At 42.8% G+C, this 72,089-nt stretch overlaps 1 protein-coding gene across 5 annotated transcripts; it reads right to left on the reverse strand.

The window, feature by feature from the left end:
* Positions 1–915: 915 nt before the first annotated feature.
* On the reverse strand, positions 916–32,073 carry LOC139538904 (zinc finger protein Helios-like). 5 transcript variants are annotated; one of them, XM_071341464.1, is made up of 9 exons: positions 31,871–32,073; positions 30,721–30,779; positions 26,784–26,830; positions 16,613–16,720; positions 14,093–14,284; positions 12,207–12,374; positions 4,417–4,554; positions 3,834–3,965; positions 916–2,528 (listed from the first exon to the last, which is right to left on the reverse strand). In XM_071341464.1, the coding sequence occupies exons 3-9, from the start codon at positions 26,815–26,817 to the stop codon at positions 1,666–1,668; spliced, it is 1,635 nt and encodes a 544-aa protein (XP_071197565.1). In that variant the 5' UTR covers positions 26,818–26,830; positions 30,721–30,779; positions 31,871–32,073; the 3' UTR covers positions 916–1,665. The 5 variants fall into 5 exon arrangements, with proteins under 5 accessions (XP_071197565.1, XP_071197567.1, XP_071197569.1 ...); XM_071341466.1 differs by having other exon boundaries at positions 31,905–32,035; XM_071341468.1 differs by lacking the exon at positions 12,207–12,374.
* Positions 32,074–72,089: the final 40,016 nt, after the last annotated feature.

Raw genomic sequence — 72,089 nt, forward strand, 5'->3', positions numbered from 1 at the left:
CCGTATGTCTGTTGCACTATGAGTAGATATATAATTTGTCCACGTCGCTGTCATGTAAACAGAAATAAGCTGCTACTTTGACCAGGGAGGTTACATAGACCAGGCAGGAGAGAAGAAGTTTGAATTGAACAGTGAACTGTTCCTGGCCATATACATAGGGCCATTCCAATGGCCAAAGACTATCAAGACAAAAGACAGTGTCAATTCAAAATATGGTATACGCTGCAAAATACATATTTTGCCAGAAAAATATCAGTTATCTAAAGAGCAGTATGTACATTGTCTTACGCATTTGTCCAAGTGCACCTAGATTATCATATTTGATCCAAATCAGTGCCATCTTTCTTCATTGGCAGTATCCTTCTAAAAAGGCTCTTAGTAAACTCTAAACCACACTGCTTTCTGTCTACTTGACAGTACCAGTGTATCAGTTTAAAGTGCATTGCCATTTGTACTGGGCTAAATCCTTTCCACATCATTCATATCCACTGTACAGCAGGGTTCGGATCAATTCAATTTAAATTCTATCAACAAAAAAAGTAAATTGCAATTCCAAATTCCAATGCCAATTTTCCTCATTGCTTTTTTTCATTGACTGAATTGAAATGGCATTGATCCCAACCCTGGAGTACAGTGGAGTACATGCACGGACATGTAATCTGCAGAAAGCCGCCTGTTCACTAAAGACACATGAGTGGGGTAAAGGCAAGCTGCGAGAAAGATATGTGAAGTTGCTATTGAACCAGGGAGGGCCTCATCCATTCCCGGCCTCCCCATCCCTCAAGGCATCAGGCTGCTAGTGCAAGAACAGGTTTAGGGAGGCAGGTTGCAGTGCAGTGCTTTTCCTTTCCTCTGTGAAGTGTTGTGGAACTGATAAGGTTAAAGGAACTGTTCTAAGGAAAGCAGATAGTTAGCTAGTGTAATGAACAAAACTTTAATAACAAATTTGTATACAATGTCTGAAAAAGTAAATCAATAAGTCTCTCTCTCTTTCTCTTGTATTTTCTTTCTTTCTCTCTTTCTTGTTCTCTCTCTCTCTCTCTCTCTCTCTATGTCTCTCTCTCTCTCTCACTCGCTCTTCTCTCTCTCCCTCTCTAATGTGGCTGGTGTGACAACACGTCTGAGCACTTTGCAGTTAGCAAGGCTTTTGACATAAGACAGAGAAGATGTATGTTGCATGAAATGGTTTGGGTGGTGGAGTCAGGGAAAGCCCCCTTGATAAGTTGAGCTCTTACATGGCAGTTTGTGTTGCAGCAAACAAGTGCAACAATACAGTATGCAAGACAAGGACAGTAAAACGACTTTTAAACTATAATATAACTACTCACAGTATTAGTTGCTCTTTGACAATCTCAGAGACAGACCACAACAAAACTGAATAGGTGTACTTATTCTTTGTCCTCTTTTTCCCACACGAAGAAATCCCTCACTTCAGATGCATATCTCAACTTTAAAATCTTCAAAACACCTTAAAAAATGAAAATTTGTATTTGGCCCAGACCTTCATATATTTGTTTGGAATTATATAGTCAGTTTCATTATGCTGCAGCAAATGTTAGTTAGTTTTCTCTGCCTTGGTTGGTTGCATTGACCACACACAGTTAGTTCAACATCACAGTCCTGGGGTGGGGATGGGGAGGGACGGCTCCTGTCTTGTCCAGCCCTCTACTGGAAGGTGTGTTCCCCGCGGATGATGTGAGATGAGAACTCGTAGCAGTCCTTACTGCGGTGGCCACAGATGTTGCACTCCAGCGGGTCCCTGTAACCATGACAGCCCATGTGGATGGTGTACATAACGTGGTCCAGGAAGAGAACACAGCAGTGCTCACACTGGAACACCCTCACCTCCCGGCCCTCTCGCCCAAACACACGCACCCCGTCCTGACTCGTCTCTGCCGCCTCTCCCCGGGCCACCTCCTCTGTAAACCCCACCCCACCCACCTCAGCCCCACCTCGCCCTTCCTCTCTCCCGCCATTGGCTGGACTGGGTCTGGACCTGGGTCGGGGGTGGGGGTTGTTTCTGTGGTTCCTGTGGTAACCCAGCCTCTCCTGAGGGCTGCTCCGGGCAGATTCGGCCGAGTCCAGCCCACTGTTGCTAGGACACTCTCTCTCCTCTCTGGTACCCTGGAGCTGGTGCTGCTTGGGTCTGGTGAGGGCGATGGGCCCGTTGGAGGAGGGAGTAAAGTCAGGAAGAGGAGGGTGCAGAGGTGAAGGATGAGGTGGGGCGTCCCGGCTGCTTGGTCGGTCCATACGGTGCCCTGGCCCTGGTTCCAGGGGGTAGACGTGGTGGAAGAGGGGGTTGCCCATGTTTACCACCTCAGCCATTGAGAGGGATGGGTGTGGACCGTGTGGACCGTGCGGATGGGGGTGGTGGACTAGGGGTCTCAGGGAGTCAGAGCCCAGGTAAGAGATGGCGTTGTTGATAGCCTGGTCCATCATGTGAGCCTGCATCAGCTCCGCCTCCTTCTCATACTTCAGACTCATGTCATAGCTCAGCTCTGGATAACTGTAACGCATCATCTTCTCACCTGCACAGAGCACAGAATGCATATTACCACAATGAAACTCACATATGTATGGAGAAAGTGTCTGGTTGAATGACACCTCTTGAAACCATGTTTAGCAACAACTAGTATACTATACATACAAGTGTAAATATATAGTATATGAATATGAGTGCCTGTCACAGTTGAACCTTTTCCCTTTTGAGAAGCTAATTTTCTTGTTTTTCTTATTGCATTATCTCAGAGGTTTTGTGTTTAATAGTGGAAATCCCCATCTATCTGAATGCACTGTTTAACCCCTCCAGAACAGGGATGCGGTGAGCTGTTTTGCCCCTCTCTCGATAAGAGCTATGGCAGAGATACAGGTGTAACAAACCACAGAGTGAAAAACATGCCCTCGTCTCTCTCATCCGCTCTCTGTGTCTCGCTCTATCTAATAGTGCAGTGAATTATACCTCACAAACAAAATAACTGTGTTCAATGCTAATATGCAAAAATTATTGTCAGTTACATGCCAACTAAATGTTTACAACTGTTTCGTAATACAAAAAAAAATAATGTTATTGATGATAAGTATTTATTGTAATTGAATGTAGAAATACAGTGGATAAGACCAATGGATCTGAAATCTAAAACAATCGAACAAAAGGCTGAAATCTGTGAATAGTTTGTTAATTTCTACCGTTAAATCAAGGTAATATTTTTGTTGCTAAACCTCTGCCCAGGCACGCAATTCCCTTTTTTGCATGCATGAACTTATCCTGTTGCATTTCAGTCAAACTGAACATAAAACATAAACAATCAAAACTGTAAACTGAATTTAACCTAACAGAACAGGTTAAATTCAATCAAAAAATGGAATTAACTAAATACCCCACTAAATACTCAGTGATATGAGGGAGATGCAAAACGTAAACAATATGGTGGGTCGATTTCTGTAACAACTAAGAGTGTTGAAGTGAGAGGCTGAACTTCTCAGCTGTTTTGGTGCCCTAGCTACCACGCTGTGAACAGCATGAAGCACCCATGCGCATGCACAGACACTGTGTGTGACTGTGTGAGAGCGAAGTGTTGCATCTCAATCATCTCAATATCTCCGGTGCTGCTCGTGGCAATGTAATTTTTGCTGAGTCTACCTTTAATAACAAATTAATAATTATCAAACACTGAAACATTTCAAATAGTTACTGTAAAGAAAAATATAATGATGCATTGTCCTTTTAAATACAATAGTTATATAAGCTTATATGAGTAATTGTGAGTTAGTTATCCTTGGGGTCAACACACCATTGTGCTCCCCACCACAGGAAGTGATGTGATGATTCTTACCCACAAACTTTTGTGGGGTGGTGCTCTTCCTCTTCCCCATGTTACTCTGCAGTCTCTCGATGACTGGTGGGCGGTCGAAGGTTGCCCTGGCAACAGCCTCGGCCAGGGGCCTCTGCTCTTTAGGGACCTCACCTAGGGGTCAGAGGAGTGTGTGTGTGTGTGTGTGTGTGTGTGTGTGTGTGTGTGTGTGTGTGTGTGTGTGTGTGTGTGTGTGTGTGTGTGTGTGTGTGTGTGTGTGTGTGTGTGTGTGTGTGTGTGTGTGTGTGTGTGTGTGTGTGTGTGTGTGCGTGCGCGTGTGTGTGGAAAAGCAGAATGAAAGTCTGCACCAAGGCTTGTAGGTGGCTGGTGTATAAATGTCAAATAACTAAGTAGAGTTCACAGGGTACTCGCACTTACTCTACAATAAGGTGGCAGAGAAACAAAAGTGGTCTTCAATTGAACTTCATGCTTGAATGATCAATTATAAAAAGAGAAAGTGCAAGGTGCGGAAAAGTGGCAAACAAAGCAGACGTTTCCGCATCCATACCATCAGTGCTGTACCATATAGCAGGTCTCTGTACCAGAGCAGGACATTGACACTCACCTGGATAAGGCCTGGTGATGGAGGTGGGATCCATGGCAACACTCTGGAGGTAGTTATGGCAACGCTCTTTATGCTCCTCCAATGAAATCCTCTGTTTGTAGCTCCGCCCACAGTAGTTGCACTTGTGTGGTTTGCCCACTAAATGAGAGAAATAATATCAAAATAACAAAATATTAATTTAATAGACAGATGGATGGACAGAGAGAGAGTGGGCATGGTCCAAAGCATTTTTGTGGTGACGCAAATCTACAGTATGTGAACTCTCTAGGAGGTTGTAGTAAACGCTTAGAACCTGTGGAGAACAGAGTCTATATGAACTTTCTAGGACAGTGTTCCCAACTCCAGTCCTCGAGTACACCCAAGAGAACACCTTTTGGTTGTAGCCCGAGACAAGCACACCTGATTCAACTTGTCAACTAATCATCAAGCCCTCAATGAGTTCAATCAGGTGAGTTGGTCCGGGGCTAAAACAAAAATGTGTGCTGTTGGGGGTACTGGAGGTCTGGAGTTGAGAAACACTGCTGTAGGAGGTTGTAGTAAACAAACAGAGCCCATGGAGAAGACAGAAAATAGAGGAGGGCTGTGATGAGCTATGGAGTAATTATGCTCCACAACTAGTAGGATCCCTCACACAAACCAGACTCTCGAATACAGACGTGTTCCTTTCATACGCCAAGGAACAACTGTTACAACTCTTCCAGGCGCAAAAATACTAGTTCACTACTATGTTGCATAATTAAGCCTAGTACAGAGACAGTCAATATGTTCTGCATCCCTTAGTGGGAGGAAAATAACTCCAACGTTAGACAGCGCATGTGTTTCTCCTCAGCAGCTGGAGGTGAGAAGTGATTCATGCTGCCAGTTCCATTCAGATGGGGTTTATGCTGGTGAGACAGGCCAAAACTTCACCTAGCTTTCCCACAGAGAAGATCCATCCGTTGATCCTTCCTTCCCTCCTTCAATCCTTCCTCCCTTCCTTCCTTCCAATCTTTCTTCATTAATTTATGAATTCTACTTCATTCATTCATTCACTCATGAATGAATTACTCATTAATGAATGAATGAATGAATAAATTCATAATGAGTTGGCAGTCCAGACAACACCCACCAGTGACCCAGACTCTGGCCCAAAATAGGAGTAGTTCACGTGATAAAATGTATAGCAGAGGTGACTACGTCAATAGAAACTACCTGACCTGTTACTGTGGGAATAACATGTTTCAGTCTGATAACTAAGATACTTTTATCTAAAGCGACTTACAGTCACGCGCGCATACATTTAACGTATGGGTGGTCTTGGGAATCAAACCCACTACCCTGGCATTATAAGAATCTAATGTTCTACCAACTAAAGTAATATAATGTCTCGGTAATGGAAAAACACCCTGACGTATCTGTCTGCTCCAATGATCTAGGCCTAAGCACCTGTGAACTGTCGCCAGCAGCCAGCCGCAATGGGCAGTTACACTTTCATGTTGGAATAGGCAACACACACACACACACCTCATTTACAAAACCTCCCCCATGTGGCCTTTTGCAGATGTTGGATGTATCACCAAAATCCTGCTTTCAGCAGCTATTCTTGAACATGCAAATAGCCTCAACGCTCTCAGCCTTTAGACTCAGTCGGCTGCCTCTATTTGGGTGACAAACAGGAACCTATTGTTTCTTGTCTCAGAACCCTTTTATTGTCTCATGTAATGTCAAAAATGAGTGATTCCATAGCTCTCCATGTAGCATCTAAAACACCTCCAAGAACAACCAATCACATGCACACTACACATTTGCACAGCAATTCTAGGAATGAATTCATATTGCCATTCAACAATGTGTTTGTGATGGGTTCAGATACTGTAAACACAATCCATGCAGTGCCAATCTGTGACTTCACTGTGACAGGGGAAAGTAAGTTCTCCAGAGGGTAGTGTGGTCTGCACAATGCATCACCGGGAGCAAACTACCTGCCCTCCAGGACACCTACAGCACCCAATGTCACAGGAAGGCCAAAAAGATCATCAAGGACAATAACCACCCGAGCCACTGCCTGTTCACCCCGTTATCATCCAGAAGGCGAGGTCAGTACAGGTGCATCAAAGCTGGGACCGAGAGACTAACATAGAGAGGCTGCTGACAACATACAGACTCAAATCTCTGGCCACTTTAATAATTGTACTTAATAAAGGTATCACTAGTCACTTTAAAAAACGCCACTTTAATAATGTGTACATATCCTACATTACTCATCTCATATATATATACTCTATTCTATACCATTTACTGCATCTTGCCTATGTCGCACGGCCATCGCTCATCCATATATTTACATGTACATATTCTTATTCATCCCTTTACATTTATGTGTATGAGGTAGTTGTTGTGAATTTGTTACATTATATGTAAGATATTACTGCATTTTCTGAACTAAAAGCACAAGCATTTCACTACACTCACATTAACATCTGCTAACCATGTGTATGTAACTAATAACATTTAATTTGATTTGATTTTGATTGTACAATACATTGTCACTGTCTCTCTCTCTGTTTCTCTGTCTCGGTCTCTTTCCCCTCTCAATCTCTTCGCCTGTTTCCTGGCACTGTGTCATGTGTCTCCCAGGGGGCAGGGAGGGACAGAGATAGAGAGAGGAGAAGGGAGAAGAGCCCTTTCAACTACAGCCTTGTACGTAAGAGAACGTCATGCCAACCTACTCCGTATGCCACAGAAGTGTGCCTAACATTACATTCAACGCTCAGGTAGTGTAGTAGGTAAGCTGAGCGGCGGAGGGGATTCATATAGTAGGTAGGCTGAGGGGCAGAGGGGATTCAAATAGTAGGTAAGCTGAGCGGCAGAGGGGATTCAAATAGTAGGTAAGCTGAGCGGCAGAGGGGATTCAAATAGTAGGTAAGCTGAGCGGCAGAGGGGATTCATATAGTAGGTAGGCTGAGGGGCGGTGGGTATTCATATAGTAGGTAGGCTGAGGGGCAGAGAGGATTCATATAGTAGGTAGGCTGAGGGGCGGTGGGTATTCATATAGTAGGTAGGCTGAGGGGCAGAGAGGATTCATATAGTAGGTAGGCTGAGGGGCGGTGGGTATTCATATAGTAGGTAGGCTGAGGGGCAGAGAGGATTCATATAGTAGGTAGGCTGAGGGGCAGAGAGGATTCATATAGTAGGTAGGCTGAGGGGCGGTGGGTATTCATATAGTAGGTAGGCTGAGGGGCAGAGAGGATTCATATAGTAGGTAGGCTGAGGGGCAGAGAGGATTCATATAGTAGGTTGGCTGAGGGGCAGAGAGGATTCATATAGTAGGTAGGCTGAGGGGCAGAGAGGATTCATATAGTAGGTAGGCTGAGGGGCAGAGAGGATTCATATAGTAGGTAGGCTGAGGGGCAGAGAGGATTCATATAGTAGGTAGGCTGAGGGGCAGAGAGGATTCATATAGTAGGTTGGCTGAGGGGCAGAGAGGATTCATATAGTAGGTAGGCTGAGGGGCGGAGGGGATTCATATAGTAGGTAGGCTGAGGGGCAGAGAGGATTCATATAGTAGGTAGGCTGAGGGGCAGAGGGGATTCATATAGTAGGTAGGCTGAGGGGCGGAGGGGATTCATATAGTAGGTAGGCTGAGGGGCAGAGAGGATTCATATAGTAGGTAGGCTGAGCGGCAGAGGGGATTCAAATAGTAGGTAAGCTGAGCGGCAGAGGGGATTCATATAGTAGGTAGGCTGAGGGGCAGAGAGGATTCATATAGTAGGTAGGCTGAGGGGCAGAGGGGATTCATATAGTAGGTTGGCTGAGGGGCGGTGGGGATTCATATAGTAGGTTGGCTGAGGGGCGGAGGCGATTCATATAATAGATAGGCTGAGGGGCGGAGGGGATTCATATAGTAGATAGGCTGAGGGGCGGAGGCGATTCATATAGTAGATAGGCTGAGGGACGGAGGGGATTCATATAGTAGATAGGCTGAGGGCCAGAGGGGATTCATATAGTAGATAGGCTGAGGGCCAGAGGGGATTCATATAGTAGATAGGCTGAGGGGCAGAGGGGATTCATATAGTAGGTAGGCTGAGGGGCAGAGGGGATTCATATAGTAGGTAGGCTGAGGGGCAGAGAGGATTCATATAGTAGGTTGGCTGAGGGGCAGAGAGGATTCATATAGTAGGTAGGCTGAGGGGCAGAGAGGATTCATATAGTAGGTAGGCTGAGGGGCAGAGGGGATTCATATAGTAGGTAGGCTGAGGGGCAGAGAGGATTCATATAGTAGGTAGGCTGAGGGGCAGAGAGGATTCATATAGTAGGTTGGCTGAGGGGCAGAGAGGATTCATATAGTAGGTAGGCTGAGGGGCGGAGGGGATTCATATAGTAGGTAGGCTGAGGGGCAGAGAGGATTCATATAGTAGGTAGGCTGAGGGGCAGAGGGGATTCATATAGTAGGTAGGCTGAGGGGCGGAGGGGATTCATATAGTAGGTAGGCTGAGGGGCAGAGAGGATTCATATAGTAGGTAGGCTGAGCGGCAGAGGGGATTCAAATAGTAGGTAAGCTGAGCGGCAGAGGGGATTCATATAGTAGGTAGGCTGAGGGGCAGAGAGGATTCATATAGTAGGTAGGCTGAGGGGCAGAGGGGATTCATATAGTAGGTTGGCTGAGGGGCGGTGGGGATTCATATAGTAGGTTGGCTGAGGGGCGGAGGCGATTCATATAATAGATAGGCTGAGGGGCGGAGGGGATTCATATAGTAGATAGGCTGAGGGGCGGAGGCGATTCATATAGTAGATAGGCTGAGGGACGGAGGGGATTCATATAGTAGATAGGCTGAGGGCCAGAGGGGATTCATATAGTAGATAGGCTGAGGGCCAGAGGGGATTCATATAGTAGATAGGCTGAGGGGCAGAGGGGATTCATATAGTAGGTAGGCTGAGGGGCAGAGGGGATTCATATAGTAGATAGGCTGAGGGGCGGAGGGGATTCATATAGTAGATAGGCTGAGGGGCAGAGGGGATTCATATAGTAGGTAGGCTGAGGGGCAGAGGGTATTCATATAGTAGGTAGGCTGAGGGGCAGAGGGTATTCATATAGTAGGTAGGCTGAGGGGCGGAGGGGATTCATATAGTAGGTAGGCTGAGGAGCGGAGGGGATTCATATAGTAGGTTGGCTGAGGGGCAGAGAGGATTCATATAGTAGGTAGGCTGAGGGGCAGAGAGGATTCATATAGTAGGTAGGCTGAGGGGCAGAGAGGATTCATATAGTAGGTAGGCTGAGGGGCAGAGAGGATTCATATAGTAGGTAGGCTGAGGGGCAGAGAGGATTCATATAGTAGGTTGGCTGAGGGGCAGAGAGGATTCATATAGTAGGTAGGCTGAGGGGCGGAGGGGATTCATATAGTAGGTAGGCTGAGGGGCAGAGAGGATTCATATAGTAGGTAGGCTGAGGGGCAGAGGGGATTCATATAGTAGGTAGGCTGAGGGGCGGAGGGGATTCATATAGTAGGTAGGCTGAGGGGCAGAGAGGATTCATATAGTAGGTAGGCTGAGCGGCAGAGAGGATTCAAATAGTAGGTAAGCTGAGCGGCAGAGGGGATTCATATAGTAGGTAGGCTGAGGGGCAGAGAGGATTCATATAGTAGGTAGGCTGAGGGGCAGAGGGGATTCATATAGTAGGTTGGCTGAGGGGCGGTGGGGATTCATATAGTAGGTTGGCTGAGGGGCGGAGGCGATTCATATAATAGATAGGCTGAGGGGCGGAGGGGATTCATATAGTAGATAGGCTGAGGGGCGGAGGCGATTCATATAGTAGATAGGCTGAGGGACGGAGGGGATTCATATAGTAGATAGGCTGAGGGCCAGAGGGGATTCATATAGTAGATAGGCTGAGGGCCAGAGGGGATTCATATAGTAGATAGGCTGAGGGGCAGAGGGGATTCATATAGTAGGTAGGCTGAGGGGCAGAGGGGATTCATATAGTAGATAGGCTGAGGGGCGGAGGGGATTCATATAGTAGATAGGCTGAGGGGCAGAGGGGATTCATATAGTAGGTAGGCTGAGGGGCAGAGGGTATTCATATAGTAGGTAGGCTGAGGGGCAGAGGGTATTCATATAGTAGGTAGGCTGAGGGGCGGAGGGGATTCATATAGTAGGTAGGCTGAGGAGCGGAGGGGATTCATATAGTAGGTAGGCTGAGGGGCGGAGGGGATTCATATAGTAGGTAGGCTGAGGGGCAGAGGGTATTCATATAGTAGGTAGGCTGAGGGGCGGAGGGGATTCATATAGTAGGTAGGCTGAGGGGCGGAGGGGATTCATATAGTAGGTAGGCTGAGGGCCAGAGGGGATTCATATAGTAGGTAGGCTGAGGGGCGGAGGGGATTCATATAGTAGATAGGCTGAGGGGCGGGGGGGGGGGATTCATATAGTAGGTAGGCTGAGGGGCGGAGGGTATTCATATAGTAGGTAGGCTGAGGGGCGGAGGGGATTCATATAGTAGGTAGGCTGAGGGGCGGAGGGGATTCATATAGTAGGTAGGCTGAGGGGCGGAGGGGATTCATATAGTAGGTAGGCTGAGGGGCAGAGGGTATTCATATAGTAGATAGGCTGAGGGGCGGAGGGCATTCATATAGTAGGTAGGCTGAGGGGCGGAGGGGATTCATATAGTAGGTAGGCTGAGGGCCAGAGGGGATTCATATAGTAGATAGGCTGAGGGGCAGAGGGGATTAATGTAGCAGGTAGGCTGAGGGGCAGAGAGGATTCATATAGTAGGTAGGCTGAGGGCCAGAGGGGATTCATATAGTAGGTAGGCTGAGGGGCGAAAGGGGATTCATATAGTAGGTAGGCTGAGGGGCAGAGGGGATTAATGTAGCAGGTAGGCTGAGGGAGAGAGGGAATTCATATAGCAGGTAGGCTGAGGGGCGAAAGGGGATTCATATAGTAGGTAGGCTGAGGGGCGAAAGGGGATTCATATAGTAGGTAGGCTGAGGGGCGAAAGGGGATTCATACAGAACTACTCCTTACTACACTTTCATTTGCTGCCTACACTGACTGGAGGAGAGTGAAGAATGAATTTAGCCTAAAAAACAGGAAGTGAAAATTAGAAAAAGGTCAAAAGAGAATGAAAGAGAGAAAGACCCTCTGGTTCTGGGTAGCTGCATGTGAGTACTTCTAGGAGGACAACACTAGAGATGGCGGTGTACTGTTGTCTGTCCTGTGTCTCAAAGACACGGCAGTGGAGACCACAGAGAGAGAGGGGTCTTTGATGCAGAGCTAGGACAGTGAGTTACAGTTAGAGCAACACAGCACAGCGTTTCTTTAGTCTCCCCATATATCTACAGAGTACAGAGAGTTCCTTTCTGAGGAGACGAGACGTGAGCAGGTTATAGGAATGAAAGGAACACCATGTCCTGGGGTTCTAACCACAGCCCTTGTCTGTCTGCAAACAAAGCTTCAGAGAGATGCATCCATCCAACAATGAGAAACAATGATATTTGTGGGGACTGTTGCTAATCTGTCTCACACAAACTTAGACACAAGTCAGATGAGATCATGCTTTTAGTTACATCGAGACAGACCTGTTCTATAGCCTGTTCTATAGCATCAACTATTTGACAAGTCGAGAATTTATTGAAACCAGGATATAATACTCAGTAGTAACCACAGGAATAAAAAAAGTTAAAGCAAGCATGACTCAATATAGAGGGAATAGGTGAATAAAGGAGCCACAAAGATGAGGAAGAAGAGGAGGACGAGGAGGAGGAAGAAGAAGAAGAAGAAGAAGAAGGAAGAACAGAGGCGGCAGAGAGGCTGACCTGAGTGTGTGCGTAGGTGGCCTGTGAGTGCGTCGCGACGGCGGCAGGCGTAGCTGCAGAAGGGGCATTTGAAGGGTTTCTCCCCCGTGTGCAGCTTAATGTGTCTCAACAGATTGCCCTTCTGAGTGAACGACACACCACACTGGTTACACTGGAATGGCCTATCACCTGAGAGGGGCACAGGAAGTGTTACACTGGAACGGCCTATCAGCTGAGAGGGGCACCGGAAGTGCAAGCTCGCATCACTCACAGTCCCCCTTTAACATAGAGCCAGATCAGCAACACACAATAACCACAGAAACTCAGTAACCTAGTCTTGAGTTGCCACACTTTTCACTGGGATATTGGACCGAACAAACTTAAGACAGAAATTGAGATTCACAGCTACCCAACAACAATCAACACATTGCAATGATAAAACATGTACGTCATTTAGCAGACACTCTTATCCAGAGAAACTTACAGTAGAATGCATATATTTTCATAATTTTCTTTTTTTTCGTTCCAGTCCCCCACGAGAATCAAACCCACAACCCTGGCGTTGCAAGTGCCATGCTCTACCAGCTACAAAGGACATATACATAGCTGGACTGTGGAGGTGAACAAACCCTAACCTCGTCAATTGCTAACCTCGTCCTCAGCCTCCATTAAACAAACCCTAGCTGAGACTTACAAACGTTGCCAATATTACTTCAAGGAGGATTTTCAGTGCAGAGAAAAACACTAACATGTGGTTTCTGATGTGCACTGTGTACTATTGATACATTTGAACTAGACCTTACTGTAGTAACTACAGAGATATTTATATCTCCAGAAATAGAGTGTGGTGAGATGAGGTGTTAGCTCTGTTCCCTTTCGCTCTGGGTCTCTCTACTACAGCTTTCTCTCTTTCTATCACCACACAGTACAGTAGGTACATAAATACATGTTTCCGTCCCCATCCAGACCCAATGTATGGTTATAGGAGGGACAAACACACACACATGCACACACACACACCATATGTATAAGTTTAAAGTATTATGTTTAAGCGTTGCTGTCAAAGTGTCTTCCGACGGAAGACGGTTTAGAGAGTCTTACATTGTATCTTATAGTCTTACATTGTATCTTATAGTCTTACATTGTATCTTATAGTCTTACATTGTATCTTATAGTCTTACATTGTATCTTATAGTCTTACATTGTATCTTATAGTCTTACATTGTATCTTATAGTCTTACATTGTATCTTATAGTCTTGCATTGCTAAATGTGCTGTATACGTTTAGTGCCCAGCTTTACCATCGATGAGTGTGTGTTTGTATGTCTCTATGTACATAGTTTTCCTGGTTCACAACTAGACTACAGCACTCTCATCATCATCATCATTATCATAATGATGATCAGCTCTTGATCTGCAGCCCAACATTTGAAAATCGGATCCTAAATCTGTGACGACCGAGGCACAGTAATGGCGTCAGTTAAGGGCTAGGAAACAGGTTGAGGAAGATTCCTGGGATGTTTTCCCTGAGAATGATTCTAAGCCTCAACTATTGTCTTCTAGAACATAGCAAAGCTTTTCACCTCCACACCCAATGACACAAAAATAAGCAATTTCTGACTCAAGCATTATAATTGTTTTCAATCGTAGGATAAGTGACGTGCCATTGCTTTAGTCTGTAAAATACATATCTCATACTGAGCTACAACGTGAAGTATCCATTATCTGCCATTTTGTATTATACTAACAGGTTTTTGCAATTTGCTAGATGTTAATGGTAAAACATTGACAATCCTCAGATACATCAGAGAGTATTGGGTCATTGGTGTTCAATATAACGTACATGAGGTTTGGGCTATATACTGTAGAAGGGACATAAGGGGAAACAACTTTAGAGAAACATTTACCATTGGGCAGCCGAGTTCCTGGGTCACATGACCCTTCTGACCCGGGGACCCCATCCTGTAGGTTGTTTGGGCTGTCAATCATGGGCTCCTCCAAACCCGATCCCTCTTCCCCGCTTTGGCCCATGTCCTCTGCTGTGGTCCTCCTGTCCCCTTCATCTTCTTCATCTTCATCTTCCTGTTTGATTGTGTTTTCTAGAAGAGACCATTATGACCAATCAAGTTATTGTTTGATGGTTTTTGGCCAATTACATTAGATTATTTTTGTGGGTGATCCTTGTTCTCAGTAGGTGTGGGAACTGAAGGTTGGGATTGTACATCTTGTGAATCTGTTTCTCTTTGACTAACTCCATTGATAGGAATACGTTCATACAATCTGCATGTCATTTCCCCTGGCGAAACAAGTGATATAATGATACTCACAGTATTAGGAAAGTTTATGCTAAACCCCCTGAGACAGAGACTCTCCACACCTGACTAACAATTAAACTATTTTAATTGTAAGCAACTATAAGTGCTATTTTTAAAGCTGAAACTCCTGGAATGCACACAGTTAACATGTTATGTAAAGATACACTTGGTTACTCCCAGAAATGGTCTGTGTGTAGTGATGTGACATGCTCTGAACATTATTTGGGGAGAGATGAGAAACAGGCTTGTCTAGTTCCAGTCAGTCCCTGGGGAGGAGAAGAGGGAGGGAGGAAGAAGATGAAAGAGGACGAATGAGGGGGAGGGGAATGTCCTAGCCTAAACAGGTGCTGCTGAGCCCCTGATGTTTTCCACGTGACTGGTGTTGGGTTAGAGACTGGCTGGATGGGATGTGGGGGAGGGGGGCTGGCTGGCTGACTGACTGACTGACACTGACTAAAGGCAGGAAGGCCTCTGCTGGTTTTCTACTGCCACAAGACTCCTAGTATCTGTGTCTGACAACACACACACACACACACACACACACACACACACACACACACACACACACACACACACACACACACACACACACACACACACACACACACACACACACACACACACACACACACACACACACACACACACACACACACACACGTAGCCACAGAATAATATTCAGAGATTCAGAGATTGTGCTCTCCCATACAATGCATTTGTTTGAATACAGGGACCTTTAAGATTGACATAGGTTACAGGGACCTTTAAGATTGACATAGGTTACAGGGACCTTTAAGATTGACATAGGTTACAGGGACCTTTAAGATTGAACATAGGCAGAAGGTGACTCCTTGCATTCCTCTGCTGCAGTCAGGAAAACCTTATCCGGATAGTAGTGTCAACCATTTAGACAAGGCTGTTTGTGATTTGTGACTGACCATGATCACAGGGTGGGTACGCAAGGAGACAAAGCAATAGCCCCAAACCTCTCACACCTATATCCATCTCATACCCATGTCCCCTTAGGCTCCTAGACTCCATAAACACAAGGGGAGTGTGTGGGGTGATTGCTTTAGGGATGACAACAATGTCCAATGTGGTGATTGCTTTAGGGATGACAACAATGTGCCAATGTGGTGTTTGCTTTAGGGATGACAACAATGTCCACTGTGGTGATTGCTATAGGGTTGATATCATCCATCTGTCTCACAACATAGGACACATAGAATTCAGGACTCCTGCTATTGTCAGCAATGACATGACAATCTCTGCAACAACATGGCAGTCTTTTCTTTAGCAATATTCCCCCTTCTATCTATATCCCTGTCTGAACTGAAGGAGCCCCTGTTTTACTAACAGCATGACATTGAGGTTATCATCCAGAACTGTATGAAATTGGTCAATTTCAAGAGAAATTCAGCATCAGTCAGTGTTATGTTACAACAATGGTGTCGAAACGGAGTGGTGTTAGGCAACTTCCGGGTCAGGATGACACAGGCTGTGTCAGTGAGAACGATCTGCCTCTTTAACACTGTAGTCTGTGAGAGCTATCTCCCTCTGAGACTCTCTCCCTCTTTAACACTGTAGTCTGTGAGAGCTATCTCCCTTTGAGACTCTCTCCCTCTTTAACACTGTAGTCTGTGAGAGCTATCTCCCTCTGAGACTCTCTCCCTCTTTAACACTGTAGTCTGTGAGTGCTATCTCCCTCTGAGACTCTCTCCCTCTTTAACACTTTAGCCTGAACCCCAGGTCTGTTTGTGGGGTCTTGCAGACTCCTTTTAACTATTAATGACCATAGCAGTTGGCAAGCCAGCATAAACAGATATGGGACCAGGGTACTAATACTGGGGGATGCTGCGGGAAACAGCTTCCCTTTTCTGCTTCAGCTACCACATGGTGAATAGCACCCTCAGCTCTTCCTGTTTCTGTTCATTTAGGGGAAGGGAACTATGCAAGACCCTTCAGATAAGACATGAGTTGATAAGATAAACTGTTTCTCTTAACACACATAATCCTCTTGAGTGTGGGTGTGTGTGCGTGTGTATGTTCCTCTCTGCGTCCATACATACGTGTGTGTGTTTGTGTGCACGTATATGTTCAGCAACCACTCACCAGTGGGTGAATTAGGATGCTGGAGCTGCTGTCCATTGGGTGTGTTTGCCGACAGGTCCACCAACATTCTAGAGTTCTCTGTCTTCCTGGGAGAGCAGTCTCCGTTACCTGGGAGACAGACAGACAACAAGAGAGCTGGGAACATCGCTCTGCATTGCATTTCACTGCACACATAAGCATACAACTCCATCTGTACAAACAGCATCACACACACACACACACACACACACACACACACACACACACACACACACACACACACACACACACACACACACACACACACACACACACACACACACACACACACACACACACACACACACACACACACACACACACACACACACATGCAGTCACTCACACACACATTGCTTTTGATAGGTGTCACTTGAAGCAATCACACCTTGCCAAAATAGTGACAAAACACCTGATTACCTGGGGATAATCTTAAGCTTTATTTCACTTATGTTAAGAGGAAATAATTTAGCAAACTAGGCCAGGAGGCAAGTGTCAATATGGCTATTTGTATGATACCCTGTTCCGGATCCTAAACAGCAAATGTTCCAATGTTGAATCAACTCTGACAATTTTAAACTTAAGACTGGGCCAGTGTGTATATGGGTCCACTTTCAGTGTTAAATTAACACTGTGTTGGGCCTCCCAGGTTGTGCAGCGGTCTAAGGCACTGCATCAAAGTGCTGAGGAGCCACTACAGCCTGGGGTTCGATCTGTGACCAGGAGCATCATAAAGCAGCACACAACTGGCAATGCACCATCCGGGTTTGGTCAGTGGGTTTTCCTTGGCTCATCTAGCGACTCCTTGTGGCGGGCCGGGTGCCTGCAAGCTGATTGTGCTCGTCAATTGAACAATGTTTCCTCCGACATATTGGCAAGGTTGACTTCTGGGTTAAGTGAGCATTGTGTTAAAGGTCATGAACAGCCATAATCATGTTTTTACTCAAATGTGATGATATTTGGATGAAACCAGATCAAAGTATGAAAAATTACTTTTGCTTCGACATTGATAAAATTTGATCATAAACTTTTTCACTCATATTTTTTCATGATTCATTCAGGATTATCCAAATACTGGGAAAAAATATGTACATTTTACTACTTTAATACACATATACAGTAAGCGAATTTGTCCCAATACGTTTGGTCCCCTAAAATGGGGAGACTTTGTACAAAAAGTGCTGTAATTTCTAAACAGATCACATAAGGATGGAAAATACATTCAAATTAAAGCTGTCCAAAACTCAGTTTTACAGTTTCACGCAGTTTTACATGGGAATCAGAATGACAGTTTGGGACCTTTAAGAAGTAGTGGGGCTTGGCAGGTCATGTTTCGGAGGATGCATGTCTCGACATTCGCCTCTCCCGAGCCCGTTGGGAGTTGCAGCGATGAAACAAGGTCGTAACTACCAATTGGATATCATGAAAATGGGGTAAAATTATAAATAATAAAAAAATAACACTGTACTTAGTGCTGATGCTGTTACACTTTGTCAGTTTTAGGGAATTATCACATTCAGTGCTATGCAATAACTCCTCATATACAGTGGGGAGAACAAGTATTTGATACACTGCCGATTTTGCAGGTTTTCCTACTTACAAAGCATGTAGAGGTCTGTAATTTTTATCATAGGTACACTTCAACTGTGAGAGACAGAATCTAAAACAAATATCCAGAAAATCACATTGTATGATTTTTAAGTAATTAATTTGCATTTTATTGCATGAAATAAGTATTTGATACATCAGAAAAGCAGAACTTAATATTTGGTACAGAAACCTTTGTTTGCAATTACAGAGATCATACATTTCCTGTAGTTCTTGACCAGGTTTGCACACACTGCAGCAGGGATTTTGGCCCACTCCTCCATACAGACCTTCTCCAGATCCTTCAGGTTTGGGGGCTGTCGCTGGGCAATACGGACTTTCAGCTAACTCCAAAGATTTTATATTGGGTTCAGGTCTGGAGACTGGCTAGGCCACTCCAGGACCTTGACATGCTTCTTACGGAGCCACTCCTTAGTTGCCCTGGCTGTGTGTTTCGGGTCGTTGTCATGCTGGAAGACCCAGCCACGACCCATCTTCAATGCTCTTACTGAGGGAAGGAGGTTGTTGGCCAAGATCTCGCGATAAATGGCCCCATCCATCCTCCCCTCAATACGGTGCAGTCGCCCTGTCCCCTTTGCAGAAAAGCATCCCCAAAGAATGATGTTTCCACCTCCATGCTTCACGGTTGAGATGGTGTTCTTGGGGTTGTACTCATCCTTCTTCTTCCTCCAAACACGGCGAGTGGAGTTTAGACCAAAAAGCTATATTTTTGTCTCATCAGACCACATGACCTTCTCCCATTCCTCCTCTGGATCATCCAGATGGTCATTGGCAAACTTCAGACGGTCCTGGACATGCGCTGGCTTGAGCAGAGGGACCTTGCGTGCGCTGCAGGATTTTAATCCATGACGGCGTAGTGTGTTACTAATGGTTTTCTTTGAGACTGTGGTCCCAGCTCTCTTCAGGTCATTGACCAGGTCCTGCCGTGTAGTTCTGGGCTGATCCCTCACCTTCCTCATGATCATTGATGCCCCACGAGGTGAGATCTTGCATGGAGCCCCAGACCAAGGGTGATTGACCGTCATCTTGAACTTCTTCCATTTTCTAATAATTGCGCCAACAGTTGTTGCCTTCTCACCAAGCTGCTTGCCTATTGTCCTGTAGTCCATCCTAGCCTTGTGCAGGTCTACAATTTTATCCCTGATGTCCTTACACAGCTCTCTGGTCTTGGCCATTGTGGAGAGGTTGGAGTCTGTTTGATTGAGTGTGTGGACAGGTGTCTTTTATATAGGTATCGAGTTCAAACAGGTGCAGTTAATACAGGTAATGAGTGGAGAACAGGAGGGCGTCTTAAAGAAAAACTAACAGGTCTGTGAGAGCCGGAAATCTTACTGGTTGGTAGGTGATCAAATACTTATGTCATGCAATAAAATGCAAATTAATTACTTAAAAATCATACAATGTGATTTTCTGGATTTTTGTTTTAGATTCCGTCTCTCACAGTTGAAGTGTACCTGTGATAAAAATTACAGACCTCTACATGCTTTGTAAGTAGGAAAACCTGCAAAATCGGCAGTGTATCAAATACTTGTTCTCCCCACTGTATAATTTTTAACACTAGGAAGTGTATATTGTTCCACTGGATATCATAAGGTGAATGCACCAATTTGTAAGTCGCTCTGGATAAGAGCGTCTGCTAAATGACTTAAATGTAAATGTAAATGTATATATAATGAACAAAAATATAAACACAACATGTTAAGTGTTAGTATACCATGTTTCCTGAGCTGAAAAAAAAGATTGCAGAAATGTTCCATATGCACTAAAAGCTTATATATGTGCACAAATTGGTTTACATCCCTGTGAGTTAGCATTTCTCATTTGCCAAGATAATCCATTCACCTGAAAGGTATGCATATCAAGAAGCTGATTAAACATCATGATCATTATACAGGTACACCTTGTGCTGGGGACAATAAAAGGCCTACTCTAAAATGTGCAGTTTTGTTGCAAAACGTAATGCCACAGATGTCTCAAGTTTTGAGGGAGCGTGCAATTAGCATGCTGACTGCATGAATGTCCACCAGAGCTGTTGCCAGAGAATTGAATGTACATTGTTCTACCATAAGCCACCTCCAACATCATTCTATAGAATTTGGCAGTACGTCCAACCGACCTCACAACCGTAGACCACATAACGCCAGCCCAGGACCTCTATATCCAGATTCACCTGCGGGATCTTCTTAGACCAGCCACCCGGACAGCTGATGAAACTGAATATTTCTTTCTGTAATAAAGTCCTTTTGTGGGAAAAAGTTAATTCTCATTGGCTGGGCCTGGCTCCCCAGTGAGTGGGCCTATTCCCTCCCAGGCCCACCCATGGCTGTGCCCCTGCCCAGTCATGTGAAATCTATAGATTAGGACCTAACGAATTTATTTGAATTGAGAGATTTCCTTATATAAACTTTAACACATTAAAATCGTTGCATGTTGCGTTTATATTTTGTTTCAGTAATAGTTTGCACCAACGGTTTTATGCAACAACACCTCATAGTATTTTTAAACATTACGCCAAGAGGTCCATAGCCCTTGATAAGGTGTTGGGTTAAGGACATTACAGTATGTTTTACAACTCCTTAATGTTACATGCTCTTATGTAAGCATTTATAAAAACTTCAGAACTGCCAGCAGACGTGCTCTTACTTTAATTAACGTAATCATAGAACACTTAAACTGATACAACACTTCTACTCACAGGTGGCCAAAATTAACTAACTGTACTCCACGACACCACTCCAACATCATTTCCGAATGGGTTCCTGCTCAAACGTAATTATTAAACTTCTTGCAACAATACATTACATACAGTTGAAGTCGGAAGTTTACACACACTTAGGTTGGAGTCATTAAAACTCATTTTTCAACCACTCCACACATTTCTTGTTAACAAACTATAGTTTTGGCAAGTCAGTTAGGACATCTACTTTGTGCATGACACAAGTCATTTTTCCATCAATTGTTTACAGACAGATTATTTCACTTACAATTCACTGTATCACAATTCCAGCGAGTCAGAAGTTTACATACACTAAGTTGACTGTGCCTTCAAACAATTTGGAAAAATCCAGAAAATTATGTCATGGCTTTAGAAGCTTCTGATAGGCTAATTGACATAATTTGAGGTGTACCTGTGGATGTATATCAAGGCCTACCTTCAAACTCAGTGCCTCTTTGCTTGACAGCATGGGAAAATCAAAATAAATCAGACAAGACCTCAGAAAAAAATGTGTAAACCTCCACAAGTCTGGTTCATTCAGGCATTTGGAGCAATTTCCAAATGCCTGAAGGTACCACGTTCATCTGTACAAACAATAGTACGCAAGTATGAACACCATGGGACCACGCAGCCATCATACCGCTCAGGAAGGAGACGCGTTCTGTCTCCTAGAGATGAACATACTTTGGTGCGAAAAGTGCAAATCAATCCCAGAACAACAGCAAAAGACCTTATGAAGATGCTGGAGGAAATGGGTACAAAAGTATCCATATCCACAGTAAAACGAGTCCTATATTGACATAACCTGAAAGGCCGCTCAGCACTGCTCCAAAATCGCCATAAAAAAGTCAGACTACGGTTTGCAACTGCACATGGGGACAAAGATTGTACTTTTTGGATACATTTCCTCTGGACTGATGAAACAAAAATATAATTGTTTGGCCATAATGACCATTGTTATGTTTGGAGGAAAAAGGGGGATGCTTGCAAGCCAAAGAACACCATACCAACCGTGAAGCACAGGGGTGGCAGCATCATGTTTTGGGGTGCTTTGCTGCAGGAGGGAATGGTACACTTCACAAAATAGATGGCATTATGAGGAAGGGAAATTATGTGGATGTATTGTAGCAACATTACAAGACATCAGTCAGGAATTTAAAGATTGGTTGCAAACGGGTCTTCCAAATGGACAATGAACCCAAGCATACTTCCAAAGTTGTGGAAAAGTGGCTTAAGGACAACAAAGTCAAGGTTTTGGGGTGGCCATCAAATCCTTAACCTCAATTCTACAGAACATTTGTGGGCAGAACTGAAAAAGTGTGTGTGAGGAAGGAGGCCTACAAACCTGACTCAGTTACACCAGCTCTGTCAGAAGCAATGTGCCAAAATTCACCCAACTTATTGTGGGAAGCATGTGGAAGGCTACCTGAAACATTTGACCCAAGTTAAACCATTTAAAAGCAATGCTACCAAATACTAATTGAGTGTATGTAAACTTGTGACCCACTGGGAATGTGATGAAAGAAATAAAAGCTGAAAAGAAATAATTCTCTCTACTATTATTCCGACATTTCACATTCTTAAAATAAGTGGTGATCCCAACTGACCTAAAACAGGGAATTTTTACTAGGATTATATGTCAGGAATTGTGAAAAACTGAGTTTAAATGTATTTGGCTAAGGTGTATGTAAACTTCCGACTTCACCTGTACCTCTTAAGGCCTTATTTAAGAGACCTTTTTTTTTAAATCCTAATAGAGTAGCCTGACACTCACTTTCAACAGACCAAATTTTGCTAGCTTGCAAAGTGATAAGTAATTTCTATTGGAAAGCAGCCAGAGATAGAATAGCAACAACCAAAATGTTTATTCATCTGCAAACTGCTCTCCAAACAAATTGGACTACCTAAACCATTTAAACTGGAACAACCATTTCAGTAACGGGTGCTATAAAACCAACTAACTGATTGGATTAGTTTAGAAAATGTGTATTTATCTTTGTGTAGCATAAGATTAATATCTCAATCAATCAATGAACATGCCAAAACACAGCTGAAAAAAACCCAATCCTAAAACAAATCTACCTGCAGAAAAGCATGCTGGGAAATATTATAATGATGGGCGTGGTTTTAAACTTGTGACGAGGCGGCATTTGCCACAGCACTTTTCAATCGTTTTTTATTTAGTCTAATAAAAAATATCAATGCAAAACGTAAAAAAGATGGGAAAAGTTCAGTTTTTCCCCGATTTTTCCTCATGATTTGTCAACTCACACTCAATTTCTCTGTCATTCACATTGGAGTGCTGCTGCAGGCTATTTGTGGTTCTTGACCAATCATATTCACGGAAATCGCAGGACACGCAGGCCAGGCACAACGCACAAAGCTCAAGGCGAGCATGACTTTCCTCCGGTATCTATTTAGCAAGAGTGATAACACATCACTCTTGACAGACACAAGCAAAAGCTCATACATAAATATCGCAGCCTATACACATAAATATTAGCGATCAGACATGCTGTATTGTATTGAAACAATACTATTTTTCAGTCTAATCAAATGTAGGCTACTAACAACAGCATCTGCATAGTCTAGCCTACTATGCGCCCCGTGCCACTTGCCAGGTTAAACGTACCGGTAACATTGGGCCATTTGTTTTGTGAGAAAATGTGAACGCGATCAAATTTGGTTTCTATTCTAACATCCTTTAAAATATAGTTAATATGAACAAGTACAAGATTGCTGCAGTTTGACTGGCTTTTCCTCCTCCCCAAGGACAGGAGCTTTTCCTCCTCCCCAGGACAGGAGCTTTTCCTCCTCCCCAAGGACAAGAGCTTTTCCTCCTCCCCAGGACAGGAGCTTTTCCTCCTCCCCAAGGACAGGAGCTTTTCCTCCTCCCCAAGGACAGGAGCTTTTCCTCCTCCCCAAGGACAGGAGCTTTTCCTCCTCCCCAAGGACAGGAGCTTTTCCTCCTCCCCAGGGACAGGAGGTTTTCCAGCACTTTTTAAACCATGTGATCTGCTTAGAAAAACTCTGGTCCCATCGTAGCCCATAATAAACCTTTTTACAACAGATTTTTTTTTGCCACACCACTCTGGGACCTGTGGTGCCACCTCTGCAGGATTTGATGGGAATGTTGTACTGTCCACAGAGTAAAACTGACACAATCACACTCTCACACTCAACTCTGGTTATTAACACCACCACTGGGGTTATTTTAGACCACTAAGTAATAATCTAACACCAACAGAGTTAATGTAACACCTGAATAAACACTATAAATGTTACACTGAAAAATCAACACTAGGTAACACTGGCCCATTTGCTGTGTAAGTCCCTAATCTAACACAGTGCTACACCGATCTTTGCAACCTGTTGCTCGTTCCCCAACAACACTTCCAGTAGCAAATATATTTTCCCTGGGTGGTCCTCCATCCAAGTCCCAACCAGGCCCATCACTTAGGTTTAGGAGCTAACCAGGCCACCACAGGAGTGCAGGATGAAACATGTTTTGCTAGTGGCTACTGCAACTGTCAGCCTCATGTCCTATCCATACAGATCAGATCAGATTGCATCCTCTTAGCACCCACCCTGATACACAGGCAAGGCTATAAGATAGCTGTCCTGTCCACTCAAAGGTATAGCTGTCCAATCCCTTCTACAGCCTGACCCCAGGGGAGCCTCTCAGCCAAAACAGAACCAACACCACAGCACCTCCAGTGACCCAGGTGTCAAATCCCACACGAGCCACACCACAGCAAAGACAACACTTTACCAGCTAGCACATTTTACAGGAAAGAATTGGAGATGTCAGAGACAATGGCCACCTCAGTCCAACAGTTAATCTTCAATCTTAATGCTTCCCCCATGGAGACTAAAACAAAATGCTAGTATTATATGTGGTAGACCAGTGTTTCATTGTTGTGATTGGCTGCTGCTGAGTGAGGCACTCTGGGAGTCGCGGTCCATGACCATGATGACACAATCCCTGGGTCTGGTCTCAGGTTGCAAGCCACGCTGAAGTTGAAGGAAATCTCAGGTGACCAACGGGCGGCTATCCCTTGGCAGTGCTGTCTGTCGTAGAGACAGGAGTCGCTCTATGACTGGATACGGCAGGCTTTTCCATTACTGTGCTAAGTGTTGATGCCTTGACGACTCTGTGTGGTCGATCAGGTTAGGTAAAGGCACAGTACAGTGGCTCAAAGAGGATGTGTACTAGTAGCATCGGAATGTTGATGGTCCTATGTTTCATGTCCTTGTAATTATTATTGAAAACCTTAATGGCATTTAGCTCAAACGTGTTCATCATCCGCTATTCCTCATACAATCCTTAAAATTACAATCCTTAAAATTGCAGCACACTGCTCCCAAAGTGAACCCGTGGGCCAGATTGAGGAGTGACTGGGGCAGACAACACATACAAAACACGCACACACACAGTTTGCTGTGTCAAAATCAGAGCTTTGACTGGCACCATACATTAGTTGACTCAATACTGTATGAACCGCCACAACATGTCTGTGCATCAGGGCCAAGACCCAGATGACTTGTATAGACAGGGGAGGTAACTAGAGGAAGATGATGTGTGTAACGCATCAGATATAGATTGTTCCATGTGTAGGCGGCGTGGCCAAAAGGAAAATACATTTTATGAAAATGGCAAAGAGAGAACAAGACCTGATAAACATGTTGGCTTCTGTAGGCCGTTTTATGAAGTGAGTTGAGAATGTGTTGCATCAAATGATCATCATGGTTAAATATAAACCGTACTTTACAAGTGGGGAGCACTTCAATAAGCCACAGACACTGGAATGACATAAACTTTGAACAAGAGGTTTGGAACTGTGCAGAATTATTTCCCTATTTCCACACAGGCAGCACAGGCAGGAGCAAGGATCTGGTTTTTCCAGTCAAACCATCAACCTCCAGACCATTCCTCCACACTGTAAGAGACAGAGATCTCATTCATCAGCTTGCCTTTAACAATTTAGAGGAGATATGGCAGTATGCTTCAAACATGAATTGAAACAGAGGGCACTATAATGGCTATATCCTACTCCATCCTACTTTTTCCTTCACACTATATCCTCACTATACCATATTTTGTTCCACTCATCCCAAAACTATTTTCAACACCTGCAACAAGGAGTTGTCAAACTCCAGATGAGCAGTGTGTTCTATCAGAGGGAATCTGTGGAGGGGAGAAAGAGGAGGGAAGTACCACTGTGCCTGGTACAGCACCACCCTACTGATAAGACATCTGTAGGGGAGCCAAGAAGTAGTTGGCCCTTTTACAGGATCAGAACACATGCAGCTCGTGTCTCTCTCCTCTTATCGGATTAGTAAAGCAGAATGACTTCCTCATCTCAGCTGCGTGGAACACGTTCACCTATCCTTGTGTACACTTCCATATCTGTATGAGAGTCAACTGTATTTGTTAAAAAATAGTGTGGCCTCAGCCATGCCCCATACCTTTGACCATAACTCAGCTGTGCAAAACATCACAACATCATGGCATCCTCAAATGTCTGATTGCTTTAGCATAAAATCACTATAGGAATCAATAACTCTCAGAAACAACCAGAAATGAAAGAGGAGACTGGACTAAATACTAGTTCCAGTTGGATTATATCCAAAAGGATGACAAAACGGCCTCAAAATGTGGAAAATTGGTTAGAAAGACCATAAAACATTTTTCTTTTTTAACAACATAAAATGGTGAATGCAGCATCCACAACTTAAAACACGATGTCACAAACCTTTTAAAGACTTTTAAGAGTTATGATATGTCAATATCATTTTGGTTAGAGCGTGATTGAAAAGTTGACCTACTTGCAGAGTATACATCAGTTGCCTCTGTTTCCATAGTTGGGGGAGAGCTGTAGGTATCAAAAAGAAACAGTAAGTTAGAGCACTCCAGCTGTACCACATTGCTTACTCTCCTTCTAACCTCTTCTAAATCCTAATGGAATATAACAGATTATACTGTTTGGTTGGAGGGATTTATTTGTACATTATTTTAGGTAACACTTTGTCATAGATTTAATGAATGAGCCATTATGAATGATTATAAATATTTAGAAATGCTGAATTAGAGGATACATTGATTTTGAAACAGGCATGATTAATATTTAACAAATATATCACAATGAAAGTTGAGTGAAAATAAATAAATAAAATGTATTACTGATAACATTTGAGAATGTACAAACATTATACAGAGTTAAATATGAAGACAAAGATGCACGTGTTTTAGTTTTGGCTTTCGAGGTTCCGAAATACTTGAATCTAGCATCCCTGCAACATAAAAGTCTATGGTTCAACTTCCCAGCATGTGGCTGCTGAAGTGCTGGTGGATTGTAACGTTTTAGCCTCTGAATAGAATGCAGTGGTTCATAGAAAGTTGCACTATTAGAGAAGTAACAAATATATCAAGCTAAAACTATAGTATGGGTTAAAAATGTACATAGAGTCAGAACACAAATGTTCCCAGTTCTAGTAGTTTCAGACCCTCTGAAAAAAAGGCCTTAACTCAAAAGAAATATGTCTGAGAGAACAGTAATAAGGTGCAAACCACCACTGGCCAACCTCATGTCTGCGATGAGGGTGACATTTTGTATACATGTATTATCTGTTGGAGGTTCAGGTGAGATTGTATACTATTGATGTGTAACACACAAGATAATTACACTCAGTGTACAAAACATTAGGAACACCGGCTGTTTCCATTACATATACTGACCAGGTGAATCCAGGTGAAAGCTATGATCGCTTATTGATGTCACTTGTTAAATCCACTTCAATCAGTGTAGATGAAGGGGAGGAGATTTTTAAGCCTTGAGACAATTGAGACATGGATTGTGTATGTTTGCCATTCAGGGGGTGAATGGGCAAGATCAAATATTTAAGTGCCTTTGAACGGGGTATTGTTGTATGTGCCAGGTGCATCGGTTTGAGTGTGTCAAGAACTGCAATGCTGCTGGGTTTTTCACACTCAACAGTTTCCGTGTGTATCAAGAATGTTCCACCACCCAAAGGACGTCCAGCCAACTTGACACAACTGTGGGAACAACTGTGTAATAATGCTGAACTTCTGATATACTGAATATGTCCTTTTCTGCAGTCAAATGTCACTGCTAAATTGGACAGTCAGGGTAATAAACCTATCCGTTCCAGGTTTACTCTCTCTGCTTTCCTATATGTTTTTATTATGTCTGGTCAGGTCACCTGAGATTAAATAAGAGTTGTACCTTCAGAAAGTATTCACACCCCTTGACTTTTCCGACATCTTGTTGTGTTACAGCCTGAATTTAAAATGTATTAAATTCAAATGTTTTGTCACTGGCCTACATACAATACCCCATAATTTTAAAGTGAAATAATGTTCTTCGACATTTTTACAAATGTACGAAAAACGAAAAGCTGAAATGTCTTGAGTCAATATGTATTCAATCCAACTGTGATGGCAATCTTAAATAGGTTCAGGAGAAAAAACGTGCTTAACAAGTCACATAATAAGTTGCATGGACTCACTCTGTGTGCAATAATAGTGCTTAACATAATTTTTTAATGACTACCTCATCTAACACATACAATTATCTGTAAGGTCCCTCAGTCGAGCAGTGAATTTCAAACACAGATTCAACCACAAAAACGGAGGAGGTTTTTCAATGCCTTGCAAAGAAGGACATAAAAACCAGACATTGAATATCCCTTTGAGCATGGTGAAGTTATTAATTCCACTCTGGGTGGTGTATCAACAGACCCAGTCACTACAAAGATACAGGCATCTTTCCGAACTCAGTTGCCAGAGAGGATAGAAACTGCTCAGGGATTTCACAATGAGGCCAATGGTGACTTTAAAACAGTTACAAAGTTTAATGGCTGTGATATAAGAAAACTGAGGATGGATCAACAACATTGTAGTTACTACACAATACTAACCTAAATGACAGAGTGAAAAGAAGGAAGCCTGTACAGAATAAAAAATATTCCAAAACATATTTTCAATTAGGCACTAAAGTAAAACTGGAGAAAAATGTGTCAAAGAAATTAACTTCATGTCCTGAATACAAAGTCTTATGTTTGGGGCAAATCCAACTCAACACATCTTCATATTTTCATATTTTCATATTTTCATATTTTCAGGCATGGTGGTGGCTATATCATGTTATAGGGAGTTTTTTTGGGGTGGGATAAAAAATAAATGAAATAGAGCTAAGCACAGCCAATCCTAGAGGAAAACCTGTTTCTGTCTGCTTTCCAATAGACACTGGAAGACAAATTCACCTTTCAGCAGGACAATAACCTAAAACGCAAGGCCAAATATACACTAGAGTTGCTTACCAAGACAACGTTGAATGTTCCTGAGTGGCCTAGGTAGTTTTGAGTTAAATCTGATTGAAAATGTATGGCAATACTTGAAAATGGCTTTCTAGCAATGAGCAAATACTGTACAATCCAGGTATGCAAAGCTCTTAGAGATTTACCCTGAAATACTCACCGCTGTAATCGCTTCCAAAGGTGATTCTAACATGTATTGACTGAGGGATGTGAATAGTTATATAAATGAAATATTTTTGTATTTAATTTTCAATCAATTTTCAAAAATTCCTAAAAACATGTTTTCAGTTTGTTCTTGTGAAGTATTGTTTGTAGATGGGTGAGAACAAAAAAATCTAGGTAATCCATTTTGTATTATGGCTGTAACACAACAAAATGCTGAATAAGTCAAGGGGTATGAATACTTTTGTAGGGCACTGTATGACTCACACGAGGACAATATACTCATATTTCAGGTGTAAAAATATAACCGCATTAAGGCCCAATCTTGAGGACAGACCAAGCGAAACATTTTCTACTGTGAACTAGCATACAGATGTCAACATTTTGGCAAATGTCTTGTGTATGACGGCCACGTTTCTCTACATACAATAATAATCACACGTCAATAAAAAATGGCATGCACTTTGGCAACATTTTCCTTCATAATTGACACTTCAATAATTGGGAAACCAATTACAATGCAAATATTGTTTTTACCTAAGACTAGGAGAGAAACTATGTCTGTTTTTTAAGAGTATGTTCTATGGAAGAATAGTAAAAACTATATGCTGAATTAAAAGTCATATGTGGTAGACTAGGCTATTCAAATAAATAAATAAATACAAAATAGTTGTTTATACTCTAAACTTTAGAGCGCTTAGCAGCCTAAGTATACAAGTTATTACATTCAGTCAATATATTTTATTTTATACGTTTGACAAATGAGATTATAAGTGCTTCGTCAGCAATAAACGGAAAGCCCATAAGAATTTGCACCAACAATCCGCGCCTCCGCTGTGGACACCTGTCTCTAGACGCTCAGTCGTGCACGTGTGTTGTCTTATCTGACAGCCCAAGATCTCCCTTCAGTTTTAAACAATATATGGGTTGATTCTTTTTATTACATGATCGAAATCAAGCCAGATGTTGACAGAATCAGCCGCAACCTGTTATTGTATGATTTGAGCAATCGAATGGGTAGCCCTGTCAATTTATCGATCAATCGCTCAGAAAGAGTAAGCAGAATGAGGACCTTTGAAGTTAAAAGTTCATCTAATGCGACTAGGTAAAAACAATGCTGTTAAGTTATTATAAATGTATTACAAAGTTAGTACGCAAAGTATTCGCGTAGGAATGGTAGCCTAATAATTTTAAATGCATAATAATTTGTATGGTTCTGATAACCAGACTTGATAAATTGACAAAATGTTCAATTGAATATTACCTTTCGGTGTCTCCCCTGTGCAAGTCAGTGATCTTCGTCAGTGGAAGTCGCACCTCGTTCTAAAATACAAATTAAAATCCCCAGTTGTCTAATATGTATTTGATAGACAATTAATAATAATAAGGTAGGGTCTACTCTCCTCTTTTTAAAAATAAAAACTTAAGTTGAATATACCACTGTCCTGTCCTGCATACAAACTGAATAAAGTTTAGGAACATGGCAGCACACTCAATAAGTAGCGTTGGTAGTTACTTCCTCTGTGCTGAACTAGCCCGTCAACTTTTTCACCTCAGCCCGCACGCACCTTCCCTTTATGTACAGTATGTATCCTATAATATTCTATGAAGTACACCTACACTTAGCCAAAATATGGGCACTTCAACAGTTATAGACTGTGTATTACTGGATTTTGTATTTATTACAGCAACAATGAGGTCGGGGAAGATATATATCTTGCTTTTAGACTAAATGAAAGAAACAAAGGAACAAAGAAAGAAAGAAAGAAAGCGTAGAATATAACTGGATCCACCGGTTCCTATGGAATTAGCCAAATAAAAGGAGTAGGGAGCAGCCTATTTTTGTCCGAGGGATTCTAAGGAATCGGATAAGCATCGTTATTGGATGAGGACTAAGAGTGAGTGTGTCAGTGGGCAGTCCAAGAGAGATATGACAGACTGATAGTCCATGCTGTCTCATAGTAACCTGTCATTCACATGCAGGTGCAGGTAGAAAGATATTTCAACAGACAGAACGTCTCCTCAACTATTGTGCCCATTCTGTCTCTATAGCCTAATTAAATTACATAAAATACGAGATTATCTCTCTTGACACTGCAGTTTGGGTTAAAAGCATTTCGAATCATGTCATAGAAAGACTTTGCAGAAGCCCCCACTGCTGCATCAACAGGTATCCGATCATTGTGCAGTCCAGAGCCGTCTGATTTTTATTAGTGAGATGCACCTGTCTCGCTGAATTCCGTGTCTGTGTAGATTGCAGTACGATCTGCATTGTCTGGAATCTGGATCAATGGTCGGATGTTGAGCGTTTATCCACGGACATATTTTAGATCATCATCATAGCAGACAAACTGTCATCCTTGTAGGCTAAATAAATATATAATCATCGCTATTTGTTTTCTTTATTTCGTTACCTTATAATCGCAGGAGATTAAATAATCCCATCACCTATGCTGTGAGGTAAGAACTACACATGTTCACCCATTGGAATGTCTTGCTTGGAATACAATGTAATGTAATACAGTAGTTCCGCAGGCAACAACAGTTAATCCCCCGATACTTCCTCCATCTTCGAAAGCAGAGCAGACGAGCCGCCGAGTGTCTGTTCTGGGAACCTGGTCTAACACAGATAAACTGATCTCTCTCTCTGGCCGTCTGTGCTGTAGGTGCTCGGCAATCGATTACAGTAATTCACAGCCTGTTGCTTTTTTATTTAACACATTGACAAAAAGCTTAAAATAACAGTAAGGCATTTTTATTTTGAGTAAATGGTGAAAACAATGATTGAATATGATAAATTAGGATGATAATAAATAAATGATAAAAGGATCATAATAATAATAAAGCTAATAGTGCTTATTAATTAGGCTACGGTAGATACAGCACTCATAAAAATATTAATTGTATTACTAAGCAATGGGAAATCAAGTATGAATAAAAATATAAAAGATACATACATGAACACATATTATAAACAAATAATTATTACTATTAACACTACTAATAACTATTATTATGGGAGTCCAATTGTTTGCACATATTTTTTATGCCACATTTGCCTGCATTTGGGCCATTGTCTAAGAGTTCTAATTCATTAAAAACATGGAAACAAACACGAATGCATTATATATCTTATTGGTTATCTATTCTAATAATGTCTTGTCAGAAGTGGTATAAGCAAGAAGCTCTGCATTGTACTGTAGATTCATTATTCTCCTCTTCTGCTCCCTCCTGTGGCAAAGACGAGATTTGTCTGAAATGATCTGAAGTACAGCACAGTATTCAAGAGGTACGGTTGTCAATGCATGCTCTAAAAGCTGCTGTACAATCACAGTGAAAATAAACTAAAAAAGAAACGTGAGAGAGATGTGACATTCAAAATATGTTTTCATGTTTTGTGTTGTTCTTGTGTCACAGATGAAAACTTTAGGTCATCTTAGTCACTTCCAATAAGTGGTTAGATGTTTCACTCTTTAGATTTGATGACCAAAAGTTCTCCAGATGTGATATGACACCTTACTTACTGGTAATGAAAATAAGGTCATGTGAAGAACCTTTAGCCATAACGACACACTTTTGTCACAGCAAAATATATACGTAACCCAATAAAATACATATTCAACATTTCATTTATATTAAACAGAACTTTTGATATTAAGAAATTATCATAATGAATCCCCTAATAAATATACATATTTAAGCCATTATAAATGCTAATATATGTTTCTCAATGTTTATTAACTATATATTTGAATATAATACATAACATGAATTAAAATTAAGGAATTAGTCAGTTACCAATCGTATGTGCATATATCATTTGTAATGCAGTGTGATATATCGATTGTGTCCTGAACATTGGTATTAATTAAAATATGTTTTGGATTATTTTTTCAGAAACATTTAGTTGGAAAGTAGGATACTAAACTGTCAGAAACATATATGAAATGTAATATATATATATAGAATTAGAACCAAAAAATTCTTCTTCTTCTTTTTTTTGCTGCAAGATAACATTTGCCCTGCTGGAAAGTGTTAACCTCAGTGTTTATTTTTCACAGTAGCTCCTGGATTTTGATTTGTAGGAGTCTGACAGTAGACACCCACCCTGAGAGTGATGCTAGTGTAGGGGAAGTTTCCACTGTTCATGGTGGTGTTTGAAGTGGAGGGGAAACCGTTACAAGCCCCCAACCACCATCACATCTCTCTCTCTCTCTCTCTCTCTCTCTCTCTCTCTCTCTCTCTCGCTCTCTCTCTCTCTCTCTCTCTCTCTCTCTCTCAAAAAATAGTCTGGGAGAAGATAACTTCAATCACAGTAAAAGTTTAAAGAAACGAGAATTATCGCTGATATATAGGAACTACTGTCCCTAAAAACCACGTAAAAATGAAAACAGAATTGTATTACAAAACCACTCATTAGAAAAACAGCTCCAAACCACAAGGCCGCCTCTCTTCTTAGTATTCAGCATCTAGTCTCTAACCCATTTTTTCACTTTTTCCCACATCATCAAGCTAAATTATTTTGCCACACAAACGGTTATCATTAACCTCAGATGGACTCTTTCAAAAGAGAGAATGCATGACCTCAGGTTTAAGTGAGTGCCTCTTCACACCTACGTTAAGGTCACTGATGATGTTGTGGCTTGATATTCTGTAGGGGATAGAAGGAAAGCAAAGATGTGAAATTACTTGTGCACAGTGGTGTAGTGGGGGCTATACGCCGGTATACACAATATAGCCACAATATATTTTTTTCAGTGGGCGTATACTAACAAAGTAACAAACTGCTGGAAATGTACAGTTATCTACTGTAGTTATACAGTGCCTTCGGAAATTATTCAGAGCCCTTACTTTTCTCCACATTTTGTTACGTTACAGCTTTATTCTAAAATTAATGACATTGTTTTTTCCCCCTCATCAATCTACACATAATAACCCATAATGACAAAGTACAAAAAGTTTTTTAGAAATGTTTGCTAATTTATAAAACATAAATAAATGTAAAAATCACATTTACATAAGTATTCAGACCCTTTACTCAGTACTTTCCTGGAGCACCTTTGGCAGCGATTACAGCCTCAAGTCTTCTTGGGTATGACGCTACAAGCTTGGCACACCTGTATTTGGGGAGTTCCTCCCATTCTTCTCTGCAGATCTTCTCAAGCTCTGTCAGGTTGGATGAGGAGCGTTGCTGCACAGCTATTTTCAAATCAAATCAAATCAAATTTTATTTTATTATTTTCAGGTCTCTCCAGAGATGTTCGATCGGGTTCAAGTCCAGCCAGGCTCTAGCTGGGCCACTCAAAGACATTCAGAGACCTTTCCTGAAGCCACTCCTGCATTGTCTTGACTGTGTGCTTAGGGTTGTTGTCCTGTTGGAAGTTGAACCTTCACCCCCAGTCTGAGGTCCTGAGCACTCTGGAGCAAGTTTTCATCAAGGATCTCTCTGTATTTTGCTCCGTTCATCTTTGCCACGATCCTGACTAGTCTCCCAGTCCCTGCAACTGAAAAACACCCCCACAGCATGATGCTGCCACCACCATGCTTCACCGTAGGGATGGTGCCAGGTTTCCTCCAGATGTGACGCTTGGTATTCAGGCCAAAGAGTTCAATCTTGGTTTCATCAGACCAGAGAATCTTGTTTCTCATTGTCTGAGAGTCTTTAGGTGCCATTTGGCAGAAGCCAGGGGGGCTGTCATGTGCCTTTTACTAAGGTGTGGCTTACATCTGGCCACTGTACCATAAAGGCCTGATTGGTGGAGTTCTGCAGAGATGGTTTTTCTTGTGGATGGTTTTCCTCCACAGAGGAACTCTAGAGCTCTGTCAGAGTGACCACCGGGTTCTTGGTCACATTCCTGACCAAGGCCCTTCTCCCCCAATTGCTCAGTTTGGCCGGTCGGCCAGCTCAAGGAAGAGTCTTGGTGGTTCCAAACTTCTTTCATTTAAGAATGATGGAGGCCACTGTGTTCTTGGGGACCTTCAATGCTGCAGAAAGTTTTGGGTACTCTTCCCCAGATCTGTGCCTCAACACAATCCTGTCTCGGGCTCTACAAATAATTCCTTCCTTTGGTTTTGCTATGACATGCAATGTAAAATGTGGAACCTTATATAGACAGGATGCACCTCAGCTCAAGGGTCTGAATAATTATGTAAATAAGGTATTTCAGTTTTTATTACAATTTTTAGCTAAACTTATAGGGTATTGTATGTAGATTCAATTTTAGAATAGGCTGTAATGTAACAAAATGTGGAACATTTCAAGTGGTCTGAATACGTTCCGAAAGCACAGTACAGTTGAAGTCGGAAGTTTACATACACCTTAGCCAAATACATTTTTTCACATTTTTTCACAATTCCTGACTTTTAATTAGAGTAAAAATACCATGTCTTAGGTCAGTTAGGATCACCAATTTATTTGAAGAATGTGAAATTTCAGAATAATAGTAGAGAATGATTTATTTCAGCTTTTATTTCTTTCATCACATTCCCAGTGGGTCAGAAGTGTACATACACTCAATTAGTATTTGGTAGCATTGCCTTTAAATTGTTTAACTTGGGTCAAACATTTCGGGAAGCCTTCCACAAGCTTCCCACAATAAGTTGGGTGAATTTTGGCCCGTTCCTCCTGACAGAGCTGGTGTAACTGAGTCAAGTTTGTAGGCCTCCTTGCTCTAACACGCTTTATCAGTTCTGCCCACACATTTTCTAAAAGATTGAGGTCAGGGCTTTGTGACGGCCACTCCAGTACCTTGACTTTGTTGTCCTTAAGCCATTTTGCCTCAACTTTGGAAATATGCTTGGGGTCATTGTCCATTTGGAAGACCCATTTGCGACCAAGCTTTAACTTCCTGACTGCTGTCTTGAGATGTTGCTTCAATATATCCACATAATTGTCCTACCTCATGATGCCATCTCTTTTGTGAAGTGCCCCAGTCCCTCCTGCAGCAAAGCACCCCCACAACATGATGCTGCCACCGTCGTGCTTCACGGTTGGGATGGTGTTCTTCGGCTTGCAGGCCTCCCCCTTTTTCCTCCAAACATAACGATGGTCATTATGGCCAAACAGTTCTATTTTTGTTTTATCAGACCAGAGAACATTTCCCAAAAAAGTACGATCTTTGTCCCCATGTGCAGTTGCAAACCATAGTCTGGCTTTTTTATGACGGTTTTGGAGAAGTGGCTTCTTCCTTGCTGAGCGGCCTTTCAGGTTATGTCGATATAAGACTCGTTTTACTGTGGATATAGATGCTTTTGTACCTGTTTCCAATAGCATCTTCACAAGGTCCTTTGCTGTTGTTCTAGGATTTATTTGCACTTTTTGCACCAAAGTACGTTAATCGCTAGGAGACAGAACACGTCTCCTTCCTGAGCGGTATGACGGCTGCGTGGTCCCATGGTGTTCATACTTGGGTGCTATTGTTTGTACAGATGAACGTGGTACCTTCAAGCATTTGGAAATAGCTCCCACGGATGAACCAGACTTGTGGAGGTCTACAATTCTTTGGCTGATTTCTTTTGATTTTCCCACGCTGTCAAGCAAAGAGGCACTGAGTTTGAAGGGAGGCCTTGATATACATCCGCAGGTACACCTCCAATTGACTCAAATGATGTCAATTAGCCTATCAGAAGCTTCTATAGCCATGACATAATTTTCTGGAATTTTCCAAGCTGCTTAAAGGCACAGTCAACTTAGTGTATGTAAACTTCTGACCCACTGGAATTGTGATACAGTGAATTATAAGTGAAATAATCTGTCTGTAAACAATTGTTGGAAAATTACTTGTGTCATGCACGAAGTAGATGTCCTAACCGACTTGCCAAAACTACAGTTTGTTAACAAGAAATTTGTGGCGTGGTTGAAAAACGAGTTTTAATGACTCAAACCTAAGTGAATGTAAACTTCCGACTTCAACTGTATATATATATATATACAGTACCAGTACAAAGTTTTGATTCAAGGGTTTTTCTTTATTTTTACTATAAAGCACAAATTAAATCATTTTGCAACTAAAAAAGTGTTAAACGAATCAAAATACATTTTATATTTGAGTTGCCACCCTATTCCTTGATGACAGCTTTGCACACTCTTGGCATCCTCTCAACCAGCCTCCTGAGGTAGTCACCTGGAATGCATTTCAATTAACAGGTGTGCCTTTTTAAAAGTTAATTTGTGGAATTTCTTTCCTTCTTAATGCTATTGAGCCAATCAGTTGCGTTGTGACAAGGTAAGGGTGGTATACAGAAGATTTGGTAAAACAGCTCAAATAAGCAGAGAGAAATGACAGTCCATAAATACTTCAAGATATGAAGGTCAGTCAATGCGGAAAATTTCAAGAACTTTGAAAGTTTCTTCAAGTGCAGTTGCAAAAACCATCAAGTGCTATGATGAAACTGGCATTCATGAGGACCGCCACAGTTCATTAGAGTTACCAGCCTCAGATTGCAGCCCAAATAAATGCTCCAAAGAGTTTAAGTAAGAGACACATGTCAACATCAACTGTTTAGAGGAGACTGAATCAGGCCTTCATGGGTGAACTGCTGCATGGAAACCACTAGTAAAGGACACCAATAAGAAGAAGAGACTTGCTTGGGCGAGGAAACACGAGCAATGGACATTAGACCGGTGGAAATCACCCTGTCTTTGTGAGAGTAGGTGAACGGATTATATCCGCATTTGTGGTTCCCACCGTGACGCATTGAGGAGGAGGTGTGGGAAGGCACACTTAAGGCACACTTAACCAGCATGGCTACCACACTATTCTGCAGCGATACACCATCCCATCTAGTTTGCGCTTAGTGGGACTATCATTTGTTTTTCCAACGGACAATGACCCTAAACACACCTCCAGGCTGTGTAAGGGCTATTTGACCAAGAAGGAGAGTGATGGAGTGCTGCATTAGATGACCTGGCCTCCACAATCACCCTTCAAGACTGTTGGAAAATCATTCCAGGTGACTACCTCATGAAGCTGGTTGAGAGAATGCCAAGAGTGTTCAAAGCTGTCATCAAGGCAGGTAGCCTAGTGGTTACAGCGTTGGCCCAGTAACCAAAAGGTTGCTGAATCAAATCCCTGAACCGAACAAGGCAGTTAACCCACTGTTCTCAGCCCAACCCTAACCCTAACCCTAATCCTAACCCTAACCCTAACCCGCTCAGCCCAGTCAAAACTGTTCGCTGCTCTGGCACCCCAATGGTGGAACAAACTCCCTCACGACGCCAGGTCAGCGGAGTCAATCACCACCTTCCGGAGACACCTGAAACCCCACCTCTTTAAGGAATACCTAGGATAGGATAAAGTAATCCTTCTAACCCCCCCCCCCCCCCTTAAAAGAGTTAGATGCACTATTGTAAAGTGGTTGTTCCACTGGATATCATAAGGTGAATGCACCAATTTGTAAGTCGCTCTGGATAAGAGCGTCTGCTAAATGACTTAAATGTAAAATGTAAATGTTCTTTGGTAGGCCGTCATTGTAAATAAGAGTTTGTTCTTAACTGACTTGCCTAGTTAAATAAAATAAATTAATAAAAAGGCTACTTTGAAGAATCTGAAATATATTTTGATTTGTTTAATGCTTTTTTGGGTACTACATGATTCCATATGTGTAATTTAATAGTTTTGATGTCTTCACTAATATTCTATGTAGAAAATAGTACAAATGATGAAAAACCCTTGAGTGAGTAGGTGTGTCCAAACTTTTGACTGGCACCGTATATATACTGTATATATACAGTGCCTTCGGAAGGTATTCAGACAGCTTTAAATTTGACACATTTTGTTACATTACAGCCTATTCTAAAATGGATTAAATAAAAAATGATCCTCATCAATCTACATACAATACCTTATAATCTGTTTAAAAAAATAAAATAAACAGTACAGTACTTTAAAGAGCAATGCATTATGGGGGCTCAAATGTATTCCACATTTATAAATTGAAAATGTTGATCTATAGCAGGTAATTAGCAAGAGACTGTTCAACAGTGTGTTGATAGAGTATTAGCAATTTACCTCAATGCTGCCACACACTATTTAAAACAGTTACTGTGTACTGGGGGACCACATCTGTTTGATCATGCTGTTGATTAATGTAACACAATATTGTCATTGGATTAGTTGTCAATATCCAGTGGCACACAGTGTGGTGATTACACATCTTGTAACCATTTCATGAAGAAATGTCTGGAACATCCAAGGTAAAGAGAGAAAGTATATGTATTAACCTTTTTAGCCAGTGATCTACTGAATATCACAGTTCATCACAGTTTATGTGTCAAAAGGAACAGTTATTGTATGATGACATGAAAAATAACCATAACACCCATACATTAATTAAATAAATATTTTCTCTCAGCGCCCACAATTACAAACTTTCTGACAGATCTGTAGATATAGCGTCTGTCCCAAATGGTATCCTATTCCCTATATAGTGCACTATGAAAAAAGGTGCCAATGACTGAATGTCATCATCTCCACTGAGGTTGGACAGAATGTCTCTTCATGCATAAGACACACACACACAGAGAGAAAGACACACACACAGAGAGAGAAAGACACATACACAGAGAGAGAGAGACAGACATACACAGAGAGAGAGACACACACAGAGAGGGAGATACAGACATACATGGAGAGAGAGTGACACACAGAGAGAGAGACAGACATACATGGAGAGAGAGTGACACACAGAGAGAGAGACAGACATACATGGAGAGAGAGTGACACACAGAGAGAGAGACAGACATACATGGAGAGAGAGTGACACACAGAGAGAGAGACAGACATACATGGAGAGAGAGAGAGAGAGAGAGACACAGAGAGAGAGAGAGAGTGACAGAGACAGAGACACAGACAGTTAGAGCCAGACACAGAGAGAGAGAGAGACATACAGAGAGGGAGAGACACACAAACATGGAGAGAGAGAGACAGACACACACGGAGAGAGAGAGACACTGAGAGGGAGAGCCAGACACACAGAGAGAGAGACATACAGAGAGAGAGAGACAGATACACACGGAGAGAGAGAGAGAGACAGACACACACGGAGAGAGAGAGAGAGAGGATGTCTGAGAGTTACAGGAGCAGGCCCGGATGTAAGTCTTGACGCTGAGGCTGCATATCTCACACAGACAGCAGAGGGGATTGCATTGTATTTCACACCCAGGATGCAATCGAGGGTGAGCAGCAGCATGCCATAGACCTAACATGAGTTTGTCAAACGTAACGTGTCTTGCCTTCTTGTCAGAACCATCATTGTGACATGCTTTCAAAGCTGGCTGTAAATAAAATAAAATTAAACTGTAGTTGTTCTCTCATATCATTTGAGTCGTCCTGACAAATACTCTGCAGCTTACATCTCAGATCAAAACACAAGTCTCTCTCAACAGTCCATATATGATACAGTTTACCAAGCTACCAATTACACCAGACTGGAAGAAGTTAAGTAAACTATGGTTTTCTTAAGAGTAGATTTAGTGTAGCTTAACTAAAAAGTAGTTCACCAACCTATTTCGTAAAAAAAATCATATGTCAATCTGAAATGTCATAGACTACAAATTTCAAGAACAGATCATTTTGGGGTCATATGTTAACAGAATATGTAATTTAGCCTCCTGAAAATGTAATTTAGCCTACTACAAACACTACCTAGATTTCAATTTAGCTCAATTACCAGCAATTACTATGAATTTCACTACTCCCCAAAACTGTTTATTACCCAACTGTCTAGGCAGAAGATAGTGCTGAACCTTTCTGGAAAACACACATACACCTAATAAACGAAAAGGAAGAGATTGTGACCAGCACCAGCTCTGACAATGGTTATACCTTACAGCATTCCAAACAATGTCATCTCTGAAGAGTCACAGAAACACTTCCGTGATCCACTTTGCTATTTGTAAGATGGACGTGATGGCACGTCAAACTCGCCAGTGGAGGCTCTTCAGAGGAGGACCATCCTCCTCAGTGAATTTCATAAAAATGAAAATAGTGAAACATTGAAAAGGTATCCTTTTTAGATAAAGCTATAATAAATATAATCACATTTCACCAAATAATTGATTAAAACACACTGTTTTGTAATGAAGGTCTACTGTAGCCTCAACAGCACTCTGTAGGGTGTCACCATCGTGTAGCCGGAGGAGAGCTAATTTCTGTCCTCCTCTGGGCACATTGACTTCAATACAAATCTAGGATGATCATGGTTCTCACCCCCTTCCATAGACTTGCACAGTAATTATGACAACTTCCGGAGGACGTCCTCCAACCTATCAGAACTCTTGCAGCATGAACTGACATTTTGTCCACCCAATCAAAGGATCAGATAATTAATTTAGTACTGTCTATTAGCTACAGCTAGCTAGCCCTGCAGTGCATAACTACTCATATGGTGAGTAGTTGACTCAAAGAGAGAGAAAGACAATAGTTGAACAGTTTTGAACAAGCTAATTTCTTAAAAAATGTAAGAGAAGCAAGAGAAAGAGAGAGGGAGAGAGAGAGCTATATTTAGTTGTATTATTTTTCACTTTCACTTAGCTAGCGAATGCAGGTACTGTAGCTAGTTTAGCCTACTCAAACACCCCACTCAAACAGAGAGGGATCCTATGTTAGCTAGCTGGCTATGGCTATCCAACACTGGAACTCTTCATTTTAGTAGATATGTTGACTATCTATGATATTAGCTAATATGGGGAAAACAATGTAGCCTGTGTGTAGAGGTTAGCAGTTATATGAAGGTTCTTTCACCTGGTCACAGACAGCTGGTGTGTTGTGCACTGAAGTCCACAAGCGAAGGGAAAAGGTGAGAGGAGGAGAGTGTGTAGATGCGAGAAGGAATTTTACAACTAGCAAAATGATCATGCTGTTTGTATGTGGCTGCTATGAAAGTGAACTGTGTTTGTGTGTGATCAGGGCTGTATTCATTCCGCCGATTCTGTTGAAAAAAAAATCTTTAAAGGAAGCAAATGGAATGAAACAGGGATAAACATACCTGAATTTGTCCAATTGAAACTATTGCTTGCAACTTTTGGCTAATGAATACATCCTAGATCAGCTAGATGCAGGCAAGAGTGTGCAAGTGTTACTGACTGTCACCTTGACTACTCAAAATGTTCTCTCGACCTGTGCACCTACGTTGTAAACTTAAATTCATAGGCTAAGTTGCAGCAACCTCCTGATAGGTATTGGGAATATTTGAGTATCATGTAGTAGCCTACACCAATCAATGTTACATTGAGCTGGGGGAATGGAATATGAATGACAGTCATCCAATATGCTGTAATAGAAATAAGGCAATGCTTATAAAAAATGAAATTAAAAAAATGTCCTCCCTCATCTTAAATGTCACTGACCACCACTAAACTCAGTTACATGCATTAATAGACCTGCTGTATTGAGCATTTGTGGGCTTGATCTATCTTTTAAGTGCCTATTTATGGCTTGGCTGACTGAGTTGTTCAATTTTCCTGAATCCCAATACACACACACAGAGATAGTCTGATACCAACGCTGATCTACTCAGGCCTGTCGAACACACATTTTGGAGCCACAGAGCATCACAGTATGGCGCTGAACGTCTGACTGGGTCTCTTATCGATATATTTTCTGAGAAACGAGATGAAACAAGATGTCAATTGAATGCCCAACAGGGCAGTAACACACCATGGCTTCGTCCCAAAAAGGGTTGCAAAATTACGGGAACTTTCAATAAATTCCCTGGATGTCCAGAAATCCTGCTTATTCTCTCCTGATTCCGGAAGTCCTCCAACCGGGATTTGGGGAAACCAGGGAATTTAGTTGTATTTGCAATGCTAGTCCCAAATGGCCATTGGTAAAGAAGTTGGTAACATTTGGTTGATTTATAATTGAGATCAAGACATTTTCTAAGTTATAAATGTCGACAAAGAGAGACCAATAGATTCTTGAATTGATTTTCAGTATGCTTGAAGACACTGGGCCGTGAAATTGCGGAACCGCAACATGAGAAAATAAAGACATTAAAAACAATCAGATTTACATCTCTCTACCCACACAGAGCAAAGACAACGTCTGTGTCTCTTCCTAACAACAACCTCCCTATCATGTGTGTGTGTGTGTGTGTGTGTGTGTATATGTGTGTGTGTGTGTGTATGTGTGTGTGTGTGTGTGTGTGCGCGTGCAAGTGTGTATATGCGCTTGTGTGTGTTAGTGCATATGTATGCGTGCTTATAGCCATCTGTGTACATGCCTGTGTCTACATTCTGTTTAGCAAAGTAAACCACAATCCACCATCCCTGACCTTGTTCAAAAACACTGAACAGATTACAGAGAGAAAGGTTGTGAAGGCAGCAAGACGCATCACCTAATTGTGTACTACATCACATCACAGGGCAATCACAGAGCATCCATGCCATCACTTTAAAATGACGTGCAGTTTATAAACGCTTCATAAAGCCTTCATAAACACCACATGAATTTGTCATAAATCGTCTATAACCGTATGTCATGCTCTATAAAGGATTCATAAATTTGGCATAACTGTGTGACATAACCACCAATGTCGAATGTGACATAACCCACTATGTCAAATATGACATAAACCTGTGCATAATGAATGGTTGCACAAGCAACACTTAATAAAGGCTTTATAAATCATATTCAATTGAGGCTTCACAAAGAACTTATAACCTTGTCATGGTAGAGCATTGCAAACACCAGGGTCATGGGTTCGATTGCTGGGACCGCCTACAGTATACATAAAAAATGTATGCACGCATGACTGTAAGTTTCTTTAGGTAAAATTGTCTGCTAAATTGTATATATTATAACTCTTAAGGATCTGCCCCTTTTTTTCAATTTTCGCATAAAATTACATCCCCAAATCTAACTGCCTGTAGCAAAGGCCCTGAAGCAAGGATATACATATTCTTGGTACCATTTGAAAGGAAACACTTTGAAGTTTGTGGGAATGTCAAAGGAATGTAGGATAATATAACACAATAGATCTGGTAAAATATAATACAAAGAAAAACCAACTGTTCTGTTGTATTTTTTTTAACATCATCTTTGAAATGCAAGACAAAGGCCATAATGTAATTATTCCAGTCAAGGTGCAATTTAGATTTCGGCCACTAGGTGGCAGCAGTGTATGTGCAAAGTTTTAGACTGATCAAATGAACCATTGCATTTCCGTTCAAAATGCCGTGTCAAGACTGCCCAAATGTGCCTAATTTGTTAATTAATAACTTTTCATGTTCAAAATTGTGCACTCTCCTCAAACAATAGCATGGTATTCTTTCACTGTAATAGCTACTGTAAATTGGACTGTGCAGTTAGATTAACAAGAATATAAGCTTTCTGCGAATATCAGATATGTCTATGTCCCGGGAAATTTTCTTGTTACTTTAAATCTCAAGCTAATCGCATTAGCCTACGTTAGCTCAACCGTCCTGTGGAAGGGACACCGATCCCAAAGTAGTTTTAATCTAAAACATTTCTATGGCCCAACTTCTTTTCCTCTTGGGTGCATAGCCAATATTGGACCTGACCTCAACGTTCCACAAATTGCTGTGCTGCAGGATGACACACACTATAAATTGCTGTAATGCACAGCAAAAAAACATTGGAAGGTCTGTAAACATTTTCATCTCATACTCAGTTTTGTTTTTCCAGGTTTTGGATTTCCCAAAAACGTTTCTGCTTTTCCCACAATCTTTTCCCACGTTTTTAATAGAAGAAATAGGATTTTCTATGCATGCAACAATGCTTAATTAACCCACATCAGGGGATGAGTTTTGGGTGTAGTTGCCCTGTAATTCAGTGTGCATGCCCTGCACTGAGTTTGGTTAGCAGCGTTTCTGTAATGCAGTAAGAGCACATATGATGAGTTCCCAAATCAAATGCCCACTTGTGGTGCCATTGGACAGCAAAAAATGAGCAAGTTAATCATTAATTTATTGTAATTTAAGTACATTTGTAGTAGTTAAGTGTTGAGTTAGATTACATAGCTACCTTGTTTTTTCAAATAATTTCTGTGACTTTACAGCAATCACTAGCTAGTTAGCTAGCAAGCAAATTCAATTTAGTTAGTGTCACGATTGTCGTAAGAACTGGACCAAGCCGCAGCGTACGTAGAGTTCCACATCTTTAATACAGTGAAACTTGGGCAAAACAATACACGAACAACGAAACGTGACTACATGGTGCACATGCACAAACACAAAATAATATCCCACAAAACAGGTGAGAACAGGGAACCCTTAAGTATGATCCCCAATTAGAGACAACGATAATCAGCTGCCTCTATTTGGGAACCATACTCAATCCCAAATCATAGAAACAAAATGACTAGAACACCCCACTAGTGACGCTCTAACCTAAACACCATAGAGCACCAAGGGCTCTCTATGGTCAGGGCGTGACAGATAGCTTGCAGGCTCAGGTAAATAAAAATCCCCCTAGATACAGTCACGTCTCATAGTCACGTCATGATAATTTGCAAATGAAAGAGGAATATAATAATATGAATCGAAAGGAGCTCCCATCTCCCAATTTAGAGTAATTGTTTTATTTACTAAAGAAGAGGTTAATTATTATTATTGCTAAAGGTACTGTATAGGTGTAAACACGATTTTTTAAGCTAGAGATAGCACTTGTATAGCCTAACAAATTAGCAGAAATGTGCAGAAAGTAGTTTTGAATCCATTTTATTGAAGGGAAACAATACATTTTTTTTGGCAACAGAGTGATATATTCTTCTATAGTGTACAATGAGGAATTCAACTACAAAATACTATTCTTCTCCCATTTTTTTAACCTCTCTAGGCTAGATGGGACGCTACCGTCCCACCTGACCAACATCCGGTGAAATGGCAGAACGCCAAATTCAAATTAACTTCACTAGGGTAGGGGGCAGCATTCAGAATTTTGGATGAAAAGCGTGCCCAGAGTAAACTGCCTGCTACTCAGACATAAAAGCTAGAATATGCATATAATTAGTAGATTTGGATAGAAAACACTCTGAAGTTTCTAAAACTGTTTGAATGATGTCTGTGAGTATAACATAACTCATATGGCAGGCAAAAACCTGAGAAAGAATCCAACCAGGAAGTGGGAAATCTGAGATTTTTAGTTTTTCAAGTCATTGCCTATCAAATATACAGTGTCTATGGGGTCATATTGCACTTCCTAAGGCTTCCACTAGATGTCAACAGTCTTTAGAACCTTGTTTGATGCTTCTACTGTGAAGGAGGGGGGAATGGGAGCTGAATGAGTCAGAGGTCTGCCAGAGTGGCATGAGCTGACCATGCGCGTTCACGTGAGAGTTAGCTTGCGTTCCATTGCAATTCTACAGACAAAGGAATTCTCCGGTTAAAACATTATTGAAGATTTATGATAAAAACATCCTAAAGATTGATTCTATATTTCGTTTAACATGTTTCTACGAACTGTAATATGACTTTTCGTCTGAACTTTCGCCTGGACCTGCCAGCGCGTTGTCAGTTTGGATTGTGTGCTAAACGCGCGAACAAAAAGGAGGTATTTGGACATAAATGATGGACTTTATCGAACAAATCAAACATTTATTGTGGAACTGGATTTCCTGGGAGTGCATTCTGATGAAGATCATCAAAGGTAAGTTAATATTTTTAATGCTATTTCTGGCTTCTGTTGACTCCACAACATGGCGGATATCTTCATGGCTTGGTTTTGTGTCTGAGCGCTGTATTCAGATTATTGCATGGTGTGCTTTTTCCGTAAAGTTTTTTTGAAATCTGACACAGCGGTTGCATTAAGGAGAAGTGGATCTAAAATTCCATGCATAACAGTTGTATCTTTTAGCAATGTATATTATGAGTATTTCTGTAAATTGATGTGGCTCTCTGCAAAATCACCGGATGTTTTGGTGACTACTGAACTACTGAACATAACGCGCCAATGTAAACTGAGATTTTTGGATATAAAGATGAACTTTATCGAACAAAACATACATGTATTGTGTAACATGAAGTCCTATGAGTGTCATCTGATGAAGATCAGCAAAGGTTAGTGATACATTTTATCTCTATTTCTGCTTTTTGTGACTCCTCTCTTTGGCTGGAAAAATGGCTGTGTTTTTCTGTGACTTGGCTCTGACCTAACATAATCAGATGGTGTGCTTTCGTCGTAAAGCCTTTTTGAAATCGGACACTGTGGCTGGATTTACAACAAGTGTATCTTTAAAATGGTTTAAAATACTTGTATGTTTGAGGAATTTTAATTATGGGATATCTGTTGTTTTGAATTTGGCGCCCTGCAGTTTCACTGGCTGTTGAAGAGAATTACGATGAAAGCAAACCATGCTATTATCTGAGGATAGCACCCCATCAAACAAACACAGAAAATCATATTTGAACCTGCCAGGCGTGACACGAAACTCAGAAATAAAGATATAATTCATGCCTTACATTTGACGAGCTTCTTTTGTTTGCACTCCAATATGTCCCATAAACATCACAAATGTTCCTTTTGTTCAATTAATTCTGTCGTTATATCTCCAAAATGTCCATTTATTTGGTGTGTTTGATCCAGAAAAACACCGGTTCCAACTCGCGCAACATGACTACAAAATATCTCATAAATTACCTGTAATCTTTGTCCAAACATTTCAAACAACTTTGCTAATACAACTTTAGGTATTTTTTAACGTAAATAATCGATACACAATTTAAGACGGGATAAACTGTGTTCAAAACCGGAGGAAAACAATGTGGAGCGTGCTTTCAGGTCATGCGCCTCAAACAACACACTTCACTCGACCCTCGTTCTGAACAGGGCTACTTCTTCTTTTCTCAAAGGAAAAACATCAACCAATTTCTAAAGTCTGTTGACATCTAGTGGAAGCGATAGGAACTGCAAGCAAGTGCCTTAGAATTCTAGATTCCCATTGAAACCTCATTGAAAAGAGAGTGACCTCAACATTTTCATCCCCTGGATGGTTTGTCCTCTGGGTTTCGCCTGCCAAATAAGTTCTGTTATACTCACAGACATCATTCAAACAGTTTTAGAAACTTCAGAGTGTTTTCCATCCAAATCTACTCATAATATGCATATCATAGCTTCTGGGCCTGAGTAGCAGGCAGTTTACTTTGGGCACGCTTTTATCCGGACGTGAAAATACTGCCCCCTACCCCAAAGAAATTAAACAGGTCAACATTCACAAGGAAGCTGGGCCTGATGGTTTACCAGGATGTTTACTCTGAGCATGTGCTGACCAACTAGCAAGTGTCTTCACTGACATTTTCAACCTCTCCCTGTCTGAGTCTGTAATACCAACATGTTTCAAGCAGACCACCATAGTCCTTGTGCCCAAGAACACTACGGTAACCTGCCTAAATGACTAACGACCTGTAGCACTCATGTCTGTAGCCATGAAATGCTTCGAAAGACTGGTCATGGATCACATCAACACCATTATCCCAGAAACCCTAGACATACTCCAATTTGCATACCACACAACAGATCCACAGACAATGTCATCTCTATTGCACTCCACACTGCCCTTTCCCACCTGGACAAAAGGAACACCTATGTGAGAATGCTATTCATTGACTACAGCTCAGTGTTCAACACCAAAGTGCCCTTGAAGCTCAGCACTAAGCTAAGGACCCTGGGACTAAATACCTCCCTCTGCAACTGGATCCTTGACTTCCTGACAGGCCATCAGGAAGTCAGGTTGTAAGGGTAGATAGCAACACATCCGCCATGCTGAACCTCAACACGGGGGCCCCTCAGGGGTGCGTGCTCAGACCCCTCAGGGGTGTGTGCTCAGACCACTCCTGTACTCCCTGTTCACTCATGACTGCACGGCCAGGCACAACTCCAACACCATCATTAAGTTTGCTGATGACACAACAGTGGTAAGCCTGATCACCGACAATGATGAGACAGCCTGTAGGGAGGAGGTCAGAGACCTGCCTGTGTGGTGCAAGGACAACAACCTCTCTCTCAACGTGATCAAGACAAAGAAGATGATTTTGGACTACAGGAAAAGGAGGACCGATAATGCCCCCATTCTCATCGACGGGGCTATAGCAGGTTGAGAGCTTCAAGTTCCTTGGCGTCCACATCACCAACAAACTAACATGGTCCAAGCACAAGACAGTCAGGAAGAGGGCATGACTAAACCTATTCCCTCTCAGGAGACTGAAAAGATTTGGCATGGGTCCTCAGATCCTCAAAAGGTTCTACAGCTGCACCATCAAGAGCATCCTGACGGGTTGCATCACTGCCTGGTATAGCAACTGCTCGGCCTCCGACCACAAGGCACTACAGAGGTTAGTGCGTAGGGCCCAGTACATCACCGGGGCCAAGCTTCCTGCCATCCATGACCTCTATACCAGGCGGTGTCAGAGGAAGGCCCTACAAATTGTCAAAGATTCCAGCCAGCCTAATAATAGACTGTTCTCTCTGCTACCACATGGCAAGCGGTACCGGAGCGCCAAGTCTTGGTCCAAGAGGCTTCTAAACAGCTAATCAAATGGCTACTTGCAGACTATTTGCATTGACCCCCACCCCCCACGCTGCTGCTACTCTCTGTTATTATCTATGCATAGTCACTTTATTGACTCTACGTACATGTACATAATTACCTCGACACCGGTGTCCCCAGCACATTGACACATTGACTCTGTACCGGTACCCCCTGTATATAGCCCCGCTATTGTTATTTATGGCTGCTCTTTAATTATTTGTTATTCTTATCTCTTACTTTTTTAGGGATTTTCTTAAAACTGCATTGTTGGTTAAGGGTTTATGTATGGTGTACACTTGTTGTATTCAGCACATCTGACAAATAACATTTGTGACACGTGATCTTATATAAACTCATGTAATCATGTTGTCACGCCCTGACCATAGAGAGTCTTTTTATTCTCTATTTTGGTTAGGTCGGGGTGTGACTAGGGTGGGTAATCTAGGTTGTTTTATTTCTATGTTGGCCTGGTATGGTTCCCAATCAGAGGCAGCTGTTTATCGTTGTCTCTTTTTGGGGATCATATTTAGGCAACCATTTCCCCACTGTGTTTTGTGGGATCTTGTTTATGTGTAGTTGCCTTTGAGCACTCCATAGCTTCACGTGTCGTTTGCTCTTTATTGTTTTTGTGCGGTTCACTTCTAATAAAATGTTGAACCAATTTCACACTGCGCTTTGGTGTGAATGTTATTACGACGATCGTGACAGAAGATCCCACGACACCAGGACCAAGCAGCGTGCCCAGGAGGAGAAGGTATCCTGGGCTTGGGAGGAGATCAAGAGGAGAAGATATCCTGGACTTGGGAGGAAATAATGGGAGGACACGAAAGCCTTCCTTGGAAGCAGACGCAAGGAGAGAAGGGAAGACAGCGACGACACCGGGGTTCGCGGCCACAACGAAAGCCCCCCAAAAAATTTGGGGAGGGGCACACTGTGTGGTCGGCGGAGCCGAGGAGTGAACCAGAGCCAATCTGGGAGAAGATGGAGAAAATGGAGGAGAGTGAACGGAGAGAGTCAGAGACCGTCAGTGAGTTGATGGAGAAATTGGAGGAGAGAGAAATTAGAGAGTTGTTGTGTTGGTGTATGATGCAAGACATTCGCCCTAAGGAGCGTGATATTAGTTTGATGCCACCTGAGTCAGCTCTCCGTACTCGTCCTGAGGAGCGTGCTAGCAGTCTGGTAAAAACTGTGCCGGCTCCACGCACCAAGTCTCCAGTACGCCTTCACAGCCCAGTACGTCCTGTGCCAGCTCCCCGCACTCGCCGTGCGAAGTGTGTCATCGTTCCGGTAGAATTTGTGCGAGCTCTACACACCAGACCTCCAGTACGCCTCCACAGCCCAGTACGTCCTGTGTCTCCTCCTCGCACTTGCCCTGAAGTGTGTGTCACCAGTCCGGTACCACCTGTTCCGGCTCCACGCAGCAGGCCTCCAGTGTGCTTTCCCAGTCTGGTACGTCCTCTGCCCGCTCTTCGAACTTGCCCTGAAGTGCGTGTCACCAGTCCGGTGCCACCTGTGCCGGCTCCACGCACCAGGCGACGGTCCCCAGTCCAGAGCTTCCGGCGACGGCCCACAGTCCAGAGCTTCCGGCGACGGCCCACAGTCCAGAGCTTCCGGCGACGATTCACAGTCCGGAACTTCCGGCGACGGTCCACGGTCCGGAACCCCTGCGACGGTCCACGGTCCAGAACCTCCAGCGACGGTCCACGGTCCGGAACCTCCTGCGACGGTCCACGGTCCGGAACCTCCTGCGACGGTCCACGGTCCGAAACCTCCTGCGACGGTCTATGGTCCGGAACCTCCAGCGACGGTCAGCGTTCTGGAACCTCCAGCGAGGGTCAACGGTCCGGAGCTTCCAGGCAAGGCGTCCAGTCCCGCTCCAGGGCAGGAACCTCCCTCTGCGCCGGTGCCCAGTCCTGGCGTCCAGTCCCGCTCCAAGGACGGAGCCTTCTTCGGCGCTGATGTCCAGTCCAGGCACTGCATCCAGTCCCGCTCCAGGGCCGGAGCCTTCCTCTGCGCCGGTGCCCAGTCCAGGCACGGCGGCCACTCAGCTCCATGGCCGGAGCCTTCCTCGGCGCTGGTGCCCAGTCCGGGCGCGGCTTTCAACCCAGCTCCATGGCCGGGGCCCTCCTCTGCGCCTAGGCCCAGTCCGGGCACGGCGTTCTACCCGGCTCCATGGCTGAACCCGTGGTCTGGGCGGGGGCATGGTCCCGCACCAGAGCCGCCACCGATGCTGGCTGATCCGCGAGCGGAGTGGGTACTTCGCCCCGCACCAAAGCCGCCACCGACGCTAGATACCCACCCGGACCATCCCCTATAGAGTCAGGTTTTGCGGCCGGAGTCCGCACCTTGGGGGGGTACTGTCACGCACTGACCATAGGGAGTCTTTTTATTCTCTATTTTGGTTAGGTCGGGGTGTGACTAGGGTGGGTAATTTAGGTTGTTTTATTTCTATGTTGGCCTGGTATGGTTCCCAATCAGAGGCAGCTGTTTATCGTTTATCGCAGCCATTTCCCCACTGTGTTTTGTGGGATCTTGTTTATGTGTAGTTGCCTGTGAGCACTCCATAGCTTCACGTGTAGTTTGCTCTTTATTATTTTTTGTGCGATTCACTTCTAATAAAATGTCGCTTTCACGCTGGGCTTTGGTCTGAATATTATTACGACAATTGTGACACACGTGGTTTAAAAACTTCTTGAGAATACAGGGGGTGCTATTTTCCCATTAGCATAATTTGCTCTACAGATTAAACTGCCTCTTATTCAATTATTGCTCTTACTATATGCATATAAATAATACCATTGGAAAGAAAACAATCTCTAGTTTCTAAAACCGTTTCAATTTTGTCTCTGAGTGATACAGAAGTCATTTGACAGCACTTTCCCTGACCAAGAAGAAAAAAGCAAGATGTGTTATGCCAGCTTCAACGCTCTGCCTATATATGGTCGTGCCCCCTACGACCCGAAACACACCTCATTGGCCTTCCTCTGGGTGACAAGAGGACGTCAGAGGAAAAATATCTTGTTTATCTGGGACTGACGTGAAATGAGAGCTAATTCTTTGGCGTGACCGACAACTTCCGGTTCTCTATATCGTGCGACTTGGAGCTGCGATTGTCTTCTGTTGTACGGCCATTATTATCTCCGTCTCGAAGTTTGTTTGATACATGTGACCAGATCATCGTAATGTATGTTTTTTCAATATAGTTTAATCAGATTATTTGAATTTTTTCGGGAGTTTTGCGGTGTTCCGTTGTCTGATTTTATTATCGTTTGAGAAATCCGTGCCACTCGACCAGTACCTGTGCTAAATGGAGTGGGAAAGGAACCATTCTGAACGCAACCAACGACTCATCTTGACAAAGGACACTTTGATCAACATTCTGATGAAAGATCAGCCATAGTAAGACCCAATTTACGATGTTATATCATATCTGTTGTGCATGTGAACTGGCCGTGGGCGCCCAGCCGAATCTGCCTGGTATAGCTATGCTAATTTAGCGCTACATTTTGTTTTCGTTATAAAACATTTAATAAATCTGAAATATTGTTTGGATTCACCAGATGTTGGGCTTTCAATATCTGTACGCTGTGTATTTTTCTGAAATATTTTAAGATGAGTAATTAGTTATATGACGTTGGTCTCTGTAATTGTTCTGGCTGGGTCAGCACTATTTCAGATTGCAGCTGCAATGTAGAACTGTGATTTATACCTGAAAAATGCACATTTTTCAAAAAAAACTATGCTATACCATAAATATGTTATCAGACTGTCATCTTATGAAGTTGTTTCTTGGTTAGTGGCTATATATATTTTTATTTAGTCGAATTAGTGATAGCTACTGACGCAGGAAAAAACTGTTGGGAGTAAAAAAATCGTGTCCTTTGCTAACGTGGTTAGCTAATAGATTTACATATTGTGTCTTCCCTGTAAAACATTTTAAAAATCTGAAATGGTGGCTTTATTCACAAGACCTGTATCTTTCATCTGGTGTCTTGGACTTGTGATTTAATGATATTTAGATGCTACAAGTTACTTGTGACGCTATGCTAGCTATGCTACTCAGTGGGGGGGGTGGTGGGGGGTGCTCCCGGATCAGGGTTGGTGACTCGTTAAAGGTTAATGTGAAGTTAATGTGATAACATGTGACAACATGTGAAGCAACATATGATAACATAAAACTACACATGACAACATGTTAGCACATGTGAGTACATGATTTCATGTGATATTAATTTGAAATAAATGTGACAACATTGGGATGAAAAATTTTAACATGATAAAATAAAAGTACATGTGACAACATGTGAAAACACAATCTCATGTGAAATAAATGTGACTATATGGGGAGGCAAAATGTATATTTCTATGTGATACCATATTTGTACAGCTAAAGACAGGTGTTAATATGATAGGACAGGATGATGATTACTTGTGACTCAACCTCGCTTGGGATTTGAACTCGCAATCTATTGGTTGCTAGCTACCTGAAGTTTCTGTTCTGCCACCAGGTATGCCAGCATAATGAAGAATGGCTATATACAGTAAGTATTGCCAAGAATACACTGCTGCACTTTGCCTAAAGTTGCAGTAAAAATACATACAAAAACGTATTGTTATTTCTATAGATTGAGAGTATGCTGACATATCTGATTTCCATTACTGTAAAAAGCTGTACTGTGAGCACAATTGGGAGTTATCCTTTTATGAGATTTGAACATTATAAACTCTCAGTCCTTGGCAACCTGAAATGTCGCACTACAGTGCAGCTACACCACCAGATTTTTGAGAACGAAAGAGATATGGGCCACAGACTAATTGGCAAGGATGCATGTCTGCACTTTGCTAAAAGCTGCCTGGAATCAACTACAATAAATAATTGTGCAATTATCACCACCACCGTAACATTAACTTAAACTAGCAGTGCTCAAGGACACATGACGTCGTAGAGTATACATTCATTCTTTGGGGATTTGTATTAGCAACCTCTTGGGTGTGAGTGCATACATTTTTCTGCAGTGCCACCAGGTTCCTACTCCTTGTTTGGAACATATAATAACACTCTCTTAAAAATAATGGTATTGTTAGGGTACACTAATGTGTTGTTCCCTTGGGTACAAAAAGGTCAAAGGTACTCATCACAGGTACACATATGAACTCACAGGGTACAGTTCAGGACATTTTTCTACCCAATATTTTGAATATAAGGTATGATCATCACGGCACTTTGAAATATAGGTGGGGGCAAATTAGTATAATTGGGGTCATGGTGAAATATTTTATAGCAGTTTAAGTGTATGCTGATGCAAGTTTAAGTACCTCTTTTGACACTGTCTGTTCTGAAAACGTTGTAAGAAAATGTGTCAGTAATGAGCTGCACTGTAAAGAGGTTATTGTGCATTTTCCAGTAAATGAATGGCAACTTGTTGCCAGAAGTTGCTGTGAACTTGTAATGTCTTACCTGGAAACTACTAGTTAGTAAGCTTTTGTAAAATGTACAGTAACTTATTGCCAAAATATTCCCAGTAACCTAGAGGACAGTTGCTGAAACTAGCAATCGTTGCCAGTAACCTACTGGTCACTGACTTTTCTGTTGACAACATGCACATCACTTGATGATTGGCAGCTATACTGTAGCAGCAGCAGCCTATTGCAGGTGTAGCTTATTGGAGGCATATTTAATTTACAGTACCATTCAAAAGTATAGACACCTACTTATTCAAGGGTTTTTCTTTATTTGTACTCTTCTACATTGCATAATAATAGTGAAGACATCAAAACTATGAAGGAACCAAAAAAGTTTTAAACACATCTAAATATATTTTATATTTGTGATTCTTCGAAGTAGCCACCCTTTGCCTTGATGACAGCTTTGCACACGCTTGGAATTCTCTCAACCAGCTTCATGAGGCAGTCACCTGGAATGTATTTAAATTAACAGGTGTGCCTTGTTAAAAGTTACGTTGTGGAATTTATTTCAGTCTTAATGTGTTTTAGCCAATCAGTTGTTTTGTGATAAGGTAGGGGGGCAAACAGAAGATAACACTATTTGGTAAAATACCAAGTCCATATTATGGCAAGCACAGCTCAAATAAGCAAAGAGAAACGACAGTACATCATTACTTTAAGACACGAGGGTCAGTAAATCAGGAAAATGTCAAGAACTTTGAACGTTTCTTCAAGTGCAGTCGCAAAAACCATCAATTGCTATGAAGAAACTGGCACTCATGAGGCCCGCCACAGAAAAGGAAGACCCAGAGTTACCTCTGCTGCGGACGATAAGTTAGCGTTAACTGCACCTCAGATTGCAGCCCAAATAAAGGCTTCAGAGAGTTCAAGTAACAAACACATCTCAACATCAACTGTTCATAGGAGACTGCATGAATCAGGTCTTCATGGTCGAATTGCTACAAAGAAACCACTACTAAAGGACACCAATAAGAAGAAGAGACTTTCTTGGGCCAAGAAACAAATCTGTCTGATGAGTCCAAATTTTTGATTTTTGTTTCCAACCACCATGTCTTTGTGAGTCGCAGAGTAGGTGAATGGATGATCTCCGCATGTGTGGTACCCACCATGAAGCATGGAGAAGGAGGTGTGATGGTGTGGGGGTGCTTTGCTGGTGACACTGTCTGTGATTTATTTGGAATTCAAGGCACACTTAACCAGCATGGATACCATATCATTCTGCAGCAATATACCATCCCATCTGGTTTTGCATTTAGTGGGACTATCATTTGTTTTTCAACAGGACAATGACCCAACACACTTCCAGCCTGTGTAAGGGCTATTTGACTGGGAGTGATGGAGTGCTGCATCAGATGTCCTGGCCTCCACAATCACCCAACCTCAACCCAATTGAGATGGTTTGGGATGAGTTGAACCACAGAGTTAACTTCTCTAGGGTAGCATTCGGAATTTTGGATGAAATGCATGCCCAAATTAAACTGCCTGCATCTCGGGCCCAGAATATATGATATGCATATAACTTGATTTGGATAGAAAACACTTTAAAGTTTCCAAAACTGTTAAAATAGTGTCTGTGAGTATAACAGAACTGATTTGGAAGGCGAAAACCTGAGAAAAATCCATTCAGGAAGTAGTTGTTTTTTGGTTTTGTAGTTTTCTATTCAATGCCAATACAGTATCCATTGACTTAGGACTCAAATTGCAGTTTCTATGCCTTTCACTAGATGTCAACAGTCTTCAGAAATTATTTCAGGCTTGTATTCTGAAAAATGAAGAAGTAAGAGCAGTCTGAATGAGTGGACCCTGCCGTGTCACAGAGCTTTTTCCTGCGCAAGACCGAGAGTGTGCGTTTCTTGTTTACCTTTTAAATTGACGACGTTATTGTCCGGTTGAAATATGATCGATTATTTAGGCTAAAAACAACCTGAGGTTTGAATATAAACATTGTTTGACATGTTTCTATGAACTTTACGGATACAATTTAGATTTTTTTGTCTTCCTGTTTTGACTGCGTTTGAGCCTGTGGATTACTGAAGAAAACGCGCGAACAAAACAGAGGTTTTTGGGTCTAAAGAGTCTTTATCGAACAAAAATAACATTTATTGAGTAAATGAATGTCTGCTGCGTGCAACCATATGAAGATCATCAAAGGTAAGGGATTAATTTTATCTCTATTTCTAAATTGTGTAACTTTTCTACCTGGCTGGCTACTGTTTGCAATGATTTGTCTAGTAGCTATGTTCTAAAATAATCTTAAGGTATGCTTTCGCCGTAAAGCATTTTTTAAATCTGACACCGTGGTTGGATTCACAAGCAGTTAATCTTTAAACCTATGTAAAATATGTTTTAATTTCAGAATTTTTATAATGAGTATTTCTGTATTTGAATTTGGCGCCCAGCAGTTTCACTGGCTGTTGAAGAGGTGGGACGCTACAGTCTCACGTGCCCAAGAGAGGTTAAGGAAAAGCAGCATGTGCTCAGCATATATGGGAACTCCTTCAAGACTGTTGGAAAAGCATTCCAAGTGAAGCTGGTTGAGAGAATGACAAGAGTGTGCAAAGCTCTCATCAAGGGTGGCTATTTTGAAGAATCTCAAATATAAAATAGATTTTAATTCGTTTAACACTTTTTTGGTTACTGCCTGATTCCATATGTGTTATTTCATAGTGTTGATGTTTTCGCTATTATTTTACAAGGTAGAAAATAGTAAAAATAAAGAAAAACCCTTGAATGTGTAGGTGTGTCTAAACTTTTGACTCGTACTGTAAATCTGGCCTATATGTCACTGTTAAAAACAATTCCTTCCCAGATCATCATGTCTGTCAGTGTGATGTATTTAGCTACAGTAAGGTCCTGTGAATTTTACAATAACCCACTCTGTACAGTAGCTAGTTAACAGTAAGTTATTGAAAATTAAACATTAACTTCCTGTGAACCAACTGCCATTAAGCTACTGGAGAATCTACATTGACCTCTTCACAGTGCAGCTCTTGAGTATCACAAGCTCTTCCAAATATTGCAGAACTGATAGTGTCAAAAGATGGTTTCAACATTGTTCAACGTTAAAACTACTTAAACTGGTACAACATTCTGACTGATGGTAGGCACAAATATAAAATTTTTGTGTCATGTGTAATGGAAGTGGCGCGGGATTTCAACTCTAAATGCCTTCTGCTTCAAACATAGAACAAAAAATATATTTGCAGGACAAGGATTTTCCTGACATTCAAGAATGCCTGAATTGCTTCGCCTTGTTTTCTGGTTGGCTGGCAGGTTTCACCAACCAATTACTTCAGATCTACTGGAGCGCAAGTTTCACCATTGCACGTTCATCGGCGAAACTTTGGCACATGAGAACAATTAGAATATGGCAAATGTTAGTCAATTATTGCATTCTATCCATGCTGGCTTTTGTGGGCTACCTGAGACATGAAACAGATATGTGGGAGGGTATACAAGCTGTCGGCAATTTATTAATGCGTAATTTGCCAAAATGGGTAATGGAAACCCTTCAACTACTTTATTTAAAAGTATAATGTCATTAAGTCCAACTGTTTTGATCGACACAAGATAGTTAAATGGAAACTCACCCTAGCAGGAAATTGTTGCATTTTCTATGAAAGCTAAATGTCAACAAAAAAAAATCACTGTACAAGTTAATGGAAACATAGCTACTGATAGCATATCTTGATTTAGCTTTTATAATATTGGTCTATTATCAGATTTAGGTTAATACAAAGCTAAACTGCATTTCCTGAGTTTTGAATTAAAATCCCATTCGCCACACCAAGCTGACAATAACAGCAAGCCTCCCGAGTGGCGCAGCGGTCTTAAGGCACTGCATCGCAGTGCTTGAGGTGTCACTACAGACCCGGGTTTGATCCCAGGTAATATCACAACCAGCTGTGATTGGGAGTCCTATAGGGCGGTGCACAATTGGCCCAGTGTCGTCCAGGGGAGGGTTTGTCCTGGGGGGCTTAACAAGTAGGCTGCCTTTGAAAATAAGAAGTTGTTCTTAACTGACTTGCCTAGTTAAATAAAGGTAAAAAAATGGAAAATCAATTTGGTCACAGGTTGTGTGTTGCCAAGCAACCTCAACATTCTCTACATGATTCTACTGGTAGTATTAAATCAATCCCATTCTCCTCTATGGCCTTAGAGAGACTAGCTCGCAACACTCTATTGGACATGCTAGGAAGGTTTTTATCAAAGGGGTATTATGCTATCATGACAATGAATGGCACATTTTTGGATTTTCCTGCATGATCTCAACCTTTCTAGTTGTTTCATATTCTGTTTTTCATGTTGATACGACTTTCAAGTGTTTCAAGTAATAATACAGAGCCCATATGAAAGTTTGCATAGAAAATGCGACAATTTCCTGCTAGGGTGAGTTTCCATTTAACCTCTTGAAGCTAGGGGGCAGAATTGTTATGTTTGGAAAAAAGAACGTTCCCAATGTAAGCTGCCTATTTCTCAGGCCCAGATGCTAGAATATGCATATAATTGACAGATTAGGATGGAAAACACTCTAAAGTTTCCAAAACTGTCAAAATATTGTCTGTGAGTATAATATAACTGATTTTGCAGGCAAAAACCTGAGGAAATCCAACCCGGAAGTGCCTTTTATTTTGAAAATCCCTGTTCCATTGCCTGCCTTTCCTCCATTTAAAGGGATATCAACCATATTCCTTTCCCAATGGCTTCCACAGGGTGTGAACAGTCTTTAGACATAGTTTCAAGCTTTTATTCTGAAAAATGAGTGAGATTTATCAAAACGCATCAGTGGATAGCTGAATGTCCTTCGATTAGTTCATGCGTGCGAAAGTTGTAGCTCGACATTTTCTTTATCTCTTTAATTGAATAGTTTACCGTCCGGTTGAAATATTATCGATTATTTATGTTAAAAACAACCTGAGGATTGATTATAAAAAACTTTGACATGTTTCTACGAACTTTACAGATACTATTTGGAATTTTAGTCTGCGCTTCATGACCGCTCAAGCCTGTTGATTTCTGAACATAACGCACCAACCAAATGGAGGTTTTTGGATATAAAAATAATATTAATCGAACAAAAGGAACATTTATTGTGTAACTGGGAGTCTCGTGAGTGCAAACATCCGAAGATCATCAACGGTAAGCGATTAATTTGATTGCTTTTCTGACTTTCGTGACCAATCTACATTGCTGCTAGCTGTTCGTAATGTTTTGTCTAGTGATCGATAAACTCACAAACGCTTGGATTGCTTTCGCTGTAAAGCATATTTTCAAAATCTGACACGATAGGTGGATTAACAACAAGCTAAACTGTGATTTGGTATATAAATATTTTTAGTAATTTTTTATTTACTTGGCGCTCTGCAATTCAGCGGTTGTTTACGAAAATGATTCCGTTAAAGGGATCTGTGCGCCAAGAGGTTTTAACTGTCTTGTGTCGATCAAAACAGTTGGACTTATTGACGTTAAACATAAAAAAAATAAGTAGTTGATGTGTTTCCATTACCCATTTTGGCAAATAACGCATTAATAAATTGCCGACAGCCTGTATACCCTCCCACCGACCTGTTTCATGTCTCAGGTAGCCCAGGAAAGCCAGCATGGTTAGAATGCAATACTTGACTAACATTTGCCATATTCTAATTGTTCTCATGTGCCAAAGTTTCGTCGATGTACGTGCAATGGTGAAACTTGCACTCCTGTAGATTCCACCACTGCGACCTGTATGCTCTCGTCGGCTGGCCCTCGCTACATATTCGTCGCCAGACCCACTGGCTCCAGGTCATCTATAAGTCTTTGCTAGGTAAAGCTTTGGCCTTATCTCAGCTCACTGGTCACGATAAAAACACCCACCCGTTGCACGCGCTCCAGCAGGTATATCTCACTGGTCATCCCCAAAGCCAACACCTCCTTTGGCCGCCTTCCAGTTCTCTGCTGCCAATGACTGGAACGAATTGCAAAAATCGTTGAAGTTGGAGACTTATATCTCCCTCACTAACTTTTAACATCAGCGATCTGAGCAGCTTACCAATCGCTGCAGCTGTACACAGCCCATCTGTAAATAGCCCATCCAATCTACCTACCTCATCCCCAAATTGTTTTTATTTACTTTTTTCTCTTTTGCACACCAGTATTTCTACTTGTACATCATCTGCACATCTATCACTCCAGTGTTAATTTGCTAAATTGTAATTACTTCCCTACTATGGCCTATTTGTTGCCTTACCTCCTCATGCCATTTGGACCCACTGTATATAGACTTTTTTTCTATTGTGTTATTGACTGTATGTTTGTTTAGTCCATGTGTAACTCTGTTTTTGTTTTTGCAGCACTGCTTTGCTTTATCTTGGCCAGGTCGCAGTTGTAAATGAGAACTTGTTCTCAACTGGCCTACCTGGTTAAATAAAGGTTAAATAAAAATAAATAAATAAATAAAATGACGAAATGTGTTGTACTTACTATTTCCTTACTGAGCTCTGGGTGAAGTTTAGGTGGATATGAAGGGACAGTTTGTAGCCAGCTTACTGGAAACGCTCAAACCAAGACAGACAAAGGTCAATGAATGAGAGTCTTTTCAGAGAAGCCAGTAGAATGATAGTACCTTTGGTTGTTAGTGGGTGAGCCACAACATCTCTCCAGTGGTCTAAACCGACAGTAGCGTGGAGACTACAGGGCTGCTGTGGGCTTGGTTTAGACTGTTTGGTGGTTTGGGATTGAGTCATCTGCCTCCTACATGATCTCTGAGTAAGTTTGGCTCAATTTCATTCCCTGCAATCCATACAGCTGCACATGGCTGGGACTGACATAAACATGGATTGCATTAAAATGAAACTGTATTTAACCAATAATCTGTCAAATAGAGTCAATAATGTGTGATTGAGTGGGTCCATTTAAGAATCACTATGTATTTGTGGTAGAAAAAACAATTCAAAGTGTCATGACTGTCTGAGAGGGAGTTAAATGGAATATTTTTTAAACCAGTTGTCAAAAAATGTTTTAAGGAAAGTATTAATTGAGGTTTCCAGGTACAGTTTACACCTATCATCTTCTTGCTTTGAGTCATCAATTCACTTCTCACACTTGCCTGATGCAAAATCGTGTAAAAAGCATGATAAACCGTCATAGTAATTCAACACCAACCACACTGTCACTTGTCAATGTGATAACCACAGATAGCATTTAGTGAATGTTAGCACATGGGGGCGTTTACTGTCTGAAGACCCTATTTTCACAGAATTTGTGTATCTATTGTTTGGTTTAACCACAGGCCTATATATCCTGTATCCGCCCCCTGTGAAGCTTACATTAGATCACATCAGTGATTAGTTATTAACTGAGAAATACATGGGAAACATTTTGCCTTATTGTAGAATTATGCTGTGCATATGGATATTCTAATTCCTTCACTCAGTGTTCAATTAACACCCGACTTTGTTATATTTATGTTCTATAAGTGTGTGTCTTTATTTTCCAAAGAGCTACATTGTGAGATGATTTGGAGTGTAAATGTCATGATTTGCAGGTTACGTTTTTTTCTTCTTATATGCATTTTTTTTTAGAGCCAGTAAGCAGCAGCGAGGTGTGAAAGTTACCATGCAAAGCCTTTAGGAGGGGTACAGGGCAGTGGTTTCTGCCCACACTTCTTCCTATAACAAAGTCGTACAGCGCCTTACTGTATAACAGATTCCAATCAGCTGGAAACCGTTGAGGTGAGGGAGGACAGAGATCACACCAGAGAGGAAGGTATGGTGTAGCTCCTATAAGCAAATGGAATACTATAGCGCTAAGAAAAGCAGGATGCATCAGTCAACTCAGGTCTCTCACTTTCCTTCAATCTACACAATAGGTTTAATGTGAAATGCAGGATATTACCCAGGCAGCAACAGGCCACAATACATACAGAAAAGGCAGAGAGGAAACGGATATGTTTATTGTCATGGTGGCACGCTCATCTGTGCATTCTGATGTGGTCTGCAGTTTGCACCAGCTCCACACAGACCATCTCAGCCAGGCTGAGCAGTGTAGTGTGGTACTCACACTTCTTACTGTAACTACCCTACCTGCCTATGTCTTCCTCCAAAGAACCAAAAGCTGTGATTCAACGTGAAACTTCAACATCAACAAAATATGCAAAACAGAAGCTTTTGGAAGGAAACTGCTGGCTTTGGCAGTTAGTTTGAGAAAAATTTGATAAATATCATCACAATGGTTGCAGAAATATTTTGTTCTGCATTTGAATTTGTGTCAGAGTTTGAAATGCAAGGATCTTTTTAGACTTGAATCTTATTTTTAATTAAGATGCTATGAATTGAGCACTTGGTGGATGGTGTACTAAGAGGAACTAACCAGTGCTTAATGTGAGCCAGATCCTGCCGGAAGAGGATCCGGCACCTCTCCATTTTGGACTGTTTCATTCCGGGTCCGATTTGGCCAGATCTGGTACCTCTCCTGACATGAAAAATAAATGTCCCTTTTTGCAATGTAAAAATTTGAATTAAAGCAATCAAAGTCCTTTCGAGTTGCCTCTTCGTTAATTGTCCTGCCCCCTGTGAAACATGAGATTGTCAGCCCGGGCCTGATATTCTAAGAGTAGATTCGGTTGGGTCGTCCCGGGCTTATGGTTTGCGTCTTGGCCAGACAGACGGGGATGACAGGAGAACTGAGGGGATTTGGGAGACAAGGCTCAACATTGTTTCATAATTTTATTCAGCGTAAAGCTCCAATCTGCTTACCCTTAGTCTGTAAGAACATGGAAAGTGTCGAAAAATTACTTGTACCCTATATTTTCATTTTATTGGCATATTTTCAAATGTTGCCACAGCAACACCTCAGTGATCCAGTAAATAGTGCACCGCACTTAGTTTTCTGAATTTCTGAAGCTAAAAGCTACCGATTTTGAATGAAAGGGCCAACTCTTCTTTAATGAATGCCTTCTCTCCTCTGGTGACCAAAGTGATATTTGTACTGGAAAAGAATGGAGGAAATGTAATAATCACTTAAATCCATTCACGGCAGGCAGGTAGGTGAATGTGGCACACAAACCCAGTCTGGGTAGAAAGAATGGCCAATATTTGAGTGGTTAATGCTGCTGAACGCATTTGTAAGCAGAGCAATGTCCCTGAAAAATTGATTTAATCAAGAAGTTGCAAAAGATTTGTGCTGGTTCACCTTTCTGATCTGAATAAATGAATGTGCTGTTCCCACAATCCTAATGACATGTTTTGGGACATGCAACATTAGGGGAATGTTTTGGGACATGCAACATTAGGGGAATGTTTTGGGACATGCAACATTAGGGGAATGTTTTGGGACATGCAACATTAGGGGAATGTTTTGGGACATGCAACATTAGGGGAATGTTTTGGAACATGCAACATTAGGGGAATGTTTTGGGACATGCAACATTAGGGGAATGTTTTGGGACATGCAACATTAGGGGAATGTTTTGGGACATGCAACATTAGGGGAATGTTTTGGGACATGCAACATTAGGGGAATGTTTTGGGACATGCAACATTAGGGGAATGTTTTGGGACATGCAACATTAGGGGAATGTTTTGGGACATGCAACATTAGGGGAATGTTTTGGGACATGCAACATTAGGGGAATGTTTTGGGACATGCAACATTAGGGGAATGTTTTGGGACATGCAACATTAGGGGAATGTTTTGGGACATGCAACATTAGGGGAATGTTTTGGGACATGCAACATTAGGGGAATGTTTTGGGACATGCAACATTAGGGGAATGTTTTGTGTACCCGAAGACAATTTTTTTTATATGTCAGCACAACTGGACAGATTTTGTGTTTTAGGAACCTAGTCTATATCTTGTAATGTCCTAACACTGTTTTCACAACATATGTTTTGGGAACTTCAAAAGAACATAACAAATCTTTTCTGGTAACATTCTTGGAATGTCAGAAAAAAAAAATACAAATTACAAAATGTGTTGCATGACAGCAATCAAGTTTAAGATATACAGAACTTTCAAAATACAGAAATACAGCCGGTATGATGCACAGTTAGCTGGGTACTGTCTAGGCCCTGAAATGACCATTACAGACAACATCAACACGTTCTTCTTATTTTCTTACCCTGCAAGCCCTTTCCTTGCTTCTCTGAGGTGACAAATGCAGCATGTTCCAGTGATAACACTCTCCTCGTCTCTCCCCCTAGCCCCTATCTCCCTGTATCCTGTACAGACATCACTTGATAGTGTATCTCTCTTCCCAGCACCCGGCAGCATTGTCAGGTCTGGTAATTTAGTCTTATTGTCGCCATCGAGGTGTTCTGTTCCACTTTTGATTGTGCATTCATTGGGGTTTCCACATCTTTCACCCCTTAGTAATTCATGCAACAACAACGTTTTCCGGGAAATACCATAAGAATATTTTGTTTAGTCACCAATACATCAGGTAATGATAGGTTCACTATTTAGTCATTTTAACTACCATTTAATCCAATAGCTAAAAATACAATATACACATTTCAAAAGTGTTCTTTTTTAAGTGCTGAATACAAAACATTGTACATGGTAAATATACACTGAGTGTACAAAATATTGAGTTGCACCCCCCCATGGCAGTGCATTGTACACTACACTATAATTCCAAATGGTAGCACATAAAGTGAGCCTTTCCACTTTGTCCTGTTAAAGCACACTGGCTGATGGAGAATGATGATGTAGTGATTTGGGTTTTCCTTCCAACATACATTTTTGTCAAATTGATACATTTACAAATATAGAATTTATAGTGTTAAGCAGTTATGAAACTACCGTATATATGCTAACTAGGCAATACATCATTGTGGTTATGTAACGTTCGTTCTCTTCCTCGTCTGAGGAGGAGCAAGGATCGGACCAATATGCAGCGAGGTATGAAGACATAATGATTTATTTAAAGAAAGACGAACACGAAGCACACTTGATAAATGACAAAACAACAAAACGACGTAAACAGACCTGAACTTGAGAACATATAACAATGAACGCACGAACAGGAAAGAACGAACTAAACGAAACGAAACAGTACCGTGTGGTGCAACAAACACAGACACAGCAACAATCACCCACCAACAAACAGTGTGAACAGCCTACCTTAATATGGTTCTCAATCAGAGGAAACGTAAAACACCTGCCCCTGATTGAGAACTATATCAGGCTAATTGAAAAGAACCCAACATAGAAACACATAACATAGAATGCCCACCCAGCTCACATCCTGACCATACTAAACAAAGACAAAATAAAGGAAATAAGGTCAGGAACGTGACAGTACCCCCCCCCCCCCCCAAGGTGCGGACTCCGGCCGCAAAGCCTGAACCTATAGGAGAGGGTCTGGGTGGGCATCTGTCCACGGTGGCGGCTCTGGCTCTGGACGTTGTCCCCACCCCACCATAGTCAATCCCCGCTTCCGTGGCCTCCTCCTGACGGCCACCCTCCATATTAACCCCACTGGATTAAGGGGCAGCCCTGGACTAAGGGGCAGCACCGGACTAAGGGGCAACACCGGACTGAGGGGCAGCACCGGACTGAGGGGCAGCACCGGACTGAGGGGCAGCACCGGACTGAGGGGCAGCTCCGGACAGGCTGACGGCTCTGGCAGGTCATGACTGGCTGACGGCTCTGGCTGGTCATGGCTGGCTGACGGCTCTGGCTGGTCATGGCTGGCTGACGGCTCTGGCTGGTCATGGCTGGCTGACGGCACTGGCTGGTCATGGCTGGCTGACGGCACTGGCAGGTCATGGCTGGCTGACGGCTCTGGCAGGTCATGGCTGGCTGACGGCTCTGGCAGGTCATGTCTGGCGGGCGGCTCTAGCGGCTCCTGTCTGGCGGACGGCTCTAGCGGCTCCTGTCTGGCGGACGGCTCTAGCGGCTCCTGACTAACGGACGGCTCTAGCGGCTCCTGACTGACGGGCGGCTTTGAAGGCTCAGGACAGACGGGCGGCTTTGGTGGCTCTGGCCAGACGTGCAGTTCAGGCGGCTCTGGGCAGACGGGCAGTTCAGGCGGCTCTGGGCAGACGGGCAGTGCAGGCGGCTCTGGGCAGACGGGCAGTGCAGACGGCTCTGGGCAGATGGGCAGTGCAGGCGGCTCTGGGCAGACGGGCAGTGCAGGCGGCTCTGGCCAGACGGGCAGTGCAGGCGGCTCTGGCCAGACGGGCAGTGCAGGCGGCTCTGGGCAGATGGGCAGACCTGTAGGGAGGAGACGGAGAGACAGCCTGGTGCGTGGGGCTGCCATAGGACCCACCAGGCTGGAGAGACCTACAGGAGGCTTGATGTTAAGAGGAGGCACCTGAAGGACTGGGCTGTGGGGGAGCACTGGAGCTCTGGTGCCCAGCCTTGGCACCACTCCCCCAGGCTGGAATACTACTCCAGCCCGGACCCTCCAGAGTGCAGGCACAGGTTGAACCGGGCTGTGGATGAGCACTGGAGATGTAGTGCCTACTACGCGCACCTCTCCCTTAGGCTCCACTCCCACATTTGCCCGGTACGAGCGGAGCGTAGGCATAGGACGCACTGCACCCTCCCAGCGCCCCGGAGACACAGCACGCAGAGCCGGCGCAGGATACCCTGGACCGAAACTGCGTACCGGAGACCAGACGCGCTGAGCAGGCACAATACGCCCCGGCTGGATGCCCACACTCACATGACACTTTCGGGGGGCTGCCCTATCTTCCGGGCTATGGGCACGCACTGGCGACACCGTGCGCTTAACCGCATAGCACGGTGCCTGACCAGTAACGCGTTGCTTAAGATAAGCACGAGGAGTGCGCTCAGGTCTGCTACCTGGCTTAGCCACACTCCTCTCTAGCCGCCCCCCCTCCCCCAAATTTTCTGGGACTGCCTCCCGTACCTGTCGCGCTGCCGTGCTGCCTCCTCATATCGCCGCCGCTCAGCTTTCGCTTCCTCCAGCTCAGCTTTGGGGCGGTGATATTCCCCAGCCTGTGCCCAGGGTCCTTCTCCGTTCAAAATCTCCTCCCATGTCCAGGAGTCCTGGGATTTCTGCCGCTGCTTTCTCCCACGCTGCTTGGTCCTTGGTGGGTGGGTGATTCTGTAACGTTCGTTCTCCTCCTCGTCTGAGGAGGAGCAAGGATCGGACCAATATGCAGCGAGGTATGAAGACATAATGATTTATTTAAAGAAAGACGAACACGAAGCACACTTGATAAATGACAAAACAACAAAACGACGTAAACAGACCTGAACTTGAGAACATATAACAATGAACGCACGAACAGGAAAGAACGAACTTAACGAAACGAAACAGTACCGTGTGGTGCAACAAACACAGACACAGCAACAATCACCCACCAACAAACAGTGTGAACAGCCTACCTTAATATGGTTCTCAATCAGAGGAAACGTAAAACACCTGCCCCTGATTGAGAACTATATCAGGCTAATTGAAAAGAACCCATCATAGAAACACATAACATAGAATGCCCAGCCAGCTCACGTCCTGACCATACTAAACAAAGACAAAATAAAGGAAATAAGGTCAGGAACGTGACAGGTTATCAGTTTTGATCAGTATGATTAAGTGATAGTTAATTGTATTGCCAAACAAATGGCAGAAAAATAATGTTCATGTCGCATTTTGAAAAGCAGATACTTAGATTTAATATCTATCCAGATTGAAAGAGTGATTTGGAACAAGTGAATTTGTGAATTTGTTTGTTGTACCCAGTCAATTAAAAATGTGCAGAGTTTAAAAACATGAGTCATTTTGATAAACTTTTTTGATGTTTGTGCTTAGAGTTGTGAAAATGTACCACATTCACCAAAGTGATAAGCAAACTGTAATTCAGTTGGTACAGGTGCCACAACATTGACATGGACAACACCCAGGATTAGTCTGCAGTAAATCATCAGAGCAGGCATTGTTGTTGTTTGTCAGTTGAATCAATTTGTAGAAGGAAGGTTAGGGAAGAATTTTACTGATGACCCCTGATCAATCTTCGTTTATCTTTGATGTATCTGCAAGGAGAGGGACACCTATTCCTGTCTACTCCCTCCTATGTTTTCTTACAGTTCAACAGTTTTAATCAACCTGTTCTCTGAATAAATGCTGTTATACATAGATAGAAGTAAAGAAAATATTCCATCTGTCACGCCCTGACCATAGTTTGCTTTGTATGTTTCTATGTTTTGTTTGGTCAGAGAGTGATCTGAGTGGGCATTCTATGTTGTATGTCTAGTTTGTCTGTTTCTGTGTTTGGCCTGATATGGTTCTCAATCAGAGGCAGGTGTTAGTTGTTGTCTCTGATTGGGAACCATATTTAGGTAACCTGTTTTGTCATTGTGGGTTGTGGGTGATTGTCTATGTTAGTGTTTTGTGTCAGCACTATTATTCGTTAGCTTCACGTTCGTTGTTTGTTCTTTTTGTATAGATCGTTCAGTGTTCTCTTTTGTAATAAATATCAAGATGAACACTTATCACGCTGCATATTTGACACGATCGTTAGATGGTGGAAGAGAGGAGGACCAAGGCGCAGCGTGAAGTGAAAACATTTTCTATTTATTTAAGCGCCGTAATAAAGAACACTTAAACAAAACTACAAAACAACAAACGAACGAACATGACGCTATAAACAAATAGTGCTGACACAAACACTACACATAGACATAGACAATGACCCACGAAATACCCAATGAATATGGCTGCCTAAATATGGTTCCCAATCAGAGACAACGATAGACAGCTGTCTCTAATTGAGAACCAATCTAGGCAACCACAGACATACATACACCTAGACTAGACACTGACCCATAAACATACAAAACCCCTAGACAATACAAAACACATACATCCCCCATGTCACACCCTGACCTAACTAAAATAATAAAGAAAACAAAGATAACTAAGGCCAGGGCGTGACAATATTGGTCCTCCGATCCTTCCAACTACTCCCCCTCAGACAAGGAGGACGAAGAACGTGACAGAATCACCCACCACCAAAGGACCAAGCAGTGTGGTAACGGGCAGCAGCAGCGATCTCAGGACTCCTGGACATGGGAGGAGATTTTAAACGGAGAAGGACCCTGGGCTCAGGTTGGTGAATATTGCCGCCCCAAAGCAGAGCTGGAGGTAGCGAAAGCTGAGAGGCGGTGGTATGAGGAGGCAGCACGAAAGCGCGGTTGGAAGCCCGAGAGGCAGCCCCAAAAATTTCTTGGGGGGGGGGGGGCACACGGAAAGTGTGGTTAAGTCAGGTAGGAGACCTGAGCCAACTCCCCGTGCTTACCGTGGAGAGAGAGGGACCGGGCAGGCACAGTGTTATGCCGTGAGGCGCACGGTGTCCCCGGTGCGCAGGCATAGCCCGGTTCGGTACATAGCAGTGCCTCGTATCGGCCGGGCTAGAGTGGGCATCGAGCCAGGTGCCATGAAGCCGGCTCAATGCATCTGGTCTCCAGTGCGTCTCCTCGGGCCGGGGTACATGGCACCAGCCCTACGAATGGTGTCCCCGGTTCGCCAGCACAGCCCAGTGTGGCCTATTCCACCTCGCCGCACTGGCTTGGCTACGGGGAGCCTTGAGCCAGGTAGGGTTGGGCAGGCTCGGTGCTCGAGACCTGTTGTGCGCCTTCACGGTCCGGTCTATCCGGTGCCACCTCCACGCACCAGCCCTCCGGTGGCAGCCCCCTGCACCAGGCTGTCTCTCCGTCTCCGCACTACAGGTGCTCCCGCCTGCTCAGTGCTGCCAGAGTCATCCTCCAGTCCAGCGTCGCCTGAGTCTTCCTCCAGTCCAGTGTCGCCTGAGTCTTCCTCCTGTCCAGCGTCGCCTGAGTCTTCCTCCTGTCCAACGTCGCCTGAGTCTTCCTCCTGTCCAACGTCGCCTGAGTCTTCCTCCAGTCCAGCGTCGCCTGAGTCTCCCTCCATTCCAGCGCCGGCTGAGCCGTCCGTCTGTCCAGCGCCGCCTGAGCCGTCCGTCTGCCCAGCGCCGCCTGAGCCGTACGTCTGTCCAGCGCCGTCTGAGCCGTCTGTCTGGCCAGCGTCGCCTGAGCCGTCCGTCTGTCCAGCGCCGCCTGAGCCGCCCGTCTGTCCTGAGCCGCCAGAGCCGCCCTCCAGTCCTGAGCCGCCAGAGCCGCCCGCCAGTCCGGAGCCGCCAGAGCCACCCGCCAGTCCGAAGCCGCCCGCCAGTCCGGAGCCGCCCACAAGTCCGGAGCCGCGCTTCAGTCCGCAGCCGCCCTTCAGTCCGGAGCCGCCCCTCAGTCCGGAGCCGCCCCTCAGTCCGGAGCCGCCCTTCAGTCCGCAGCCGCCCCTCAGTCCGGAGCCGCCCCTCAGTCCGGAGGTGCTCCTCATTCGAGTGGGGCCCTTTAGTAGGGTTGCCAGTCCAAGGTCGGCGGTGAGGGTTGCCGCTCCTAAGAGGCCACTGAAGCGGGTAATGACTATGGTGGAGTGGGGTCCACGTCCCGCGCCAGAGCCGCCACCGCGGACAGATGCCCACCCAGACCCTCGCCTATAGGTTTAGGTTTTGTGGCCGGAGTCCGCACCTTGGGGGGGGGGGGGGGGGGAACTGTCACGCCCTGACCATAGTTTGCTTTGTATGTTTCTATGTTTTGTTTGGTCAGGGTGTGATCTGAGTGGGCATTCTATGTTGTATGTCTAGTTTGTCTGTTTCCTTGTTTGGCCTGATATGGTTCTCAATCAGAGGCAGGTGGTAGTCGTTGTCTCTGATTGG

Source organism: Salvelinus alpinus, chromosome 14, assembly GCF_045679555.1.
Source record: "Salvelinus alpinus chromosome 14, SLU_Salpinus.1, whole genome shotgun sequence".
Taxonomy (NCBI): Eukaryota; Metazoa; Chordata; class Actinopteri; order Salmoniformes; family Salmonidae; genus Salvelinus; species Salvelinus alpinus.

Bases quoted from the DNA above. Each gene is read 5' to 3' on its own strand.
- LOC139538904 (XM_071341464.1), bottom strand. From the start codon at position 26,817: ATGGAAACAGAGGCAACTGATGTATACTCTGCAA. The intron at 16,721-26,783 runs GTAGGTCAACTT...TCTGTCTCCCAG, and splicing joins AACTGATGTATACTCTGCAA to GTAACGGAGACTGCTCTCCC. The intron at 4,555-12,206 runs GTCAGCCTCTCT...TCTCTCATTTAG, and splicing joins CCACCTACGCACACACTCAG to TGGGCAAACCACACAAGTGC.